Source organism: Gnatocerus cornutus, chromosome 7 (assembly GCF_029298725.1).
Source record: "Gnatocerus cornutus isolate USDA-ARS CGAHR chromosome 7, icGnaCorn1.1, whole genome shotgun sequence".
NCBI lineage: Eukaryota > Metazoa > Arthropoda > Insecta > Coleoptera > Tenebrionidae > Gnatocerus > Gnatocerus cornutus.
The window spans coordinates 8723583-8795671 of record NC_142239.1 but is presented as its reverse complement, the minus strand read 5'-3'; the positions used below and the strand labels follow the sequence as shown (position 1 = coordinate 8795671).

Sequence of the window (72089 nt, the reverse complement as noted above, 5' to 3'; positions counted from 1 at the left end):
TTTGTGTTTTTGAACCGACTTCAATGAGCTGTTTTTCCAGACTCAACAAACTTCAACGACAAAACTTGAAAATCGACTCATTTTCCTAAAAAAATTGATGATTTGGGAAAATCTGAGTTAGAACTTAGGATTAAAAATCAGGGTAAAAAGTCAAATTCAATGTTGTTTTTTGATGTTTTGCTAGAAATACGGGTTTTTGTTGAAAAAAATGCATTAATTTTGGACTTTTCATGTTGACCCAACTTTCCATACCTAATTTTTAAATTTGTCGTGAATGCTCTACTCTTCCCTATTATTTATAAAATTAATCTCATATTCAAAATTTCTTGATTTATAATTCATAAGAAAAACAATTTATTTGGTCCCGTTTTTAATCCTATTGGAATTTCTAATTTCTCCCACTTTCCCCTAGCAAAATTCAAATTGAACTTTTAATCAATCAGTTCATAACAGTAATGAATAGAAAAAAATGAAAAGCAGAAAGTCTAATCTATGTTTTTTATCTGTAAATTCAATTTGTCCTACCTTCCCCTATGTCCGAGTTTACCTAATCTCGTTTTTCGACGAAATAATGACAGTTGAAAGTTGACATGGAGAGATGGAGAAATTCGAATTATAAAGAAACGACTTTCCTATTATCTAAAATATATTTAATCCCAGTAAGCAGAGATGGGGGCTGCCTGAAGTCATTAATTAAACAGAAAAGTGAGTTTGTAAGGCAACCCCCATCTTTCCAACAATGAAACAATTTGAATGGTACCTTAAGACAGCTTGAAACATTGAAGAACTTAAAAACCTGCCACTTCCATAGCTTCAATTCCTCGTTTTGTCATTCCAGTTTTTATAGGGGCTCCTCAATGGGGCCTTCGGCCTTAATTTTCTTTTACTGCATAAGAAAGTCCTTGACGCTCCTCTAAGAAACTGTCCGATGGTTGCACCGTACACTTGTATCACCTCCAATGTTGATTTCTTTATAGAAGCTCGTGTCGTTTTTTCAATTTTCTACAAAATGGCGTCGTTACTATTTGCATGGAACTTGAGTGCTAATAAATACCTTGGATATAAGACAGTCTCATGCAAAAGGGCCCCCTTGTTTACTCTGTAGTTAACTCTGCATTCTTGTAGCTATCATGACATAACCTCACTTTTTGGACTTTCCATGACTGCCAGTAAAAGAATTTAATAGGGGACTCACCGGTTGTCTTCTTGAAATGCTTAAAAAGCAGTCGGCACACAAATCCAACGAAACTTCGATCGATATCGATTTATTTAACAGAGTTACCAACTTACTCAAGCTAACTTCAGAGGGGATTTTGTAGTTTTTTAATAATCTTTCTCCATGAATCAAACATTCACAATTGAAGGGGGGCTTTCTGCCGTCGGCGTAAACAGCAATGGTGGTCTTCCAAAGCCCCATTTTCCTCCAAATAAATCCAATTTTCTCGAGCAAACGTCACTGGCGCGTCGACGATGGGAACTGTCAAATTTAGAACCTCCTTGATTTTGATGAAATTTTTCAAAATATTTTCTCATTTCTTACCGAAATGCTGGGTCTCGCACCACATTGACGGGCATCGATGGCTTGGTAATTTTTCTCTGCATTCTCCTATACCATTCTTGTATCTTGAAAAACTCCAGAAGTCCCAAAACAAATAATGCACAAAAGTCCGAGCGCAGATTGAATTAATTCAGGGCGACCTCTCGCTTCATCATGACCATGAAAAAAATTATTTCTTTTTCACGCACTGCATCTGTTCTAAACCATCTAAAAATGGGCCTTGATGATGTTGTTCATTAGAAATAACTCGAATTTACCTCTAATCCATAGACTTGAACGCATTTTTTGCTCAGTTACGGTAGGATCATCGTTGTCTCAAAATTCACTTGTCTCGATGAATCAAACACTCCCAGACGAAGGGGGCTTTCTCTCGTAGACGCACGCAGCCACAGTGAGCCCTCAGAGCCCCATTTTCTTGGAAATAAATCAAATTTTCTGAAAGAAACGTCACTCTCGCGTCGACGATGAGAACTGTCAAATTTAGAACCTCCTTGATTTTGATGAAACTTTTCAAAACATTTTCGCATTTTTTACCAAAATGCTGGGTCTCGTACCCGATTGATGGGCATCGATCGTTTTGTAATTTTTTCCTCTTTCCACCAATACCACTTGTGTACTTTGAAAAGCTCCAGAAGTCCCAAAACAAATAATGCACAAAAGTCCGAGCGCAGATTGAATTAATTCAGCGCGACCTCTTGCTTCATCATGACCATGAAAAAAATTATTTATTTTTCACGCACTAGATCTGCTCTAAACCATCTAAAAAGGGGCCTTGATGATGTTTTTCATTAGAAAGAACTCGAATTTACCTTTAATCCACAGATTTGAACGCATTTTTTGCTCGAGCACGGTGGGATCGTCATTCGCTCAAAATTCACTTGTCTCGATGATTTCGATGAATCAAACACTCACAACTGATGAGGGGCTTTCTGGCGTCAACGTAGACAGCGATAGTGGGCCCCCAGAGCCCCAATTTCTTCAAATAAAAGGCAATTTTCTCGAACAAACTTTACACTCGCGTCGATGAGAACTGTCAAATTTAGAACCTCCTTGATTTTACCAAAAATCAAAAAAACTCTTTTGCAATTTTTACCAAAATTTTGGGTCTTGTCCCAGATTGATGGGTATCGATCGATTTGTAATTTTTTTCTCTATCCACCAATACCACTTTTGTACCTCAACAATGTTCAGAAACCCCAAAAGCAATGATGTGCAAAAAGTCCGAGCGCAGTTTGAATAATTACATGCGACGTCAAAGCTTCGACATGATGATGGAAAAGTGAAGAATCTACCCATTTAACGAATTTTAAACCCAGATGTTGGTACAAAAACACATTCTAAACTCTTCAGAGAAGGTCCGGTCAACACTTGCAGTAGTGGAAAAGCTTTAACGTTTGAGAAAAATGGAAAAATATTTAGACCTGTCATTTGAAAATTTCAGTGACATTTCATGATTTTGCTTCACGTTAAAAATCGACGGGGTCGACGTAAAGTCGGATCGGAAAAAAATTAATAACGCAGCCCCAAAGACAGGTAAAATAACGAAAAAAATCCTATGCGCTGTAAAACGATATCCTCTATCCAAAAAAACACACTCCAACCACCTCAAACTCACACCTTTCAAGGAGTAGGATCCCCCAACGAAAACTCGGAACTCTCAACTATCTAAGCGAGAGAGCCTGCTCACGTTTTAGTAAGTATTAATTAATTTACTAAAAGCAAAGGTTGCTTTGAAAATGTATAATGGGTTGCATTTTTTGAAATTACAGGTCGTACAGTTATGTGAATATTGACGATATTCTATTAACGCATTTTGTTTAATTTTTAGTTCTATCTGTCACATAAGCAGTGGCACAGTTGACTGCTGACAGTTGTATCTAACAAATTGAGACGAAACCAAAATTTGGATTAACTCTTTGAGCCCTGATTTTTTGTACTTCCGCATTAATGTAGGGAACTTATTTGGTGGAAACAGAAGTTCTAAATTGAATATTTTGAATTTTGATTTCGAAACGTCTACAAAAATAATTGTTTGGGACCTGTAGGAACTTTGCAACATTTTAGATTTTATGAAATTGTTTTTTTGTTTTCCATCATCAGATTTATTTCAATAAATGATTTTTTCTATTTCGCGTTCATAATGAAGATATTTCGATACGCGTTTGAGCGTATTTCGGTATCGTAATGGACCAATCCCGTGCCAATATTTCCAGGAACATATATTTTTCTTAGGTTTGCAGCAGACAAACCGTCAACCTGTCGTCAACGTTGACAATTTAGATTTTGGTTTTGATAAACCATGATAAATCGATAATACACTATCATTTCTTGTTGTACTTGGCTTAATAATTCATCGGAGAAAAACTCTTTGGATGCAAGAGAACCATCATAATCATGATCAACATCTTCGCTCTCTTGGCTCCCTTGCGCTCCTTTAACCTCAAAATGTCACATCTGTCAAACTGATTGAAATTGGAGTTGGCTACTTCAAATTTTTTTCCCGAACATTTTGCAAATGCCAACTACCCTAAAATTCCCTAGATTTCAAAATCAAGTTTTCTCGTTTAAAATAAGGCGAAATAGAAAAAATAGCGTATGATACTTGTTCATAATGCATTTTGCCGCACTTACTACTTTATGACACTCCTCGCTGCGCTCGTCGAGTCTTAAAAACGTGCGTGCGGCAAAATGTTCATTATGAAACGCGTTTCATAATATACTATTATTTCGTCGAATGTTTGTTGTAAGAAGAAATAGATCGGCAGACAGTCGAGTGGCGTAAAGATTTGTCTCAAATACCAATTTTTCTATCATTTTTTTGGTAAAACTGCATAGAAATGTGCATAGAAATGTGAGATTTTACATTATTCGTTATATTGGGTCTACAATTTTCTCTTTAGGTTTAGAAAAATTCTAGTTACAACAATTGGGGATGTTTAAAAAAATCTGACACCATTAATATGTTGGCTTTCAGTTCTTTCAGCAATTCTTATCCAAAAATCTTTTTTCTTTATGAGATGGTGTATGTCTTCAATATGCTTTGATTACTGTTATGAATGCCATAGTTTCTGCATGAGCCCAGGATTTTTTTGTTTTTATAATGGTGGTCGAAGCATTTAAGGTAGTTTTTGGACATTGTGATGACATTTTTTTCGTTTGTTAGAAAGAGCGAAGGCTATCAGAATTTAGTATAGTTTAATGTTTTGTAATAAGTGTAATTTTTAGATTTGTTTTTTTTTTCGCGGTCGTCGCCATCAACATCAACTAGAATAACTTTGATGATCGTCCACATTGCGCGATAATGTTTCAACATTGGAAGAGAAAAAATTAACATTTGATATCTTCGTTAACATATAATATCCGCGTTTAAACTTGGAATCTGTACACTATGTATATTTTTTTTGTCAAAAGTTTATTATTACTGTAATTTAAAATGTGTTTGCGCTAATATTCCTGCAATGTTTTCTTTGTTTAACAATGACGCGATGGTGGTATAAGATACAAATTTCAATTTCAAATAATATACATTTTGTATTTAATAAAAAAAGTGCCATTTTTTTTAAATTTTATTTATGGTCTTATGAATGATGATAATTTCGTTCTTGCTTGGTTTTGATAGTGGGCCAGCAACGACGGGGGTTGGAAGAGGGGCTATAACGGAAGGGGTTGCAGATGTCGAAGCGGCTTTTGCAGCCCGCTTCCTTGTTTTTGCAATTCGTTTTTTGTAAACGTAAATGTTTAATTTTTAAATTACCCAAATACTCTATAAAGGAAAAACATACTTATTTTCGTTTTCGGATGAGTTTTTCTGCAAAATAAAGGATGGGTCTGAACATTAGCTACGGTTCATGCGCTCGAAAACAGTTTAAATTGAAGAAATGTTTTAATAAATTGGTTGTATATTATAAAAACACCAAAATTAATGACTTTTGTAAATACTTGTAAGTTTTAATTAAAAGAAATGTGAAAATCTTTTTGAAAAACATGTTTTTAACTAGAGACTTAAAATTTTACATGATGTGCTTATTTTAATTGCGTAGCAAAGTTAAAAATATGATTGTTGCAGAGCCTCTTTTGGATTTCACGCTGGCTTCTCTGCTCAACTAAAAGTGAAAAGTCACACTTTTTCACAGGAATGGTCAAAAACATTTTGCCCATAAATTGAATAGCTACATCAATTAAAAGAATATTCTAACTAACTTCAGTTTTAAGAGTTTTTTGATCGTTTTTTTTTAAATTATACAATAGATATTTGAAGATGTTTAGATATAATACCTAATTATTATTATCATTATAACTGAATTTAGTTTTATAATCTTTATTTTAATGTGGCTTGAGGACAATAATCAGTGTCATAATTCCGCCATTTTAAAATTGCTAAAATATGATTCATTGCTTCTAATGCAAGCGCGCGCACAACAAACTATTTTTGCAATTTTAAAATTGCAGTAGAGTGCAGGGTTACGAACAACCAATGGGTAACGAGAAGCATTAAACTGAATCCTACTCTGAACACGAAATGAGTTTTAATTTATGATTGTGGTCTCACTTTTTTGAGTGATTGCCGGAATACCTACAATTTTATGTGAAGACAAAGATACTGAACTCATAATATACACATATCTATGTTAAAGTCATGTCCTGGCCAGAAAAGATTGCACAGTCCATTGCTACGTAGGTAAAAAAAGACAACAAAATTATTTAAACATTTTATTATTTCATACAAGGCACAATTTTTGGGTCTTTTCCCTTTTTGTGTTAAATTATTATCCATGGAGTTGCTTATTTTCTCACTAAAATGTTCAACAACTACAAAAAATGAAAAAAATGGTGACAGATGGGAAAATATAGAAATAGATTTATTCTTCTAAAAAATTGTTAAATAATTAAACCTATTTGATGGATCAGATTATTCGAAAGATAAATGCTATCTTGTTAGAATTGCAATTTTTAGTAATTTCGAATATTTGAACGTTAAAGTTTGATTTATAGATAGTACATATTAATTCAAATAGAATGTTTAACGACATTAATATTTTGCTATTTATTAATAGAAATATGTGGTTTAAGTTTCTTCTTCTGATCAAAACATACAGCGCCAAATTCGACGAAAATGTCCCTTTTTCTGTGTGCTGCTCGAAAAATAGTGAATGCGTGGAAAATGATTGATATCATTTTCTACGTTACAACATATCTACTTCTGTCAATGACTATGTCTCAATAGAAGAAATAGTATGAAACACACATCTTATAACATAACTTAGCGCTATTGTTCCTCACACCCGTGTGCCAAAAGCCAAAATAATTTAGACAGAAGCACAGCAAAATAGAAATGTAGCACTATTTAGCTCAGAATGTTAAAGCGATTGTCCTGCACAACTAGTGCTAAAAAGTGGTTAGGTAAGAGTCATTTTAAAAACCTTAAGCCTGGAATAGATTGGAGATAAACTTGCGACACTTCTCGCGGGAGTCCTTGCTTATGTGTTTACACTGTTTGCAATAAATACTACAAGTTTCTCTTGCCAGAACTGGTGAGTTCTGGCTTTTGCAACTTCTCACTGACCCCTTACATATTTAAAAGACTTGCGAGCACTTGAGCAAGATCCAAAATGCTTGTATACACTGGAGAAAAAATCGCTCGCGCGAGAACTTCCGCGAGTTCCAGGGAGTCAACTTGCAGAGATTTCTCGCAAGTCTATTTTTGCCTTTAGGGAAGCGAATTTGAAAGCATATGTGATAGCGTCCTTACAAAAAAATTCTGAAAAATTAATTATTATTGAATGTTTCAAATAATTAAAAAAGTTGATCACTTGGTTCTTAAGTAGGTGCATCATTTTCGGATTCCGAACTAGATGTATCGAGTTCACGTGCATTAATAATGAATTTAAAAAAATGACGCTTTTTAGGAATAATTTCTGGCGAATTTCTCCCACGACCAAAAAACCACACTAATGTCGCAACATGCGAACAGCAACCGACCGTACGAGCCCCTGAATTGCATTTACAAAAATAACCTAAAACAAAAAGTTTTAGCATACATTCAATTCAATAAATACAAGTGTCTCAGAACTCGCGCTCCAGAGAGAAAAGGCTTATGGAGGCAGCAATGCTGAATCAAAATTTTGAAACTAAAATTTTTTAACTCAAAACAAGACGCAAAAACAGTCAATTCCGAAGCTGAACAGAATTCGAAAATCGGTAGCTATGGACACATACTACCATCCATTGGTCAGATGAACATTACTCTCGTTACCTAGGAAATTGGGATGGCCTTTTACTCCACTTCTCGAATAAGCTTTCGGGATTGGTTATTAACATTTTATCAGTTCTTGAATACTATTAAACTTAGTCAATTTTTGTTTTGAAATTCACCATCTGTATTACTGTTGGCACCCTTTCTTGCTCTATGGGGCGCGAGTTCTGAGACACTTGTATACAGAATAAAAAAAAGAAATAAACAGTACTTGCCAATAATTGCCTTATGTCCTTGTCTACTCGGGTCAAATTCCAAGAAGCATTGATGTTTTTTCGATTTCACGTATTTAGACTGAATGCGTGCTTGAATTATTGGTTTGGTTTTATGTAATTTAACACAAAACAACGGATCTACGAGAAGATGGTGACATGTATATTGCACTGCCATTTCCCCTTGAAACTTCCTCAAAGTTAAAATTTTGATGTCATCGTCTGTCATTGCTGGAAATTTTAATGTATTTCTGTCCGAATTTGTCCAGGGTGTTGATCTGGTATCCAAACGCTCTGATTCAACCATTTGTTGCAAATTATTGGGACAATCAAATCTGTGTAGTGGAGAATATTGTTGTTATTTTATATCTATAGTGTTTAACTACCTGTGCACGGCTAGATCAATTTTGTCTTTCAGATGGTCAGATTCAGTTCTTAGTAGGGGGCATGTTAAGAATTGTGTTAATTATTGTCGAGAGAACTCGGCAGTTCTCGACCCACCCCTCTTCTAGGGGTGGTACCATGTAATATCTTCTTATTATTCTAAGACCACTCAGACTCTCTAGACATCCTCGGAAGAGAGCACATGTATTAAGACTCTCTAGACATCCTCGGAAGAGAGCACATGTATTAAGACTCTCAAGACATCCTCGGAAGAGAGCACATGTATTCAGTAAACAATAAACGCTAAACCAGAAGTATTCATTTTACTCAATCTTACAAATATACGAGCCATCAGGGCTCCAACAGGGCAAAAGGCATTAATTAGCGCGCATCCAATTTTGAAAAAATCCATTAAATTCGGCAAATGATTGTTAGATATAACGTTTCGAAAGAATTTAAATTTTTTCTTGACACGCCCGTTTGCTGACTCCAAAAAAATATCTTATAAACGTCACCATTCTGGAAGCATTGGCCTCGTTGGTGGTGAATTGTTTTTGCCCCTTTGCCAATAAATTGGGCATAAATATTTGAATTTTTTTATTTTCAATGTAGGCTACGACGTCCCGAAATCCACGATCGACTATAAATGCCCCTTCATTGCCCATTAATTTCAGTAGGTCAGATTCACCTAAGAACATTTTGAAACAAAAGTTAAGGAGATACTTTTAAGTTACCTGATGCCATGTATTTTAATATGTTAGCATCATTATTGTAACCATTTGCTCCAAAAGGCCCAGCAACATCGAAAATATACCCTGTTGTTGTAACTAACATCATGGGTTTTACCAAATGACGTTTTTTTTGGCCTGACCACAGAACCCACTGAGTATTAAAGTCGGACGGCTTTTCGACGTATAAATACGTTCCGTCTAATATTAAAATTGGTCCACCTTTAAAATTTTGTAATAGTTTGTTATATTCCACAACAGAATAATCGTTAATTAATTCTTCTCGAGTCATATGTTGGCTTCCTAGATGCAACGGCACAAAACGTTCTATTAAAATATTTTTAACCGTTTTGATCGTGTCACATACCTATAAAACAATAGAAAATTTTAGTATACCTTCTTTATGTTAAAGTTCATGTGTTTTGTAAGTTTTAGCTTTTAGGTAATTGTTAGTTTAAGAATATGTTTAAATTAACTTACAGAATCGAACAAAAACTGCAATATTTCGTTTGAAATGTCCAAACGAAGTTTCATGAGAAATAGGCCTAGGGCATTAGAAGGACTGCGATTCACGCTTTTTTTCAATTTTGGTGCACATATCTTCAAAACCGATTCAAAATTGTTCTTGCTAAAGCCTGTTAACAATTCATATTTGCTTTCTTCAAGACTTTCAAAGTCAAGTTGCCCTTTGTTTGGCCTAGATGATTTTGTTGACAGTGAGTTTATCTATTTAGCAATATGGTCAGGGGTCATAATAGAAAAATTTTTATGTGCCGTTATACTGTCAAGTACACTTTTTATAAAGCGCTTGCCTTTCAAGTGTACAGGACAGCAACGATTTTCAGATGGAATTATAATTTTTTTTTTGGAACCAAACTTGTTCAATTGCTTGTCGAGGCACACGGGTTCTAATGTCGTTAAAGCAAATGAAACAACAGGATTCTACAACAGAAGGGTCAATCAAAGAAGCGTTTCGTAATTGCGTTTTTACTTCCTTTGAAAATTCTTGATCATTGCCAGGTAAAATGAAAGCGGGACTATCTAATGCCAACTTGTTGGATATTGGAATAGATCCTTCTCCACTTGTTCCAGGCTCGTCTATGTTTGAAGCATGATCTGTAGCTTCTACACTTGTACTTGACGTCCTAGACGCTGAGCAGTCCGGTAAAAGTGCGGAGCTGTTCACCAAAAATGCCTCTTCTCTTGACTTTACTTTTAAATGTTTAACAGATTTTGATTTTATAACTTTCAAGTGGCAAGAAGGGCAAATTCGATCACCTGAACTAATGGTGATATTCAGACCAGAATTTAAAGGAAGTCTAAAAGAAATAACAAAACGTCAGTTTTTGAATGGGTGAACTAAAAAAGAAATATTTTGAATTTTTCTTACCTTGTACTTGGTTGAGCAACTTTCCGTCCCGAACTCAATATTTCCTAATAATTGGCTTTTTTAAAGAATAACAAAGAGAACACATCCAATTCGACATAATAACAACAAATAAATGAAACTGAACAATAAAAGAAACAATGTAACCAAATAAGAAAATTCTACAATACAACGAAGCAAAGACGATTTAAAATTCTCGAAAAATCAGCAAGATACAAATTATTAGACACATTCAACAAGAATGATTACTTTGGAAACAATACATGGCTTTCTAAAGAATTTTTTTTCAATTTTCAATGTAAATTCGTGATTTAAATTTTAACCTTTAAATAAGGCGTTCACTGCATGTTTTGAAGATAAATTCTTTTGCTCTATTGACAAAGACAATTTTCTACATAAAAATAGCATATTTTTGCAAACAAAAGTGTTAAAATTTTGTAATTAAACTCGTGGTCGTTTTTTCTGGAATTTGTTATTTTGTTGTATTATAACAAAAAAAAAACACACCCAGTATACGACTTTTTTGGACAATATTCATTCTGAGAATCCGGTATTATATTGTTCTCTCTTTCGAATCATTTTAACGTATTTTTGGTGTCTGGTTATAGTGGGATTCAATCATGAAACGGCGCTTAAAGTCTCCCGTTTTGCTGATGATCAATATTAATATTTGTAATATCAGGTAGGAAAGACAACTCTGCTATTTTTTTCATGTTGACAAATAAATAAAAAGCAATTATATTTTCACAATAAATTGTTGCTAATACATAAATATTATTTCTAATTCTAATCTGGGTGATTTTAGCACAGAGAACTCACAGGTAAAACAGCCTACCTTTAGTAACATATATAATATACAGGCTGATTTTTTAAAAACGGCAGGCGTTGTAGAATTTTTATTTATGAACCGATTTCAAAAATTTAAAAAACAAATTAAATGGTTTTTAATTTCCTATAAACTGACGATTTTAAAATTTTTCTAAATGTCTTAGTATCTTTTGGGCGATACTCAACTTTCTTATTTTAAATTGACACCCATATTTTTTTTTTCATAATTTACAAGATACTAATTTTCTTGATTCAGAAATGTGTAATATGTTCTACTTTTACAAAAATATAAAAAAAAAAATATGATTACAGACATCAATCGTAAAAATTCAAAATTCGCGCCAAAATGTTTACTGTTCGAAAGGTGTTTCTACAATATGTGTCTACAAAAAACACTATTTTGCATCTTTTTACATTACAAGTGTTATCAAAAACCTCAATGTATTATTAACACGCTTAACAAACGTCCTTAAAGCTGTGACACTGACAGTGTCAATGTCTTGAAGCCCGACATTCAGATTTTCAAAAATTCAAAAAAAAATAAAACCGCTACATTATTTAAAATCCACGTCTGCCACAATTTTTGATAAAGGTTCCTCTTTCTAATTATGTATAAATATGCAATTTTCGGCGTTTTTTGAGATTTGTTCAAGTTTTGTCAAGCCGAAATTTATTTTTGCTCGAAAAGCAAAATTGCGTTCTAAACTGAGGAAACTAAAAGATGGGACCATTTTGTACGACTAAATGGTTATAGAAAACGGTATTACTTGAACATTTTAAGGTTTGGAAATAGTAGATCTCGAGTTACAGTTTAAAATTTTATTTTGTCAAAAACGACAAGGAGAGGATAAAAGTTTGAGTGCTTGTCGCAAATCAAAAAACCGTGAAAATTCACCGGAAAATGAGACGTTAATTGGAGGGCGAGTAGTGCAAATTATGGAGTTGGGAAAGAAACAATTTGCAAAAAGTCCAACGCCGTTCTTTCCTTGCTGGACGTGACAAAGGAAGTTCGTAAAGGCTTGGATTCAATACTTGTGCAGTGCAAAAGTATTGATGCAGGCACGCAAACAGTTTTGCTCAAAGATGAATTCCTTTGTGCTGAATTGACAAGACTTTTTGATAAGTTTGCTTGAAACGCGACAAAATTTTCATTTGCTGCATCATTGAACTCCATAATAGGACCGATATGCAAGCTCAGTTTTGACAAAAATGATGGTAACTCGTACATTTTGAACGTCTTTCGCACTCTCAAGGTGAGACAAAAGTTCAAAGTTCTGGAAATGCAAAGGAAAAGGGGCACAAAAAGCGACGAAAGTTATTAGCCACCCAAAGGGAAAATTTGCGGAAAAGCAAGGAAGGAATTCGGTATAAATCAAAATGTGGACTTGAAATTGATTTTGAGGCTTGGGTTGGCTCTCGTCTCAGGAAATTTCTAACAACGAATCTAGGCCACAAGTTTCCACTTCTGCAGATTCTACGTCTTCTGAGCAGGTTTCATTAGTTTTCTTCGAATCGAATCTTCGGGTTTTGGTAGAAACGCCGAAATTTAGCAAATTGCTGCCAAGTGTGGAAGCGACACGTTCTCTGTATGTATAAATCCATTGAAGTCCATTCATCCAAAAGCATCAGAAGTTACAGGCGCGGTTATCTGTTTTGTTAGGGGTAAAGAGTTGACTCACTGCGTCTTGATTGTGCTTTGCAACAGTTTATGCGATTCCTGTTGTTCATGCTGTTAAAAAAACTGGATACCCATATACCTACAAAACTGTAAAGGTATAATTTTGAATTTTCAGACTTAAAATGTAGTAGAAATAGGACAACACAAAAGAAAGCTGGAAGAGGAAGTCGAAAAGGTGCAAGACCACGATTATTTAGGGGAGACGATGCTAACGCCAACGCCAAAAAACAAAAAAAAAAAAATTGAGAGAATTTAAGCGAAGCGAAAATTATGAAGTCGCACTTAATACCTTGCGCCAACGGTTTGAAAACAAACTAATTATTCAGCACCACGTCAACAATCTTTTTAATTTGCCTCAAGTTCAAAAGAGTCACCTCGATCTTTGCGAGAATTATTAGCTAGTGTGCAATCAAATTTAGAAGCACTAAAATCACTTAATATTCTGGTAAATCATTGGGATCAATTGTTAATTTATATGATTACTAACAAACTAGACTTCTTTACCCGCAAAGGCTGGGAAGAGTCATTAAGAACAACAGAACCTCCACTTAACTCAAATCACTTAATTCAAAGGTGTTATCTTTTAGAGGCCCTAGAGATGAACAAAATGACAAATCAATTCAATCATGCGTCAACTGCAACCTTAAATACAATCATAAGTCTGATCAGCAGCAGCCTTTTCAATATCACAAAAACACACAACCGGTCTCGTCACTTGTTTCAGTTAATAAGCAAAGACAAAATCCTACATGTTTTTTGTGCAAGGGTCTACATCCCATTTTTTATTGTCGCAAAATTCTAAAGCTCGCACTAGATGTTCGTAAAGCCGAAATCAATAGATTAAAATTGATTGTTCAATGCAAGGGTCACCATTGCTCTCCTTGCAATAAACTGCATAATACACTTCTGCATAAAGACGAAGTGCCTCAACCAATTGCATCAACATCGGCCAATTTTTGTTCAATCTCACAAACAACACATGCTTTGCTCTCGACGGCTGTCGCCAATCTTCCAAAAATCTCAATTCGGTTGGATTGTTGGAGGAAGCATTTCTTTTCCAAGTTCAATCATACCGTATCAATCATCCAGCAGTTGTAATCTTTTAAACATTTCAAATGCCGAATTAAATAGCGAACTACAAAAATTTTCGGAATTAGAAGCCTGTAATCCTTCAAAGTCCATAGTTGAATCCTAGAAGCCGTTAAATCTTGATCAAAAGTGATGGTTTTGTAGATCTCGAGCTATTCTTTGCGAATTCAAGCCAGAAAACATCGAAAATCAGCGAAAAATCGTCGTTTTGCATTGAAATAAGCGGATTTCTCTAAGAATCTTGATGATTTCGTGCAGATTTCTGCTGTTTTCTTGCAATTCAGCCGCTGAATCTTAGTAAAAAGTGATGGTTTTGTAGATTTCGTGCTCTTCTTTGCGAATTCAAGCCAGAAAACAATGAAAATCAGCAAGAAATCGTCGTTTTGCATCGAAATCTGCGGATTTCTCTAAGAATTTTGATGATTTCGTGCAAATTTCTGCTGTTTTCTTGCAATTTAGCCGCTGAATCTTAGTAAAAAGTGATGGTTTTGTAGATTTCGTGCTCTTCTTTGCGAATTCAAGCCAGAAAACAACGAAAATCAGCGAGAAATCGACGTTTCGCATTGAAATAAGCGGATTTCTCTAAGAATCTTGATGATTTCATGCAGATTTCTGTTGTTTTCTTGCAATTCAGCCGTTGAATCTTAGTAAAAAGTGATGGTTTTGTAGATTTCGTGCTCTTCTTTGCGAATTCAAGCCAGAAAACATCGAAAATCAGCGAAAAATTGTCGTTTTGCATTGAAATAAGCGGATTTCTCTAAGAATCTTGATGATTTCATGCAGATTTCTGCTCTTTTCTTGCAATTCAGCCGCAAGAGCATGTAAATCAATTAGCGAAAATTTTTTCGTCGATGACGTGTTAACGGGTGCCAACACAATTTAGGGCACAATAAATAAATACAAGACGTGCTGTCTAAAGGATGTTTCGCACTAGCTAAATGGGCCGCCAATACCACTAAAATTTTACCCAAAAACCCCATAAACCGCGATGACCATCCTATTGAAGTAGACATTAAGAGCGGAAAATCCAAAACCCTCGGTTTACTGCGGGACACAAACAGTGATTCCCTGAAATATAAAATAAAATTGCTGGGTTTTCAAGAGGGTTACAAAGCGGTCAATTGTGTCTGCAACAGCTCAAATTTGCGAAAACGCCACCCCAGTCGAAGCTAGATTAAGTTAGATTTAAGATAATTAAGTTGTACGCGAAATTTGACTCCCGATTCTTGATTGGTACCTTCTTTATTCAATTAGTCACCACCAGCTAAACAATTTGATCAGTTTATTAATTTCCCGGAGGTGTTATGACTGTTTTTGCAAAAAGGGCGCTGGTACCAGTCCCAGTAGCTCCATCTATCTTTGCAGGGTACTTCTAAAGTTACAGGGTGCTTTACCCCAAAATCCGCCTATTGTTGTTAACAATTGGCAACGTGCATGCAATTTTAACCGGATCAAAGTAGCCACTTTAATTCTTGATCTTCAGCAGACTTAGACTTCAGTAGTACCCTTTCTATGAAAGGCGAAGTCCAATTCAATAGACGATTAATCAAACAGTAAGCAAGGATCCTCCAAATCCACTGAACAGTTTCTTGCATGATACATACGCCTATGATTTCTGTAGATTTGCCAGGGAGTCAAACTAGCAGGTTAAGTTTCAGGTTAATTAATTAGATAAGTAGAGAGAATCGAGTTCATGTACTTAAGACAATGCAGATAGTTTGTGAGCCGGCGTGGCAACTCGAGAAAGATATTAATAAGTTAATTAATATATTGTAATCACGGTATGATCGCTAATTAGGGTAAATTAGGAGTCGGGGAAGCCAATTAGGCGAGCCCAAAGTTAGTGAGGAGTACTCCATCCGGGGGGAATGCTTGGCCAATAGCGTGGGCGCGTCGTTTTAAAGTAGTTAGGATTGGCCAAGAAGTTAGCGTGGGGTACGACCCCCAACCAAAGTTTTAAAAAGGGCCAAAGGGTCTTTTTTTGGGGGAGTTCAGTCGAATTTTTCGTCGTGAATTGTTGACCACCGTGTTCAGTGTGAATTTTGCTACAATCTTAGTTTAATTATCTCTAATTTGAAATCGTGAAGTGCCATCCTTGGAGATTTGTAAGTCAAGCATTTTTTTTTTCTGTTGTTCTTCGTTTGCGGGTAAACTGTTGCGCCAATCGTCATCGCGGTATTTCAAACTTGAAAGGGCACCAAATTTCGGCATCCTAATGTTCGAGGCAACGAGATTGAAAAAGGAACAAGGCACTTGGATTCAGGGCAATGGTGTATTTGGCATGTAATGGTCGAAACTTCCATATTTTAGACTAATTTTTATCTTGGACTTTCCGCACAGTCGCCCGATAATCTATCGGATCTGAAATGTTACACTTCTTTGACTTAATTCGCTCCTGAGGGAGATCACAATTAGAAAATTTCTTTCTCTTCAATCTGTAGAGCCCAATTTTACCGTCACCGGATGTTAATAACTTCAGTGCTAACGTGGTTTAATTTTATTCACCACTATGACTGCGTAGACAGTTTTTTATGTCATTTGTTTTGACATAACATAAGGAGAAGTACAGCAATCTGGTTATCCGGAAGACCCCGAGTTGTCTTCCGGAAAACACAGCGAATTTCCATTGAATGTAAATTTTGACTTAAAACACAACGTAGCAATTGGGTCCGTTCTTTTAATTTCGACCAGGATAACGAGGACAGGACGATCGTGATAACCATAAACCATTTATAGGACCAAAAGGGTCAATGTTAAGATGAATAAAGATTAATTTGAGAATTCTTTCGCGTGTGTCTAACAGGGTAAGGTAAATTTGGTGGAGGCAAACCACCCAGGCCAAACAGACGATTTTTTCCAATTCGAATACACTGACCTCATTCGCACAATGGCATGGATTCTGCGTTTTATTGCCAACACCTCACATCCAACGAGCAAGTTATCTGGTAAATTGTCTGTTTTCGAATTATCCATTTTTAGAGGATCAAGGGATATTAAGAGTAGGTGGCAGAATCTAAAACAGCACATTAATTAGTAAATCACAAAAACATCCAGCCATCCTTCCAAAAAATCACCACTTCACATTATTGATAGTAAAAAAGGTACTTTTAGATCATTTACACGCCGCACAGTGGAGCCGCGGTGGAAAAGATTCATTTTTTAAAAGTGACTTTTATTATAAAATGATCTACGTACTTAAGACTTAATAAGTTATAGAATAGAAATATAATAACGATTTTTGGATTGAAAAACGTTTTCTGTGTGTAAATCGCACTAGGAAGTTGAGAAACCGTAAATCCGGCCAACATAGCAGCATTTTCCAGGACTTCTTGTCACTCAGGGATTTGTTTTTAAAATTATTCACCACAATCTAGTTTTCCTATATGCTCTTTAGTATCCAATATACATATGCATTGATTTCTAAAATAAAATGCATTCACAATAAATACTCATTCTTTCATGATTGTCGTGCTTTTCTTGACCTACAAAAAAAGCTCCGGCTTCCTCCGCTTTTAGACTAAACAATTTCTGTTTAGAAGAATACTGTGTACCAGCTTTGTGAATTTTATCTGCCTATTCCTGCCTATCTGATCGCAATACAATTTTTAATGTGACGATTTGGTAGAAAACAACAAAACCAAACCCGACGATTCTATTTAGATTTAGAGTTTAGAGAATCTAAAATGTTAATTTCAAGTCATAAATTGCGTAAATATTGTTAGTTAAATTTGTAAAAAATATACCTAGTAGACATTCAAAATAATAAATATTTTTTATTATTTATTAACAAATAGACAGATCTTGCGCTTATTACCCCGACTGTCTTAATTAACAAATAGACGGATCAAGCGCTTATTACCCCGACTGTTTTAATTAACAAATAGATGGGTCATGTTTTCCCCCGACTGTCTTAATTGAGAAATAGACGAACCAAGCGACATTAAAAAAAAATTACTTAAAAAACAAGCGAGTGCCACCAATCAAGACAGGCTATTTCAAGTCATAAATTGCGTAAATATTGTTAGTTAAATTTGTAAAAAATATACCTAGTAGACATTCAAAATAATAAATAATAAAAAATATCCAGTAAGTAAAGTCATATGAATAGGTGAATAAAATTTGATGTTTATTAAAAAGAATCTTTGTGAAAATAGATTTAATGACTTTGGAGCATATATTAAGCATTATGTCAATTGCTGATTGTGGAATTGTTTTACTCATTATTAGTTCTTACTATGACGAGTGTTAAAAATTGACTGTCAAAAACTGACCGCAATAAACAAATAATATGAAATATCGTCGTCTAAGCGGCAACATCCGCTATCTCAGTTGTGAAAATATTTTGTTTCTACTTTTTCTCAGATGAATTTTTCACGGGAATCTTACTGGTGGAAATTATTTTTCATATTTTTGAACAAATTTAATCTTAAGCTAAGATTTGATACCAAGTAATCATTGAGCAAAATTATTTACACTGCCAAAAAATCAGTTTGCTTGCGCTCCCGCTTGACTTTGTAAAATTGAGATTGCGGAAGTTGCCGCTTAGACGACGATATGTATATTTGACTTACAGGGTCTATAGGGGAGAGGGGGGCATAGCGGGGTACCGGGGCGTAGCGGGGAACACTGCTGCTGCTCAAATCAAACGCCGTGAAAAAAGTCGAATAGCGTATTTTGACTAGTTGTCAGTTGACAGTTGACCATGTGTGTTTTTTAAAACAAAGTTGAAAACCTATATGTTTTATAAAGCAAAATGTAAAATCAAGTGTTTTCGTTAAAAAAATCGCCAAGTTAGGGAGCAAATTTTTTTCAAATCTAGTCATACAAATGTAGTTGCTAAATATGATGAACCTGCGCATTTGTGTGCAATATGCATTGATGCCTAAGTAATTTTAAAATGTTACTTTTTTCTAAGTAGGTTTTTTCTAAGGGGCAAAGCGGGGCAAATCCCATTTTTCAAAATAATGCTCACATGTCGTAAGTTTTTTATTGTACTCAAAAAAAGCACAACAAAAATCATCCGCAGTACATTAGTCTATGATATTTAGCAAAAAAATTTGTTAATTTCTTTTATTTTAGGATGCGTGGCTAATAGATTGTTAAGTTCCCCATTATGCCCTCCTCTCCCCTACAACGATTTTATTTCATATATCACCCATTCGAAACTGCTTAAAAATAAACAAAATACGGGGGTCAACAAGTTTAAATTTGTTCCACCTGGTGCTCCACACATGAGAGGTTTCTGGGAGTCTGCAGTTAAATCAGCAAAGATCCATTTAAAAGGTGTTGTGGGCAATGCCTTATTGACTCCTGAACAAATCTATACGCTTCTAACGCAAATTGACTCAAATCAATTGCTCAACTCGCGTCCCCTATCACCTCTATCACCTGATCCAAATGATCTTAATCCCTTAACTCCCGGACATTTTCACTCACCGCATATCCAGAGGCAAGCATCATCGATATAAAGACCAATCGTCTATCAAGATGGCAGCGAGTGACGCAATTGCAACAGCAGTTTTGGAAGCGTTGGGCCATGGAGTATCTTAACAATCTCCAACAGCGAAACAAATGGTGTGTCAAGAAGTCAATCCCACATACGTGTGGCAGTGCGCCATAAGTCGCTTTTAGTCTAACACTTTCTCACTTCAATGTTTATATCGTAAGTTAAGTCAATTAAAAGTTCAAAAATCTATGTAATCTAGTTCTTAGTCTATCTTATTCACAATATTCTTTATTTGATCAAGTATATTTGCCAAATAACTTTCATTATCTTATAGTGTATTACCTATATAAATATGTTCAATGCTCATTAATTATCTTAACCTTTTACCTGCTCCGACTCTGGCGTCGCACAGTGGGCAACTTGCATGCTTCTGATTGAACGAAAATAAAAAAATCGACATTTTTGTATCGAGCTACAATTACCACAAGTGCAAGTTCTAAATGGGCACTAGATATTGTCTTAATTTTAGAATTATTCACAAAGCCGTTTAAAAATTATAGGCCGTTAAATTCGCTTTTATTCACGTAGTTTATGCTTCAAATTGCGAGCTGTTTCGCTGCTTGTTTTTTGCTGATCAGTTGGCACATACATAACAACATATACATCGTTGGAAAGCTTATGATCTGAGCTTTCATTTCATAAAAAATATTTATAAAATCTTTGATACAAATGCCGTAAAAAATATTTGAAGAATGCACTTTTTTTTTAGATATTTTTAAATTTTAAGTCAAATTTACGTTTTGATCTACACTAGTCTACATCAAGATATTTATACCAAAATGTTCCTTAGGGTTTCTAGTATACGAAGTAATGAAATTTGGGTGCACATACTTGCCCGTCTTCTTGAAAATCGAAGAAAACTGTCTTGATGTGCTGATATGCTGTGCGCTCAGAGGCGCGCATTGCCAGTGTCTAAGCGGATACTTGTCTTATTATTAAGGAAGTTTTGTAACAATTTTTTCTTTATATATATATATATATATATATACACCCTTTTTGACCACAAATACTAGCATTGGTCTACTTAAATATATTTATTTCTACTGTAAATAAATGTAAGCAAGTACAATTTGTTTTTGCTGTAAGTAAATATTTGGGAACAAATTCGAGATAGCTGTAGGAGAGGAATAGATGTGCCTAAGGACACCTCCTCGTGGTTCCCGCTGGTAATGGGCGTCAAACTGTTGGATCCTGTGCCGAGGATTGCGGCTTGTCTGGGTGGAAGCTGAGATAGACCCAGTATCTGGGCTATACTCTGTTCCGGGGCTGGCCTTAAAACCCCACGTCCTCGGGATCCCGATTGGGGCCCCGATCCGGCTTAAAACCCGGCTGACGGAGACCCTCAGTTGGGGCAGAAACCTAGATGAGCTTGAAGTCTGAAAGCCAGGTCAAGTTGGGTTGGCGTCCAGCTAACGTCCTAAGGCTGGGGGTGGGACCGGTTTGCAGCCTAAGTCCCCCTGGGTTTCGGCTCAGGAGAACCCTCTTTTTAGTCGCAGGCCCGAAATTAAATCCAAACCCTAATCCCCCCGGCCCTCCGGCTGAGGATCCTGTACCTCCGGGCCCTGCTAATCAGGCGGACGGGCCTCCATTAGGTTATGTCTGCGATGTCTGTGGGCGGTCGTTTGGAACCGCCACGGGTAGAGGGGTACATGGGCGCCGGCAACACCCGGAAGTCGCCAACGAAGCCATCAATGTTGAGCGAGTAAAGGCTAGATGGTCAGAGGAGGAAACTCGGATGATGGCTAGGCTTGAGGCCGAAGCCATGATCAGGGGTGGAGTCCGATTCATGAACCAGCACCTGCTGGAACGGTTGCCCGGTCGTACTCTGGAGGCAATAAAGGGTAAGAGGCGTTATGCTGATTACCGTGCATTGGTTCTGGAGCTGCGACAGGAAATACTGCATGATCGAGGCTCCTCTTCCTCGTCCTCCGATTCTTCGGATGAGGTCGATGAGGAAGTGAATCCCACTCCCGGAGAAGCCGCCCTTGGGCTTGAACCACCTCCTTTCGATCTGGAGGGTCTCCGTAGCGATGTGTCCGCCGTTGTCGGAGCGACGGACTGGCATCGCTACGGAGAAATGGGAACGCGTCTTGCAGCAATTGCTGAGACGGCGTTAAACGGGGAGGATTGTTCGCAAGCAATACTGGCTTGGTTGCGGGCTTTCTTACCTGTTCGCGATGAGCCTGGGCGGAGAGGAAGGGAAGTGGACCACGGCGTTGGTGGCGAGAGGGTGGGCAGGAGGGTGTTGAGACGAAGGCAATACGCGCGGACACAGGAATTGTACCGCAGAGACCAGAAGGCTTGCGCGTCTCGAATCCTTGACGACCTACAGGATGGCGTACGTCCCGCAAGGGATCCGGAATTTGTCGACTTTTGGACGAACATCTTCGGAGGGGAGTCCATAAGGAATGACGGTTCCGGCCGCTTCCGTAGAAATGTTGGGGAGGAGGGCAGCAACCTTTGGGTAGCTTTCAGCCCCGAGGAGATATCCTCCTCGAAGGTCAAAAGCGGCTCGGCTCCTGAACCCGATCGTATGTCGGTCGCTCAGTGGAACTCGGTTCCGCATGAGGTGGCCGCCCTTCTGTTCAATGTCTTCTTGGTGACAGGGAAGATCCCTGCGGAGCTCCTGCGCTCGCGAACGGTTTTTATACCAAAGGGTAAAGATCCGCAAACACCGTCGGACTACCGGCCCATTTCCATCGGGTCGGTCATCGGTCGGCACTTCCACAAGCTGCTGGCTTCCAGATTGCAGGGGATCCCGACATCCTCACAGACTCTCAGCGGGCTTTTGTTAGGGGAGTGGACGGCACAGCAGAGAACCTGTTTGTGCTAGATACAATCCTAGCAACTGCACGAAGGAAGTGCAGGACCCTTCACATGGCCACGTTAGACGTGTCGAAAGCATTCGACACTGTCTCTCACTACCGGCTCCATTCGTGGAGTACGTCCGGCGAATTTATGGGGATGCCTCGACGATTCTGGAAGTTGGTAGTGAGGGAGTGCCTGTCGGGATAAAGCGTGGAGTAAAGCAGGGGGACCCCTTGTCGCCAATGCTCTTTAACCTGGTCCTGGACCGGGCCATAAGGGCACTGTCACCCGATGTTGGTTTTCGGATGGGTAGGGCTGTCGTACGTGTGCTCGCTTTTGCTGATGATATCGTTCTCCTATCATCCACCGCGTTCGGGCTCCAAACGAACTTGGAGCGGCTCGCCGAAAGGCTAGAGCAGGCTGGACTGCGACTGAACCCCGTCAAGTGTCAAGCCGTTTCCTTGGTAGCGTCGGGCCACGACCACAAGGTCAAGTTGCCAGAAACTGGTGGATTCTGAGAAGGTTGTATTTTGGGTCGTTTCTTAAAAGTTGCAAACATTATCAGTTCCTTTCGCTCACTTAAACAAGACGTTTCGGATTGTATTTTAGTGTGGTGAAATATTTTTGATGTTCATGGAACTAAAAAGTCTTACTAGACTTACACTACATGAAAAAATTATTGATTGCAAAGACGATAATAGACTTGCCAAGCAATCTTGTGTTTTGGATTTTTTAAAAGAGACTTTCGAAACCAACGGCGATCAGAATGCAACAAAGGCACTGGAGAATTATATGGGAAAACAATTTTTCCCTCCATATTTTTCGCGATGGAAGCTGGCCAACCGTTCCAACGACAATTTTATGAAAAAATATGATTGATTTTCCAGATATAATTCGTAAATATTTGCCTTCTACTTCCATACGTAAGTCGTACCACTGTTACATACAATAATAATTAATTTTATATTTAACAAATACATCTTGTAGAATCGCGCGTTAGAGGTCGTCCAGCAAAAGCTTTTGCTCAAAGCTCAACTGCAGTGAAAAAAAGAAAAGTGGCACCTCTCATAAAAAAATCCAGCAAAGAATTGACATTAGCTTCATCAATGAAACTAAGGCAAGAAGGGATGAGTGCAGACCCCTAAACAAGCACGAAAAATTTAAAAAAAATGGAGAACGCCGCCTCAGCATACTGAAACATTTTCACCAATAGAAGCGCTTTCATTAAATTTAAGCAAGGGGCAATATATTAACAAAAAAAATTTTTTTTTTATGAAATTTGGTGAGAACTTACGTGACCTGACCTGGCCTGACCTGACCTGACCTGACCTGACCTGACCTTGTATATACCAAATACACAAGATTTTTTAGGATTTGAAAAATTCATTTTTTCTCCTTATTTTTATTTAATACCGAAAAAGCACCCTAATTTTCAATCGAAAATTCACGCGTCAAAATATCACCTTTTTTAAAAAAGTTGGTGGGCTTTTTATTCGTTGAAATCTCTACTTTCTGATAGTGTAATAAAAAATATACGTCACTATGGAAAATATTTTCAAAAAATTTAAAAAACGAAAAAAACTCGAATCGAAAAATTATTTTTCTATCATTATGTACAATTTTGAGCTATTTATTAATATTAACACTGTAATTACTTATTTAGCGTATGATTCTATGTTACATTGATAAACAAAAAAATTTTCAATCCATCAAACATTAAGATTGCAAAATAAAACATGGAAAAGTGGTTGTTAAAAATATTCAAGATTGGATTTAAAGGGAATTTTATCTAAAAAATGAGGATGTTATAATTTTTTTTTCAGTAAAAATGCTGGTTTATTACAGTTTTATTATATTTTTATTTTATTATTTTTTTTAGTTCAATAATTTCTGTCTCTTTGATGGTATTCCTTCGTCGTTTTCCGATTCTAGCAATGAAATTTCGGGAGGTTTTTAATCAAGACTTATTTATTAAATGTGTCAAATTACAAAATTATCGATCAAAAGAAACACATTTCGAAATTTTTTAAATTGATGATGGAACTAGAAATTTTTGAAAAAATATGTTAATGCTTGTAACTCTAACAATTTTAATGCCAAAACAAACAAATTTGGCAAAGTTACGAATTTGGACTTACTAACCATACGAAACTTTAAAGTTATGCAGCAAAAGATACTGAATTTGAAAATTTTTTATAATTTTACCAAAATACCAAAAACTGTAAAAATTATTTATTAGGGGTCAGTTTTAACGCCAAACATTAAAATTTGAGGATGTTACTAATTTAGACTTATTTATTAACTATGCTAAATTGCAAAAATATAAACCAAGAAAGTCAAATTTTGGAATTTTTTTATTTTGAAAAAGAACCAAAAACTTTTGGAAAAAATATATGGGTCTATTTTAATGACAAACCATGAAATTTAGCAAGGCTATTATTTCAGATTTAATTACTAAATATGCCAAATTTCAAAATTATACAGCAAAAGGTACTAATTTTGGAAAATTTAATTTTTTGATTAAACCGAAATCTGAAAGAATTGTCTAATAAGGGCTGCATCTCTAACAATTTTAATGCCAAAGCAATCAAATTTGGCAAAATTACTACTTTGAACTTAATTACTAAGTCTGCTAAATTTCAAAATTCTACAGCAAAACGTACTAATTTTAGCAAATTTAATTTTTTTTTATTAAACCGTTATCTGTTTAAATTATATATGTGTTAAGGGCTGTATTTTTAATAAACATGAAATTTGAGGAGATTACTAATTTAGACGTACAGTAATTAATATACAATTAACTGCGAAAAAAAATGCTATTACTATTTTGGGAATAAACTATAAACTTTTGGAAAAAATATGTTAAAACTGTAACTCTGTTAATTTAAATGCCAGAGCAATCAAATTGTAGATGTTTTATCAAATATACACATTATTAACTTAGTTGTTTGTTAATTATAGTAGTATCTTTTGATTGAAAATTTTTTTGTTAATCAATGTAACTTAGAATCATACGCTAAATGAGTAATTACAGTGTTAATATTAATAAATAGCTCAAAATTGTACATAATGATAGAAAAATAATTTTTCGATTCGAGTTTTTTTCGTTTTTTAAATTTTTTGAAAATATTTTCCATAGTGACGTATATTTTTTTGTTACGAATAAAAGCCCACCAACTTTTTTAAAAAAGCTGATATTTTGACGCGTGAATTTTCGATTGAAAATTAGGGTGCTTTTTCGGTATTAAATAAAAATAAGGAGAAAAAATGAATTTTTCAAATCCAAAAAATTCTTGTGTATTTGGTATATACAAAGGTAAGTTCTCAACAAATTTCATAAAAAAAAAATTTTTTTGTAAAAGAAAAATAAAAAACCAAAAACGTGGTTTTTTGGGTTTTTCATGTGAATTTTGAGGTTATGAGAAAAAAGTGTAAATACAAAAGTTGTAGATCTTTTTATTACCTACAACTTTGCCATTTAACTTTTTTCCATAAGACTAATAGTTTTGCCGGAAATCGAGATAAACCGATTTTAACCCTTAAAAACCCACCCTCTCCCACTTCCCGATCTCGAATCGACCGTAATTTATTTTTCCTTTCATTTTTGTAATATTCTCAACATTTTCCAATAGGTTTCATTCTACTACGATTTTTTGCACTTTTTACCTTCTTTGAAGGCTTCGACACTGGTCTAATTTGCAGGAGTATCAATTTAAGATCTATTAGAGAAAAATTAACTCTTTTGTGCAAATGGGGTTTTGATGGCAGTGGAGGATTTAGAAGCTACCAACAGCAACATGGAACGCATGTGTCACCAAAAGCAGAAGACCATGCTTTTGTGACAAGTCTTGTTCCGTTGAGATTGGTGAATGAAAATGGCATAATACTATGGCAAAATCCACGTCCATCTTCTAAGCGGTTTTGTAGACCCATTAGGCTACAATGACTAAAGAAAACGACGTAAAATCCCGGATTGAAGAACAATACATTAATAAACAAATTCAGATGTTGTCACCGTATCAACCGAAAATTGGTGCTGGCGAAATCAACTTTAAAAATTAATGAAGATCTTTTTAAACGTTTGCTTTTAACATCTGATCCCTATATTAGTGATTTTGACGGAAAAATTGCCCCTGCACGAAAAATTACGGATCCAAGTGTTTTAGATTTATTAGAGGACACCGGCGAGAAAAAGAAGAGCATACTGATGACGAAACTGACGATGATGACAATGACGACGATAATGACGATGACGAAGATGAACACCATTCATAATATTACTTGTTATTTTTTTATTTTGATATTTTCTGCCTACTGTTCATATAAAATTTTTAAATATATATATATTTTTATATTGTTTTTAAAGAATGTTTTGGGCACAAATAAAAAAATATTTAAAAATTGCGTTCATCTTAACATATTAATTGGCATTTCTCTATATTTTTGTCCTAATCCTCAAAAAAAAATACATAATAAAATAAAGCAGCTTAAATGATATAAATCAGAAGCATGCAAGTTGCCCACTGTGCGTCAGCCCTGTTGTAAATAGCCTTTACTGTACAATTCAAGTGTGAATTCTCGCATTCTCATTTCAACATCCGAAGAAAACAGTTCTCGTCTTCGGATGAACACAAATTCAATAAAGCAAATACAACTTAAGCAAGTGTATCATTAAAAGCGAGATCACGAGATCACAAATGTACCTAAATACTTTAGATAAATTAAGTGACATAAAAAATGTCTTATCTATAAATTTAAGTGCACTTAATGATAATCTCCAAATTTTAATGACAATTTAGACAGAACATCTTGAAGTTTGGAAAAAATTAACGAGTCTATTGCTTCACTGGCAGATTCATTAAAAAAAATTGAAAAAAAGTGTTTATATTTTTATTTTATTTGTAGTTATTATATTTATATTATATTTAGTTTTATATTTTTTTATTATATAGTTTTTGTGTAGGTATGTTGTGACGACCTATCTACATGTAATAATAAAATTGTTTATTTAATCTTTTTTTGAAATATTTTTATTTAGGTATAATATCTGTTTACAATTGATTGTTGTAATTTTCAAATCGGAAAATTTTGACATAACGAGTGCACATATGCAAAATTGTAAACAAGAATACCTCTAGAATACCTATAGCAAAATTTTCAATTATTGTAGGTCATAATGAACCTGAAAATTCAGAATTTGTTTGGAACTATCAATCCACTAAGCTGTTGTTGTCAGTCAGATTTGATATGGAAAAGCAGTTTTGTAAGCCACAAAAAAAGAAGCAGCAGCTATAGGAAGCTGTAGCTAAAACAACAATAAATATGTGAAAACAAATTTATGACGACGTACTGGAAAATTAAAGACAAAAACAAAAAAACCGGCGCTGGTGCAACAAAGTGGTCTTATTTTAACCTAATAGATCAACAATATGAAGAAAAACAAGCATCCTGACCTACTAGTTACTTCATTAAAAGAAGAAACCAATGCAGTAACCAAAGGAAACAAGACTAACATTGGAGACAAAGAGACTGAGGATGATGCGAGTGAAGAAAACAATGACAAGACCAAGACTGAAACCAAACCTGAAGTAATTGATTTAGAGTATTTCAAAAACAGCAGAGTGTGAAAAGGCAGAGAGCTACAACCACTGCTCAATTATATACAAAAAGGATGAAATGGGACATGGAGAGATGAGGAAGAAAGTGAAAAAAAAGATGCGAGATTTGCGAAAAGACAGGAACAAGAAAAAGAAAAATAGAAGCCATTTATAGAATGACCTCTGTTTTTTAAAAAAATCGTTGACAAATTAAATTAGCATGATTCTTATTAGTTTTTCATTACTATAATATAAATATACTTATTTCGTGTTAATGTTTTTGAATTTTTACAAATATTTGGTTGAGGACCTCCAAGAATTGTAAAGAAAATTGCGAAAATTCACCTCAAATAAAAATAAATAAAAACGAATGGAATAGCGAAGATATTTCTTTTGCTGTATTGCAGCCAACGACAAAACATTGGTCCATCGAGCCGGATTGGGATATCCATAGTGCTGGCCAACACGATCGCCGCCAACTTTATTTCCATCTTCTTCAAACACAGCCGAAAAAGCGGCCTATAATAGTACCGGTATGTATTATATGTATTATAATTATTTTAGTTTATACTAGTGGGTAGCGGTCAAAATGTGCAGGCATTGCTTTCAATTTTTGTATGTTTAAATCTTATATCTAAATTATTCAACTACAGCCTTTGCTGTTTCAAAAATTCATTACGTTCGACGTCAAACTATAACAGGTCCTAATGAAATAATTCTCCTATTACCCCTTTAGACTATGTAAATTAATGAATCAAAAAGCGAACACTTTTATTCAACGAATGGAGCGAAGAAGACACTTGAAAATTAAAAAAAATCAAGAGTATTTAAGAAAAAGATGTCGGAAAGCTCCAACTAGAGACAACGGAGGTGAAGATTATGGCCAAGAATGTCAAAAGCCTATGATATGCCTGACATCTATGAAGAAAACATTGTTAAATTGTCCGACTTTGTTAAATTAGTCTTAAAAAATAATCAAAAATTTGAAATTTTGATTACCAAAGCACTTTTTTTTTATTATTTCAAAATGCAACCGTACTGAGGTAGAATTTCCTCAATTGCGTAAAAGTAAATATACTGTTCTTTTATAAAAATATTGCAGTCTGAAAGATCTGCTCAAATGTAAGATCATAAACAAAATAAATAGAAGCTCTTTCACAGTGGCAGAGCTGCAAGATCTTATTAACCTAGGACATAACGAGTTTCAATGCGGAACTTTTCGATGAAAATAGCAAAGATGCACAGTTCTCGCCGATTCTCGTCGTTTTCTGGCTTGGATTTGCAAAAAAGAGCTTGAAATCTACAAAACCACTAATTTTTATGAAGATTCAACGGCTGAATTGGAAGAAAACAGTAGAAATCTGCACGAAATCATCAAAATTCTTAGAGAAATCCGCTTATTTTGATGCTAAACGACGATTTCTCGCTGATTCTCGACGTTTTCTGGCTTGGATTTGCCAAAAAGAACTCGAAATCTACAAAATCACTAATTTTTATCAAGATTCATCGGCTGAATTGCAAGAAAACAGCAGAAATCTGCACGAAATCATCCAATTTCTTAGAGAAATTCGCTTATTTCGATGCCAAACGACGATTTCTCGCTGATTCTCGCCGTCTTCTGGCTTGGATTTGCCAAAAAGAACTCGAAATCTACAAAATCACTAAATTTTATCAAGATTCAACGGCAGAATTGCAAAAAAACAGCTGAAATCTGCACGAAATCATCAAAATTCTTAGAGAAATCCGCTTATTTCGATGCAAAACGACGATTTTTCGCTGATTTTCGCCGTTTTCTGACTTGAATTCGCAAAGAAGAGCTCGGAATCTAAAAAAACACCAATTTTCATCAAGATTCAACGGCTGCATTGCAAGAAAACAGCAGAAATCTGCACATCATCAAAATTCATAGAGAAATCCGCTTTTTTCGATGCAAAACGACGATTTCTCGCTGATTTTCGCCGTTATCTGGCTTGAATTCGCAAAGAAGAGCTCGAAATCTACTAAACCACCAATTTTTATCAAGATTCAACGGCTGAATTGCAAGAAAAGAGAGGAATCTGCACGAAATCATCAAAATTCTTAGAGAAATCCGCTTTTTTCGATGCAAAACGACGATTTTTCGCTGAGTTTCGCCGTTTTCTGGCTTGAATTCGCAAAGAAGAGCTCGAAATCTACAAAATCATCACTTTTTATCAAGATTTAACGGCTGAATTGCAAGAAAACAGCAGAATTCTGCACGAAATCATCAAAATTCTTAGAGAAAACTGCATATTTCGATGCAAAACGACGATTTCTCGCCGATTTGCGTTTGTTTTCTGGCTTAAATTTGCAAAGAAGAGCACGAAATCTACAAAATCATCACTTTTAATTAAAATTTAACAGCCAAATTGCAAGAAAACCGCAGAAATCTGCACGAAATCATCAAAATTCTTAGAGAAAACCGCATATTTCGATGCAAAACGACGATTTCTTGCTGATTTTCGCCATTTTCTGACTTGAATTCGCAAAGAAGAGCTCGAACTCTACAAAACCACAAATTTTCATCAAGGTTCAACGGCTGCATTGCAAGAAAACAGCATAAATCTGCACATCATCAAAATTCTTAGAGAAATCCGCTTTTTTCCATGCAAAACGACGATTTCTCGCTGATTTTCGCCGTTTTCTGGCTTAAATTCGCAAAGAAGAGCTCGAACTCTACAAAACCACAAATTTTCATCAAGATTCATCGGCTGAATTGCAAGAAAACAGCAGAAATCTGCACGAAATCATCAAAATTCTTAGAGAAAACCGCATATTTCGATGCAAAACGACGATTTCTTGCTGATTTTCGCCATTTTCTGACTTGAATTCGCAAAGAAGAGCTCGAACTCTACAAAACCACAAATTTTCATCAAGATTCATCGGCTGAATTGCAAGAAAACAGCAGAAATCTGCACGAAATCATCCAATTTCTTAGAGAAATTCGCTTATTTCGATGCCAAACGACGATTTCTCGCTGATTCTCGCCGTCTTCTGGCTTGGATTTGCCAAAAAGAACTCGAAATCTACAAAATCACTAATTTTTATCAAGATTCAACGGCAGAATTGCAAAAAAACAGCTGAAATCTGCACGAAATCATCAAAATTCTTAGAGAAATCCGCTTATTTCGATGCAAAACGACGATTTTTCGCTGATTTTCGCCGTTTTCTGACTTGAATTCGCAAAGAAGAGCTCGGAATCTAAAAAAACACCAATTTTCATCAAGATTCAACGGCTGCATTGCAAGAAAACAGCAGAAATCTGCACATCATCAAAATTCATAGAGAAATCCGCTTTTTTCGATGCAAAACGACGATTTCTCGCTGATTTTCGCCGTTTTCTGGCTTAAATTCGCAAAGAAGAGCTCGAAATCTACAAAACCACCAATTTTGATCAAGATTCAACGGTTGAGTTGCAAGAAAACTTAAACATAAAACATGTTTTTGGTAATCATAAAAAATGCCGAAAAGAAAATTGCCTAGAAAATGGTACCTATATTCAAAATGGCTACGATTCGGCCAGTTCTGAAGTGCGCTTAAGAATAATAAATATAATTGGAAATTTAGCCGCCAAAAGTGTTAGTCTAATACATAATTCGACCACAAATGCAGCAGAGGGTTACATGAGGCAAATTGCTAAATTTAATAGCGGCAAACAAACGTTTTTTGGGAGAAGAAATTCTTTTAATATAAGAAGATATAACATAATATAACAAGAGGCTAAAATCAAATTTACGGAAAAAAGTACAAAAATAATGGCCAAATTCATCGAAGATTTAAAAAATGATCTGGAAATTGTGTCTGAAAAACAACACGAAATTTTCTCCAAATCGAAGAAACATTTTGAGCTCGAATATTGAAAAACTTACGAGTTCTGGTAAATTCTTCTGTTGTTTCTTGAACTTAACATTTCTCAAAAAGGTTTTATTTTGCAAAAATAGTAATAAAAATCTCGCACAGACGAAACAATGGAATTTTAAAAAGCCAATGTGGAAGAAAATGTAATAAAAAACTGAAAGTTCGTCATTTCTTTCTTGAAATTTTGTTCTTTTCTAAATATCATAATTGAATAATTAGTACATTTGCAGGTGAGAAAATAATCAATTTCTCCACATGTTGTGAAGACGCAGCGTCTTTATCCACTTGAACAATGAAAATCCTTTTTGTTGCGCCTACTAAATGCGAACAGATAAAATCCTGATAACTGTGCTAAAAACACAGATAGCCTTTTTAGCTTGGATTCATATCTAATTCGTGCTTTAAAATCAAATATTATTCTCTCAAATTAAAATGCAAAACTGGCTAAAACAAAAAGGAGAACAAAAAAAAAGAAAAATTATGTGAGTGGCAGAAAAACAACACCAAAGTTAGTGACCGGTGAAATGAAAAACACAGTTAAAAATAGATACAATTAAAACTATGACAAGAGGTTCAGATTACGACAAAAATTAATATTAATGTGACTTGATTAAAATTTTATCAAACAATTTAAAAAAATTGAGAAATCAATAAAAGCAATCCATTCCATCCATATAATTTAAACTTAATTGGGTGTAATGAACAAAAGGGATACTTTTTTTATCGTCAGTTTGCACTTGACCGAAGGAAAGGAAAGTTATTAAAGACCAAAATGTCGAGGTTTCTGGTTAAATATCATCCGGAGTTGGAAAATGTAACAGTCGACGTAGCACAGTTTTTTTCGACAATTCTAATGACAAACGTTTCTTCTTTCTTCAAGACATCAACATTGAAACTTTCGACTTTCGACTTTCTAATTGTTATTCTGGAGGAGAAAAACGTACATCTAGAATTTATAGATAAAACCTGAAAAATGAAGTTTGTTGCTACAGTCTCTGCATTTTTAGAACACAGCAATAATTCAATCCCCAGGGAGAGCGATTCATGAAGATCCACCATACCCAATGAGTAGTCTTCTATTAAGATTAACGTGATATTATAAGGTTTTTTGATTGAAATTCTTCTAAAATTTTCCTAAAATAATTACAAGTTTGGATTCGAAAGCAACTATCGCCTATGTTCCTGGGTTTATTTGTAAGAAAATGTTAAAAGTAATCGAAACAAGATGTTTTGGTTAGACCAGGTATTTTTTATTTTTTATTACTAAGGAATCTTTATCCAGATTGTTTTATATGAATGTATAATACCTAGACAATGTCACAAAAAACAATTAAATTGGAAACTTTGCAGCGCCAAAACATAAAATGCTTCAAAATTCAACTTTTTTGACTTGGATATTGCATTTTTGGTGCAAGAAGTCAGTAAAGTTGTTGGCGGCAAAGACGAAAAATTCGCCAAATTCATTCGTTCTACACCAAAAAGTTCACTTGTTGATCCAGTTAAACTTGAAGTTTATAATAATAGCTATTAACATACCTAATAATGATAATAGTTAGGAACTTTTGTGAATGTTAAGGACCCTTTTACATCCTGAAACCGATAAACATTGTATAAATTACAAAAATTAATTGAAAGCCTTGTATCACTGTATCACCGGGAAAATGTTAAAAAAAATCCCAAGTCTTCAATTTTTCGAGCTATGATGGATTGAAAAGGCAAAGTTTGATGCGAAAATTAACAATTTCTGTGCAATAACTTTACGTTCAAATAAATTTGTTACCTTAAGAACATTTTGCGCAAAGAAAAAATCTTCTTTCAACAACGGCCATTGCAAAATATTTGATTCAAATACCGCCCAACATAAGATTAGCCGACGAAAATTTCAATTGGTGCCGAACAATTTTGGAAACTTTTATGCGTAGGTCAAATTCAAACATCAAAGGAATCGCCAATCTTCCAAAAAACTCAATTAGGTTGGGTTGTTGAAGGAAGCGTTTCTTTTCCAAGTTCAAACCTACATTATCATTCATCCAGCAGTTGTAATCTCTTAAACATTTCAAATGCCAAGTTAAATTGCGATTAAGAGATTTTGTTCCTTGGAGAAACGGCTTCTCCAAAACAAGGATCTCAAGATTCATTATTCAAATTTTCTGACCGAGTATAAAGAGTTGCACCACATGAAGTCAGCAGGGTTTTTAGCAGATCTAAATCCACTATCAGCGCCGCAATTCTTTTATTCAAGCATGACGGAAAAACAAGTAAAAAACGGTGGTTTTTGACGCGTTTGCGAGATCGAAAAACTGTCTTTGCCTAAATGACATTCTATTAACCGGGCCTAAAATTCAAAATGAATTATTTGACGTTGTCTTAAGATTCAGGACATGAAAGTACCCTTTTTTGGCGGACATTATCAAAATGGTCGATCCAGATGTTCGCAAGTACCAACAAATCATTTGGCGAAATGATCAAACTCATCACTACAAGTATTTACTCTTAATACAGAGGCGACGTCAAAACTGTCGGTGATAAAAAAGAAATTTTTGCGTCGGCTTCTAGAGCTTTGTCAAATATGAGCGTATGCAAAATATCTAAAGTTTATTTTTAAAAGTAAAGACGATTTTGGGGGTGGACACAAGTGTTGCCAGAAGAAAAGCGCTTATACAAACTAAGCCAAGCACCTAAAAAAAAGCTAGTCGTTTAACAAAAAAATTGCAATCAGTCAAGGCGGGAACAGCAATGGGTTCAAATAAACAATTTAAAAAAGTTATTAAAGGCATGACAAAAATGCAACAAAGATTTTTTGAGAGCCAGATAAGCAAAATTTTTGAGCGGTCCTCGAACCTATAAAATCTTCTCTCAAAAATGTTTGTGTTGACTTCAGTCAGCACGTTGACAGCAACTTTTAACAAAGTTCCAGTCCAACTAGGCATCTTAAAACCAATATTTGAACTTTTGGGGAAATCGAAATCACACTAAAAGTTTAGTGCACAAAATTTTTAGTACCAGAAAACCAGTGTGGTATCAATAATAGTGAATTATCCATCATCAAACTAAAAAGTGCTCTAATATTTTAGTGCGGTTAACATTATCTTGACAACATCTCAAAAACAGTTTGTCACCCACGAGAAACCACAGCAAAATGAACAAATTTTATAGTTTATGCTACTTTTTGATACGATTTTTGACTCGTGAAACTATAAAAACCTTTAGCGTAGGGTAAGAAGCAGGTATAACTTGCGTGTTATTGAGAAGCAAAAGAAAACATCTAAACTTTCTGAACAACTTTTAGTTTATGTCTATTTTTACATGAAAAAATGCCCAATAACTGACCTGACCTGACCTGAATTTGGCGCAAGTTTTTGGATTTTACACGAAATTTTACGTCAAATGAGATAAATTTAATTAAAATTGCTTCACGAATAAGCGAGCAATTGACAGAATTATGTTTTGCACCCTAACATAGAGTGAGCCACACTTGGACTTCGAATTATTCGCCAGAATTTTCTTATTTTCTATTGCACTTTGTCGGATGTAAGAAGGTGCGAGAAAAACAATTTTCCAAACCGCATATCGATACATGTCATTGTTTCAGAGACATCGACGTTCTTACCAAGCGCACTAGAACCAAATTTTAGACGCTTTTAGCTCCCTTATTATTTGACGTATCTAAATTTGTCGCAAATTTTTGGATTGTACTCGAAATTTTACACAAATGAGATAAATTTAATTAAAATTGCTTCACGAATAAGCGAGCAATTGACAGAATTATGTTTTGCACCCTAACATAGAGTCAGCCACACTTGGACTTCGAATTATTCGCCAAAACTGACCTGACCTGACCTGACCCGACCTGAATTTGGCGCAAGTTTTTGGATTTTACTCGAAATTTTACGTAAAAAGAGATAAATTTAATAAAAATTGCTTCACGAATAAGCGAGCAATTGACAGAATTATGTTTTGCACCCTAACATAGAGTGAGCCACACTTAGACTTCGAATTATTCGCCAGAACTTTCTCATTCTTATTGCACTTTTTCTTATGTAAAAAAGTACGAGAAAACCAATTTTCCAAACCGCATTTGGATACATGTCATTGTTTCAAAGATATCGACGTTCTTATCAAGCGCACTATGACCAAGTTTTGAAAAAACAAAAAATACTTCAGCCGTGGCAAAACTGAGCTCAAAATTTAAAATAAGGCATAATTAAACACCAACAGACAACAGAACGAAATGATCCGGTCAAACAGAACGTGTTAGATTTTAAAGAAATCGTATTTTTCGAATCAGTAGTGTTGCAGAAGAAAAATATCATGGTAACACTAAAACCACTGCAATTTTTAGAGTAGGATTTGCATGGTCTTGAAATTAAATGTGTCTTCAGTAAATCGAAAAGTTTTACGGAGTTTTAAGCAATTTTCTATGTATTTTGGTTTCATGTAAATTTGCTGCTACTTCATCTAAGACCCTCGTCTAGATTTTTCTTCTAATTTCATTGCTTTATCAAAAATTTTGACAATCTAAATAAATTAGCATGCGATTTAGTCTACTGTCGACCACAATAATTTTTTTTCTCAAATTTTAAACACAATTCACATAAAATCAAAAAAAATTAAATATTTTTAACACATTTATATTGAAAAAAAATTATCGAATGGTTCCAAAAACCTTCACAAATAGACAGAAATCCAACTATTACATTAAATTATTAAACATCCAATTACTTTTCTTTTATTTTATTTATATTTATTTTAATTTTTTATTGAAAATAAAATTTTAATGTTATATTTTTTGTTATTTATAATTACGCTACGCCGTATTGTTTATCCTGTTATTGTTTTTTAATTCATTAGAATTTAACAAAAAAAATATCAAATATTTACCTTAGGGTTCGAAACTCCCATAATTAATAAATAATAAAATTGACGTCTGTTATTTTTTTTGTCGATTTTTTCTATGACTTTCACCTCTTGTTGCAAAATATACTTTATCGTGCTTGTAGATCATGCAATTTTTTGTGTACTCATTTTCTAAAGTTTAAAACAGATTTTTTTTTTAATTTTTAATCATATTCTCGAGAAACTTGCATATTTATTACCCTAACAACCAAGTAAACAAGTTGAATAAAACAGCAAACAATCATAACTCTGAAGATTTGGGCATTTTTAGTCAAGCTGCAGAAGCAATCGCGAATTTAGTACCTGCGAAATCGAAACACAAAGATGAAAAATTGTTTAAAGAATGCAGAGGAACAAGAAATACAAAGCAGACGAGATACAGTTTACCAAACGCTCTAGTGCGGTTATGGCTTTGACTTTTTAAATCGTTTACAGCCACCTTACCGCAAACCCCCATAAACATAATAACGCTCAAGTGGTTGGATCTTTAAATGAACCGTAATGAATATTTTTACCCAGCTGGTCAGTCTTACAAATTGAAACAATGAAATTCCTCAAAGTAGCTAGCGTTTATCATTCTGATAGAGCAGTTATTTGAAACTTTAGGTACAATTACAATTATTTTTAATTATACGAATACAAAAAAAAAAACTTGAAATGATTTTTTGAATGAACCTTTTGTTCAAAGAATTTTATTTTGTTTGTTGAGGTTGATATTGTTAAGAATTGTATTTTATTTTGTTGAGGTTTATAGTGTTAAGAATTTAATTTTATTTTGTTGAGGTTTATATTGTTGAGAATTTTATTTGATTTTGAGAATTTAGAATTATTTATTGATTAGATATTTTTTGTGATATATTTTAATTTACAGAATGTTTTTTCGGTTTATTTATTATCGTTACTCAACAAATTAGTATTAATTTTTACTTATTTTTAACACGAAATATATGTTTCAAACAATTTTTGATTAAGTGAACTACACTGTAAAAAATGTAGTTAATTTTCCCTTGAAAATGGATTATTTTTTCCCGTTTTTATACAGGAATATTCACTAATTTAGGGAACATTTATCATTAAAGAGTAAGTTTCCTCACTTGCGGTTTTTGTCCCGACATTGTGGTGATTTTTAACATTTTATAGGTAGTTTTCCTGGTCTTGGTTATTTTTATGAATTATTTTGGGGAAAAATACTTTAATTGTTATGTTTTTACTCTTAATAGGGTAATTTTATTCTATGTTGATGCACGATTTCTTCAAAAATTGTAGGAATAATAAAAATTTATCAATAATAATTAGTATGCAGCATGCATATTATATAGGGTCCGGCAACACTTGTGTCCACCCCCAAAATCATCTTTAATTTTAAAGATAAAACTTTCAAAATTTGCATACGCTCACAATTAACAAAGCTCTAGAAGCTGACGCAAAAATTTGTTTTTTATCACTGATAGTTTTGGCGTCGCGACGCTTTGAAAATGTAATTTTTAGGTAATTGTGAGGGTTTGTGATATCAACCCCTAATTTAATTTTTTTTCAATATAAATATGTTTAAAATATCTCAGTTGTTATTTTAGATTCAATGCAAATTGTCTTCAAACTTTGAGAAAAAATGCTGTTTTATCAAGTTAGTTTCCAATTTCATTACGTCAAAATTGGGAACTACGTTTACACCCATCTGTCAACATCTTGTGTCACAAATGACATCTATTCTTTGGCTCGCTTTAGATTGTAACAAAAGTCTTACTTGGTGAAATTGTCGCTTTGTCGATGTTAATTAACGATTTGTGGTGTCCATAAAGTGCAACATGCCCGTGTTAATCAAAATTAGCCTTTATAAAAGTGAATGAAGTGACTTGTGAAATTTTGGTGTAAACGTAGTTTGCCACTGCGCCGTCATAATTTTGAAAACTAACTTGATAAAGCAGCGTTTTTTTTGCAAATTTTAAACACAATTTGTATTTGATTTAAAACAAAAATTCAAATATTTTTGTTACAGTTATGTCGAAAAAAATTTGAATTCGCGAATATGTCCGCAAAAACTCAAAAATCGCTAAAAATTAGACTTCTTGGGCGTCGCGACGCTAAACAAACCGTGATAAAAAACAATTTTTTTTGTCAGCTTCTAGAGCTTCGTCAACTGTGAGCGTATGCAAATTTTCAAAATTTTGTCTTTAAAATTAAGGACGATTTTGGGGGTGGACACAAATGTGTGACGGAGAGTGCTATCGTGAAAATATTTTTTTTTCAGGAAAATCCCAAGGGTCTTCAAATTATACTTTATCAAGATGCGTTTGAAGTTTGCAATCCTCTTGGTTCATCCAAAAGGATGCATAAATTATTAGGCGTATATATGACATTTGGCAATGTTGTATCATATCATCGTGGTAAAGTGGAACAAATACAGCTAGTAGCCCTTTGCAGAGAGTCCGTTGTCAAACATGTTGGTTTCTCTAAAGTTTTCGAATGTATTTTACACGACATTAAAATTCTAGAAACAAACGGAGTGGAAATTCACACCGGCGAAATAATTAAGGGCACGATAGTTGCCTCACCTGCTGATAATCTGGGTAGCCATCAGATTGGAGGTTTCGTTGAAAATTTCAGTACCGCCTCGAACCCCTGTCGTTGTTGCTATGTGCCTAGAAGTGATATGTCAAAGAAACCCGTGTATTCGAAAAAATTGAGCTTCGCGACAAGGTAAAACACGAGACTGACGTTTCTATTGGTTGTGCAACTAACGAACCCAGCAGGTGTCAAATCAGACTCTATATTAAATCAATGCAATTTTTTTCATATTTGCAATCCAGGGTTATCACGATTTATATGAAGGAATTTTGTCTTATGTTTGGATAAACTTGTTCAACTGAAATATTTTACTTATGAAGAATTTAATGATCGTTTGCGAAAAATACGTTTTCATAAAGAAACAAATTATGAATCTATTCCTATTATCAAACCTAATAAAAGGCTTTCAGGAAATGCGTCGGAGAATTTACGACTGCTCAGAATTTTTCCAGTTATTGTTCACAATATCAATATCAAACATCCTTGTTGGGAAATGCTGTTAAAATTGCATGAAATTAATTTGTATTTGACTTCATTTACTTTGACAGACTCTCATCTAGCGCAATTAAGGAGACTGATCTATGATTATGTTGAAATGTTTCCAACAGTTCGTTTACGGGCTAAACATCATTATTTGCTGCATTATGCTTATTTAACTAGAAAATTTGGACCTTTAAGGCACCTTTGGACTCTGACATTTGAAAGTAAACACAAATATTTCAAGAATATTTTAAAACATTCCCCGAATTTTAAAAATTTCGTACAGCATTTAGCAGAGAAACATCAGTTACTACAGGCACTGCTTCTTTCAAATGGAACTGTATTTACTGATATTGTAACATCAAACGATGCATATGAATATATAGCAGAAGATTTTTCAGAACATATCCAATCATGCATTTCAAATCTTTGTCCGTTTTTTTCATCTGTTTTATTGTCCAAGAAAGTTTCTTTTCGAGGCGTTACTTATTCTGAAGGAATGTACTTAGGTCACAATAAAATTGATGAGGGCTCTTATATTCTGCTGTGCATAAAATATATTGGGATTAATAAGGCTTACGACAAATTATTTTTTATTAATGCAAAAATGTGGCGTTGATGAAAAATTAATAACAGGAGTTAGTTTAAAGGATCTGTTAACACCTGAGCCTTTGCTAGTATTAAAAACTGAAGAAGAGTTGTTGTTCTCATTTAAAAGTATACCTTTTACCATTTAATTTTAATATAGGTAATGCTGGAAACAACATAAATTTTATTAGAGAATATATTACATAAGTATATTATATATGTATATAATATGTAAACATTCATATTTATATCATTTGTGATTGTTCTAAACTGTACCTCAAACTCGTAGTTTTGCAGTTAGTAAACAGATTTTTCATTGGGTAAATTTATATATTTTTGTGTAAATGGCATTTATTTCTTGTTGTAAATGTTTCAGGGTCTTGCATCCAAACAAAAATGGAGCTTTTTAAAGTATGCGATTATAGGCGTTCTAACAAGAAACTTATTAGCATTGATTGCAGCTCACCTGAAGCTTTAGTTGTTCTAATAAAAAAAGGTAAGAATTAATTGTCTGTATTTGGAAATCATAATGATATGCTGAAATATATTCAGCGTGTCAGAAACTAAATATCGATGAGGAGCCAGAAAAAATTACCGTCTGTTTTGAATCAGATGGTACTGAGGTCGATGAATCGGAAATACTTAAAGATGTGACCAATGAGCCCCTTATGATATTAACAAATAATCAAAAATGGAGCCCTCTTCTCGCATCGAGTTCTCTTTCTTCGGCATCTACTATTACGCTTTCGAACTCATTTAATAGTAGCAATTCTTCTGTTTCTACAGAAAATATATGGTATATATAACTTCAATGTTCCATGGGAAAAATTAACGACTACTGCAACAGAGGTACTTGAAAAAAACAAATATGACAAAAGTATCAACAGGCAAATTATCAATTTAGTTGTTGAGACAATGTTGGAACAAAGCACAGAAATTAACACAAAAGCTTTCCAAATTATTGCGTATAAAATGGTGGCAAAATATCCCAAATCATTTCAAGACTACGACGACGATGAACATATTATTGGGAATGGAATTACTACAATTACAAGTCAGTTAAATGAACGATATTTAAGAGCGCGTGCTAAAAGAAATAGTCCATTTTGTTTCCCTGAGGTCCATATTTCAAAGCGAAAAAAACAGATATCGGCCAAGGCTGGATGTTCCTTTTGGCAACCAAATCTACAGATGTGTGAAGAAGAGTATGAAAAATACAGAATTAGATTAAAGACAATAAATTACAACAAACCATTAGATTCTGAAATTATAGACATTTTTCATAAAACTTATCCCCAACCAAGAAAGTATTTGAATGAAATATTTTTTTTTACCACCTCCAACTCTGAAGGATGTACATGAAAACTGGCCTATACTGTTTTCATTTGAAGGAATTAAGATACATTTTGAAAAATTGGTTGGAACCACGCTAAATCTTTCTGAAAATATCATCTTACAAAGTGAAAAAATTTCAAATTTTGGACGAGCAAAAAAGATAATGGAAATTCCTTCGAGTAGTGATGAGGAAAATAAAATCAAAAATGTGTTAACGATTATAACTACCCATTTCGGGGAGCACATTTCTGAAATTTACGAAGAAGTTAAGGTAAAAAATTGTAAGATCACATATTCGTATTAAATTCATGATGTATGTTTTTGTAGAACTTGGAGCAAGGTATCAGTATTGTTTCTCCAAAAATATTGGCGCGAGTTGAAAGTAATTTATTTATCTTCTTGCATCACTGCAAAAATAATTTTTTTTAGATGAAGAATCTCTTTATTTTGTTTTTATGGAGGGCCAAAGCATTAATGGTCATACTAATGCATTGAGTACTGCAGTGGATACCTTATTTGTACTAAATTTTATATATAACCTGGCTTACCCAAAAAAATTACAACAACTGTGGAGTGTCTGCAAACATATTTCATGAAAATTAATCCGACAATAGAGTTTAAAGGAACTAAACGGCAGACAAACAAGCAAATTGCCTCATTTTTAAACAAGCTAAAATTGATGTAAAGGTATGTACGTACTTTACGTTAATTGTTACTATATGCTATATTTTAGGTGTCCGACATATCTCCTTTATTTATAAAGCAAAATGAACCAATTTTGTAAGATGTTGTTTTGAAACATAGTTCTAACGTAATGCTTTTTTCAAAATAATCAAATAACGTCAAATATAGTGTGAAATGGAAAACTGTTAAATTGTGCATCAAATAACTGTAATTTCAAGAAAATTCCAAAGTTTTTTTAAAAAACTAAAAAAACAGTCTTTTAGTAATGGAAGTAACAAACCTATCTAATTGTTAATTAAGACAGTCGGGGTAATAAGTACATGATCCATCCAATTGTTAATTAAGACAGTCGGGGTAATAAGCGCATAATCCGTCTGATTTTTAATTAAGACAGTTGGGACAATAAGTACATGATCTATCTAATTGTTAATTAAGACAGTCGGGATAATAAGTACATGATCCGTCTAATTGTTAATTAAGACAGTCGGGTTAATAAGCGCATGATCCGTCTATTTGTTAATTAAGACAGTCGGGGAAATAAATACATGATCCGTCTATTTGTTAATTAAGACAGTCGGGCAAATAAGTATATGATCTGTCTAATTGCTAATTAAGACAGTCGGGATAATAAGTACATGATCCATCTAATTGTTAATTAAGACAGTCGGGGTAATAAGCGCATAATCCCTCTAATTGTTAATTAAGACAGTCGGGGTAATACGCGCGTGATCTGTTTATTTGTTAATTAATACAGTCGGGATAATAAGTACATGATCCATCTAATTGTTAATTAAGACAGTCGGGGTAATAAGCGCATAATCCGTCTGATTTTTAATTAAGACAGTCGGGGTAATAAGCGCGTGATCTGTTTATTTGTTAATTAAGACAGTCGGGATAATAAGTACATGATCCATCTAATTGTTAATTAAGACAGTCGGGATAATAAGTACATGATCCGTCTAATTGTTAATTAAGACAGTCGGGTTAATAAGCGCATGATCCGTCTATTTGTTAATTAAGACAGTCGGGGGAATAAGTATATGATCTGTCTAATTGCTAATTAAGACAGTCGGGATAATAAGTACATGATCCATCTAATTGTTAATTAAGACAGTCAGGGAAATAAGTATATGGTCTGTCTAATTGTTAATTAAGACAGTCGGGGTAATAAGCGCGTGATCTGTTTATTTGTTAATTAAGGCAGTCGAGATAATAAGTACATGATCCATCTAATTGTTAATTAAGACAGTCGGGGAAATAAGTATATGATCTGTCTAATTGTTAATTAAAACAGTCGGGATAATAAGTACATGATCCATCTAATTGTTAATTAAGACAGTCGGGGTAATAAGCGCATAATCCGTCTGTTTGTTAATTAAGACAGTCGGGGAAATAAATACATGATCCGTCTATTTGTTAATTAAGACAGTCGGGCAAATAAGTATATGATCTGTCTAATTGCTAATTAAGACAGTCGGGATAATAAGTACATGATCCATCTAATTGTTAATTAAGACAGTCGGGAAATAAGTATATGGTCTGTCTAATTGTTAATTAAGACAGTCGGGGTAATAAGCGCATAATCCGTCTAATTGTTAATTAAGACAGTCGGGGTAATAAGCGCGTGATCTGTTTATTTGTTAATTAAGGCAGTCGGGATAATAAGTACATGATAGTATTTATTTGCTTTCCTAGAGTATTTTATATGCCATGTATCTCATTCTTATTGATATCCCATGTATTGGTTAGTTGTGTTGTGTCGGTTTATAAACAATTAACTTATTTATGTACAATTTCTAGTATTTTCTTTTGGATGAACTATTGGTCAAGTTAACCAACCAAAATCGATCTGAACGTAAGTATGACATGTGTGCTATGCACAAACTTTATTAAGTAGGTGTATATTAGGGGGTATATGAAAAAAAGTGCAATGCATTTTAAATGGGACTTCCGGTCGGTGAATGTAATGTTTACGGGTTGTCTGCCAATCGGGCGCAAATAAAGAGTCGCCATCTATCGGCGAGTCAATGGTTTGAAACTTGGGTGGATGTGTATGTGGTGGGTGCGGGTACTCGTCGAAATGTCTATATCCTGAGAGAGGTTGTCGGTAGGAGGCGCCGTGGGCCGATAAACAGTTCAATTTGCGCGTGCGCGTCTAAATGGCGGGAGATTTAAAAATCTCGTCGATCGCGCGCGCATCGAAATGAGAGGAAATTAAAAATGACTGAGCGCGCGCGCGTATTCTAAATCTTGTGGGGTGGTACCGGAAATATGTAAAAGTGTGTGGGAGAAAGAGTTCATATAAATTTGAGAAATGTTCTCCAATATTCACATCCATTTAAAGAATGGATGAAATTAAGATCTACATTAAAAGGCGATGGCCAAATGTGAGATACGTAAGTTGTTCATTTGTGTGTGTGTAAGTTTTTTGTGTAAAGTATTTATTTATTTTTAGTTAGCAATTATTCCGGTGGATGTAATTCCGGCTAATGCAATACCATTGCAGTTGGGAAACAACGCCATGGGAGCAGAAGCAAATGGCTTAAATGGGCTATTTTTATATGTTGTGAGTATATATTTCAGTTTGATTTTAATAATTTATTTAATGAAATTACAGAAAAAGAATTCATTCCTATCACTCAACTTGACAATGGGGTTAACTACCGTGTAGGAACGGAATATGGAAAGATATAATTATATAATATAAATATATATTTATAAATCGATTGGTTTTTTTTTTTTTTTTAATGAGTTTATTCAATTAAAGTGAACATTACATTTTCAACATGATGTATTTTAAAGTGGAATATTTTCTTTTTACATTTAAAACATACTATTTCATTATATTGACCTACTAATAGATTTAATTCTCTTTCATTACAAATTGTATTTATTGACATAAATTCATAGTTGTTGTTATCGTAGTCATTATCTTGGTTACTTAAATGAGGTAGAAATCCATTTTCAAAACATAGTGTACATAAAAATATTCTGAAAAATTTATTAGTTGTGTCACTAAAAACTTTTTGAAATAAAATAATTCCTTTGAATATCGCTCGAAACCACATTTCAGTCAATCAAATTAAGTATATTATAGCGTGATAGATGTAAAATTTTTGTATGATTTTCGATTAAAATAAACGGTCAACAAGATGATTATGATGACACATCAAATTTGAGACGTGCACGCGATCGGTTTGAGGGGTGGAATGTTGGGAAACTGTATATATATGTATACATATATCGATTAATAACACTTAAAATGGATGATTATAAAAATTTATTATACATAAATGTTATGATTAAGAACCCAATTATACAAAAAATGAGAATTATTAATTGTAAAAATACACAATTTTCTATTTCCTATTGCATTTTCATGATACATGCACATTGGGATGCTTTTCGGGAATTTTTCTAAACCAGCAGCGGCGATGGGAGTCGACACGTGTTCATCGTCCTCGATTGTTTCTAGATTTATTATTTGCGGTTTCCATATCCCGGTGTTGGATTGTCGCTGGAAGTATTCCTCCAAAAAATTTGCTTTCACTCTTCCTTTCACGTAAATGATGTCAATTCGCTCGACGAATTCCGATTTGAAATGAAAATTCAATACATTATCGATTTCTTCGTACGGAATTATCCCTGAAGAATATCGCATCATGTGATGTTGCTTCTCCAGATAGTTCACTTGTTGACGTATTTTTCCATCGAGAAAATGGTACGGTTTTGATGGTTTGAAGAAGTAATGACTCTGCTGCTTTCCATCGTATAATGTAATTTCTTTTGCAATAAACTCAGGAACCCAAAATCCTTGAATATCGCACACAAGAAGCTTCATTTCTTCGAATATGGGAATAAAACACCGTTCAACAATAACACTATCAATATTTAGATTTTAACAACTAGCAAGCACGCTAGTTATTTAACTACTAAATTCTTTCTTCGATAGAGTAAATGTGTACCTATATATAGAAGACGAATTAATATTATGATTGGATAAGAAAATTCCCCACATAGTCTCTTTCTCCCTCTTTCTATATCTTTTCTTCATCTTCTTCTTCTTCTTCTTCCGCTTTTTTTACAATTTTTACACGTGATTTTAAAAATCCATCTTATGACAGGAATTCTTCCACTTAATTGTTTATAAAAATGATTTGCCTTGTGTATTTCGTTCATAACTTCTTCAAAAGATATTTTTTCGTCCAAGTACTTGTTTAATGCATAAATAAGATCGTTATAAAATTTATATATATCATAATATACACCATTATTATTGTTGTTAAGACAAAATTGGAACATTGAATCATACGCATTATTTTCGATGTTACGTATAGAAATTTTTTTTGCTTCTTCACAACAAAATTGTTTGAACATTGCGGACGGGCACACACATACACACATTACTATTCATATAACAACCAAATATATACTAACTGATTATTGTATATATTCTAAATTAGTATAACGGATGTATTTCACCTGTTAGCGGATGGTATTGGTAGATTTTATCGTGAACGATAAGGCAAAATACTCTAGTATTTGGAGAGAATGGAATATGAGTATCAAATGTTAAGCTTAAATCAATCATTGATGATAGAATAGGTTCAGCTTGTTTATTACAATTGAAAACGAATAGTGGTCTCGATTTAAAATCAGCGTAATCCAAAATGGGTCGGGCTTTTTCTTCATTATGAAATTCCTTATAAAAATCGATGTACGATTGATAGGCATCAAAGTAGTTATTTTTACTAAAATCCATGTGCCATGGCTCGTAGGGATATGTTTTGCTATTCAACCGCAATGTGAAATTTCGAATAGAGACGGGATCAAATTTTGTAACGTCTTCGGTTTTTTTATTTCTTTTATTATTTTGAAAGAAAACGATAACGTATCGTGGTTTTTCTAAATTAGTAGTTGTTTTAACACGCCAGGAATCGTTATCAGTTATTCCGACAGCGGATCTTTCATGTATTTCCCACTTTCGATATGCAATTGGAATTGCTCTATCTTTTTTAATGTCATTTAAAATTTGCAGTTTCAGTTCGTCGTTGGGATAGACATGCTTTGCTTTTAATACAATCTTATCGATCACGATTTTTCCTGATCTATTTCCGTTAGTGATATAACAATTCGTGTCATTAAGAGATCGTATTAATCGAAATTTATGTTCCCCACATAGCGCTCCTTTACGATCATACGGAAGATTGTATATATGCGGGAGAGGAATTCTTATTTGAAAAGTTTTATCTGTTGTTGAATATGTTTTTGCGGTTTCGTTATCATTTTTAATCCATCCGGCTGTTTCTAATTCTGTTGTTTCTTCTTTCGGTATTGATAGTAATGTCTTAACTGTAGAGACAGTTCCGACATCTCTCACCATATCTACTTCCTTATTATTTAACTCGTAACTGCACGATTCGAACAAATAACATCCAAAATTGTTAGTTAATTTGACTTCACCGCTAGCAGTTACACCCGCTCCAGTAGGATCGATAATTTCAAATTTTCCAGCTATCTCCAAATACGAATCTGTCAAGTCGATCCAGATGTCCTTTTGCGAAATTACAATATGAATTTCATCACTATAATCGAATGATTTGGTTTCCGGATTATATGTATGATGTTCTGCTCTCATTATTGAATCGTCCACTAGTGGTTGATCGAAGATTTTCACTACTGGATCCAATAACATTCTTGCTGTAGCCGTTGAGAAGGACATGATATCCCAATGATTTTAAAATTTCAATGCTGCGATGTGTCAGGAGCAATCTTTGAGTAAAGACTGAATTCAAATTTCGATTATTTCGATTAAATACTAATCCCATTTTTCTTTTGGTATTCCTTTTAATGAAAGTCGAATATTGATTATTTGATCGTTGAAATCAATCAATCTATTCTCTTGATCGACTATTTGAACGCTTAAATGGGTAATGGATGAATTTTCAATTATCGGTAAATATATAGGATTTATCGGTTCAATAAATAACTGTTCGGCTGGACTGACTGATAATGCTGTTTCATAAACGGTATGCGATTCTTTATTTTGATAATAAGAACCTTTAGTTAAATTGCATTCGATTCGAATCGTATGAACTTTAATGATGTTTACGGGAAGATCACTTTCATGTAATTTATTCGCAATTAATTTTCTATTGGAGAATCCCAATAATTTTCCGATGCTGTCCGTAGGAGTAAAATTAATACGCTGATATGATTTCACACTTTAATGTATTTCCGTTAGGTTTTAGTGAGAACGTATCACGCTTTAATTTATCGCTCGCTAATCTACCACACAAATAATCTTGAATGTATGCTTCTATCGCCTCAATTTCGTATGCACCTTTGGGAATAGTTATAACTTTTTCATTCGAATCAGAAATATCAGCTTCTGGTATCACTTCATCTTCTTCTTCTTCTTCTTCTTCATTACCCTTAGTCGCTTTCCTTTCCGCTTGTGTTCGTGTATATAGATGTTTATTTAATTTTCCGGAATAATAAAATTTATTTGTACCGGGTTCGATATTCGGAATATTATTAGTTCCGTAAAATCCTATTAGCGCAAGTGAATAATTTAAATTGGGATCTAATTCTATAGGAGGATTATAAGTTTCAGAGAGAGTACTTTTTGCACCTTTCAATGAGAATGTTTTATACATGACTAAATAGGGAATATTAAAAACGTGTATTTTATATCAATTTTTATTTTCATTATCATTATCATTATATAAAAATGCTAAACACAAATGACCGCAATTATACGCAAGATTTTGAAATCTATCGTTATTATAGTAGATTTTACATTTTTTTAAATAGTTAATTAATTCCTTCGGTGGTAACAAATTTCCGAAGCTATCAAAATAATCTACTCGTTGGTTACGTTTTTTGTAACAAACCCAATGAGTGCCAGGTCCTTTTTTCTTATCTAAATTAATTATTGCTGATTCGTATTTTTTCGGATGTCGTAGTAGTGATAATATTTCATCTTTCATAAAAATTCCTCGAAAATTCTTAATTTTTAATCTCTTAACGTATCGAATTAGATCGATATTTGTGAGTGGTCTTCGAGGTAATTTTATTGGTAGTTTTTTGGAAATTTTCTCAGATACAATCCATATCCTCCTTTATTATTTTTTCTTAAAAACATTCCACTTCCTCCTTTATTATTCTTTCCTCCAATTGCTATTGCTTCCATCGTTTGGTTATGACGTTTTGCTTCATCAAGTTTTTGTTTAGCATTTTTTGCATCATTCACCGCTTTTGAGATGCCCGCAGCACCACCACTTAATGCTCCCAATGCCGAAAGTCCTCCAAATAGTAACGGTAAAAATGGTAGAAATCCTCCATTTTTGATTGGTATAACACGAGGAATTTTAATACGCTTTCGACCTCCAGCATTTTTTATTGCAATCTTGCTCTCATTTATTATCGATTTAATATCATTAGAGTAGTTCGGATTTAATGATCCCAAAATTGCTTTACGAAAGCAAACATTTTTTTTCTTTTTTTGACCTTTTCGTTTTCTACTTCCTTTCTTCTTTTTTTTCGATATCCCCATTCCAAGTTTTCTTTTAACTTTCATAATATTAGTTACAACCCAAGCGTTTGTTTTTTCTCTGAAACTTGCGTCCTTTGATTTTACTCGTTCCCACGCCTTATCTTCTAATATCCTGTCAGCTTTATGTCTATCGTCTAGATTTGAATGACGACTGTATGCTATATCATGGAACTTGCAAGCGGTATCTAATTCGTCCACTCCCGGATCGTTATTTTTGAGTCTTTGTTTAAGTTTTGTACCTGGTCCACACTAACGTTTGTAAGAATATTATTATTATTATTATTATTATTATTTATTCAAAATGAACTGATTATACATACATAGTTATATCCGGCTAGATGTAACTCAATAGGAAGTTTATTGATTAGATGATTCACTAATCCAGAACCTCTTCGTTTGACAACTAACATTGAAATGATTAAATTTAAAATTGATATGCAAATATAAATATTATTGTCGCAATCATTTTAGGTTAGTATGAAAAATGAAAGTGACAAAGCATAATCTGAAATTACCTGTTGGAAATAATGATATTATCGGGGGCAATATAGAGAAAAAAATACGTGTTCATAATGAATTATTTCCGAATAGTATTCGATGTATAATTTGCGGTCCGTCCGGTTCGGGTAAAACAAATATTTTATTATCGCTACTATGTCATCCGAACGGGTTGAAATATGAAAATATCTATATTTTCTCTAAATCATTGTATCAACCAAAATATAAATTCTTGGAGAGCGTTCTATCAAAAATTAAAGGAATGGGTTATTATAAGTATGAAGATAATGAAAATATTATCCATCCGAATAGTGCGAAAAACAATAGTGTATTCATATTTGATGATATTGCTACATGCAAACAAGATGAAATTCGAGAGTATTTCAGTATGGGAAGACATAAATCTATTAGCAGTTTTTATTTAATTCAAACATATACACGAATTCCGAAACATTTAATTCGTGATAATGCAAATCTACTTATTCTTCTTAAACAAGACATTACAAATTTAAAACATATATATGATGATCATGTTGGTAGTACCGATATGAGTTTTGAAGAATTCTGTAAAATTTGTAGAGATTGCTGGAATAATAAATACGGATTCTTGTTGATATCAAAAGAAGACGAATTAAATTCAGGACGCTATAGAAAAGGTTTTGACGGAATCATATCAAATATTAGCAATGAAAATAATAATATATTAAAATAAAATAAAATAAAATATGTAGGTAGGTAATTTTCTATATACATACCTATGAAATAAATTATAAATAGATCATTGTTTCAAATATAGATTTAGTAACTTGCATGCATCCAACTTGTATTCATCGTTATCATGGTAGAGATAAATGATAAAATAAATAAAGAATTAACAAGAAAAATTTTGAAAACTGCTTCTGACATTCGAAAAAAATATAAAGCAATAAAATATGGAATAAATATGGAAGATCAATCATTAAAAAAACTCTTTAATCCGGTTATCGAACCAATTCAAGAAATTTCAAACAAAATTGCTTCTCCGATACCAAGACCACTACCCCCAAAACCACCGCCCCCACCACCACCCCCTCTGCCCGGAATTAATACATCGACACCTATGAAAAAATTACAAACATCATTTCAACATCCAAAATATTTAAATGCTGCCCTAAAAGACGAAAAAAAATATATAAAGAAAATATTAGAAGAATCTGATAATACAGAAGAAGAAGAACAAACAATGTATGAAGATGCTTCTAATGATAATTCTGATAATATCTCCTTAGGAAAAATTAACAAATTTGAAAAATCCAAAAATCAGTTATTATCATATCCTAGTGAGACAAGAAACGCATTCAATAAAGTAATAAACGATGTAAACGATAAAATTTATGGTCCAACATATGATCCTAATTCTAATCAATTTAAAATGGGGAAGTTACCGTTTAATGTCAGAGAAGATAGCGGTAATATTGAGATTGGACAAAAAACATTTAAAGCCACTCCGGGGTTATATACGTTACTTTTTTATATTAATCCTTCAAAGAGTAGCGATTATAATAAAATTACAGATAACGATTACAAAAACTATGTCGAAATATTAAATATTACCAATCAGCATAGACGAAATTACGATCCTACTCAAGAATTAAAAAAATCAAATTCATTTAAATATAATTTCATAAAAGCTCTTTTGGAAAAATTCACAAAATTTTCGTCATCCACATATAAAACTAGATCAACATCACTACATTCTAGTAGTATTAGCAGTAGTAGTAACACAAAAGGAGGTTATGGATTATTCACTAACATGAGAAAAGAGTTCGTATTTTGTAACGATATAAACGAAATTATATTACGTCTAGAATTGTTACATGCTAGCAGACTTGCAGGAAATTCATCGCATTCTAATGAAATTGCATCAATCGAAAACCTGCTCAGAGAATATAAAATTATAATGTAACACAAGAATTAGTCAGTTATAAATTATCCCTATTAGAAGAAGGAGAGAGCAACCATGCCTATTGATTTATTCGGAAGAAAAATCAATTTGTCATCGATGAGTAGCAGTAATTCATTGAGTTCTGCAAAATCTATGCTGTTGTCAAGTGCTTTACCATTTTTTGAAAATACCGAAGGAAATTGTGATTTTAAAAATAAACGAATTTGTAATGTGAGTGATCCCATCGAACCATTGGATTTAGTGAATAAAAAGTATTTCTTTACACACACTGAAAAAAATTGAGGTAAAATCACATTGCCATTACATTACTTATCACAGTGATTATTCCATCAAATTTGATGTAAATGTTTTTTTTACATCAAATGTATTGCAAAAATAGAAAAGCACAGGAATTTATCAATATGTTATGTGACATTAATGATTTTATTGTAAAACTACATCACGGTCAATGAAAATTATAGTGTAAATTTTTTAAACATCTGTGAATTTTCAATGAATATGTGAAATTTCGAATTTATTTGTGAAATGTTTACTGCACATAATGTGAATTTACATATCTTGTGTAAAATTACAGAACAATTGTGATTTTTTCACGGAGCATGCGCTTTGTGAACATCAGTACGAGGTTAGGAACAACGTGGTGCGCGGTAAGTAGACTCTTATTATTTTAAGTGTGTTTTAGTACTGTTCGTTTTCATTAGTTTTTATTTAATAGTTAATAGTTTATAGGTTTTGTCTAGGCAATAAGGAGATACTTGTTACAATGTTTAAATGTTCGAAGTGTAACATAAATTTAAAAACAATCAATTTCTACAACATTCACATGCGATGTCATAGAAATCAAATGGGTGTGCGATATCTATGTAAATATGCCAATTGTGGTGTTCAGTACCAAAATTTTGGAAGTTTTAAACAACATATTTTTAGAGTACATAGCAATCCTAAAACAAAAAAACAGCATAGTGTGTCCAAATTTGTCCATAAATGTTCCATTTGCAATTATAAAAACGAAAGCAAATCACTTATTTGTGCACATGTTTATAAGCATCTAAAAATTAATGTCACGTCAGTAAAATGCCCATTTTTACAATTCTGCAAATATGATGTATTGTTCACTAACGTAAATACTTTAAAAAATCATATATTTAGGAGACATCATCATATTTTACCAACAAAGCCTGATGAATCAAAAACTTGTGCTTTCATTTCTCCAAATTTAAACAATTGTACTACTGATTGTTCTGATGGTAATTCTTCTAATTTTGTCCAAACTAACGATTTTATTTTACCAGATAATATGAACAAAAATAGCTTCGAAGACCTGAGCGTGAAATTGTTAAGTTCTGTTTATTTACAGCTTGAGTCAAAATTTTTTTTAACGGATAAAGCTTTACAAACAATTGTAAATATGAATTTAGAGATAAGTAAACTGAATACTCAATTTATATCACAAAAATTAACGGACATGAATTTAAACTTGGATGCTAATATATTCAGTAATGGTTTATTAGAAAAAGCCCATGATCCAGAAAATGGAATTTTGAGAAATTCATATTGCAGGAAAAAAATTTATAAAAATAATTTTAATTATATTGAACCTTCTTGTATAACATTAGATGAAAAATCTAAGTTTTATTATGTCCCAATTCTAGAAACCTTACGTATGCTATTTAAAAATCCATTTTTTTGTGCCCAGTATAATGCAGCAGATTACGATAACATTAACAACAAAGAAAATGATCAGATCTTCCAAGATATCAAAGATGGTAGTATTTTCAAAAACAGCGCTTTTTATAATGAAAATCCAAACGGCATTCAACTGGTTTTGTATCAAGATTCGTTTGAAATTTGTAATCCACTAGGTGCTTCGCGAAAAAAACATAAGATCTTAGCTATCTACGCCATTGTTTCTAATTTACCTACATGGCAACGCTCCCGTGTAGATCATATTCAACTAGTCGCGTTAACTTATGAAAAAGATGTTAAGTTATTCGGATTTTCTAGAATCCTTGAACAATTATTGAAAGACATAAATTCTCTAGAAGAGTTTGGAATAAGTGTTCAATTGGAAAATCAGTTGGTAACTTTAAAAGGATCTTTAATTGCCGTTTGTGGTGATAATCTTGGCAGTCACCAAATTGGTGGGTTTTTAGAAAATTTCAATTTGAGAAATTTTTTTTGTCGTTTTTGCTATGCTAACAAAGTTGATCGAATATCTAGTGCTGATATTACATTAATTGAAAGCAAGAGAACTGTCGAATCATACAAGGCTGATTTTAATATAGCTATGGCTACAAACGATAATTATCGTGGTGTGAAAAATAACTCGCCGCTAAATGATCTAAAGTACTATCATATTTGTAATCCTGGATTACCTCCGTGCATCGCACATGATATTTTTGAGGGAGTTTTGCAATTGGATTTAATGCTTGGTCTCGACAAGCTTGTTTCAATGAATGTCATAAGCTACAGTGAATTGAATTTTCGTCTCAAGAATATAAAATTTGTTTTGCATAAAACAGTAAATTACCCCGTTCTTAAGAAAGCAGAAAAACTTCCAGGTACGGCTTCTCAAAACATGTGGTTTATTATCGTGTTTCCTTTTCTTTTTTACGATAAAGATTTAAGTGAGTGTGCAATCTTTAAAATGATTCTTATTTTAAGGCGAATTATTTTGCTTTTAATTGCTTTCAAAATTTCAATAAATCAGATAGCGCTTCTAAGAAGTTTAACTTTTGAATATATTGAAGAGAGATGCGACATTTTTCCAGTAGAGACTCTCAAGCCTAAACATCATTATATGGTCCATTATCCAAAATTAATCCAGCAATTTGGACCATTGAGGTATCTTTGGACGTTAAGATTTGAGAGCAAGCATCAATATTTCAAGCAGGCTATTCGTCATTGTTCCAATTTTAAAAATGTTCTTTATTTTCTAGCTCAAAAACACCAATTGTTGCAAGGTCTGCACAGTACTGAAAAAAATTTATTTCAAAATTGTGTTACTGCAGATAGTGCTACTATTTATGACAAAGGTCACTTCAATGAGGAAATAATTGCCAGCATTGAAAGGTTTGATAGTTTTAAAAACAAAAAAATTCTCATATGTGAAAAGGCACTATTTCGAGGAATAACATATGAATCTGGAATGTTAGTATGTCATAGCGTAGACGAGTATTTGGCGTATGAACTCTGCAAAATAAAATTGATTTTAGTCAGCGATGATTACAGTATTTTGTGGTTTTTGGGTACTAACAAAAAGATTACATATTGCGAGAACACTGGATTGTACGTTGATATGGAAACTGAACAAAATAATGCAGAAAAGACAAGTGAACATTTTGTTCTAAGCATCAAATCTCTACTTTGTCCGGAACCCGTTTTATATAGAATGTTAAGTCCTAACAAATATGGATACGCATTTAAATCGGCACCCCTAGAATTATAAATTTGTAAAAGTCTGTTGTTGTATATCTGTTGCTACAATTCTATTTTAATAGGTATGCAGTAGAAAGTAAGAATAAAAAATCTGACACCTTTTAATTGATGATGGCACTTCCCAATAACTATGATGTCTTTGTCAGATTTTTTAATATGAAATTTGTATTAATTTATAATTATTTAATGTGTATTAATTTAGTATGTTATCTACATTATTATACTACATATTTGTATCGATCACTTATGGACATGTTTTACTTCCGGACCACTTACTTTTATGTAACTATTATATTATGATGTATGTAGGTATATATTTTTTTATCCATCTACCTATGTATTCTAAATATTTATTTGGTTTTTAGAAATAATTGTGAACATTCGAAGTTCTCCATCGGTATTTTAAAGATGAAGCATTGTTTTAAAATTTGGGACAGCGCCAGAGAAAAGAAAATAGTCATTGTAGTGGACGAAAGCGATGGTGACGTGTATGATAATCTCATTTTAAAAGGTATTCAACATTATTTTTATATAATATGTTATTATAAATTTAATTTAATTTAATTTTTAGCATGTTTTAAGTTGGAAATGAACGGGTCGTCCATTGTACTAGAAGACGATGGAACTGTTATTGATGAAACTGACGCTTTGATAGCCATGAAAGATGAAATATTAATGCTCCTCGCCTCAAAAGAAAAGTGGACACCGCCAAAACCTACATCACTTTCCACGTCTAGTACTGTTACTATTACTTCACCAATAAGTAGCTCCCGATCTGATATTTCTGTGGTACCAGAGATTACAGAATTAAGTGATGATCCAGAGGAAACAACGAATACAGCTGTCATACAAGTATTTAGCTGTAATATGGAATATTTGTGGCCGAGTTTTGTTATTCCATGGCAAAAACTGCCAGCAGACATGTTGGCCAAATGCGTAAATGGAGTCCGAGATAAACATGTCATACTTGAAGCCGTTCATTTAGTAGTAAATGAAATGAAAGCCATAAAGGAAGATATTCCATCTAAAGCTTTCAAAATAGTCGCCTGCAAGATGGTGAATAAATATCCTGCGACTTTCCAAGACGTGGACGAAGACGGGGTAGTTCTCGGAGATGGTTCGATAACTCTCAAAACGAAACTCCAAGAAAGGTACAATTATTTAAGACGTCCACACAAGAAAGTTAATCCCGCACAAGAAACTCCACCTGCGCAGAAAAAAAAAAGGAAAAACCAATTGGCAGGTTCAAAAGACTGGGCTCCAGTTCCACACGAAGATTTTGATTTAAGTCAAAATAATAATCAAGAAAGGCTAAAACATTTGCCGATTGAAGATGAGGAATTTAAGGAGCTCATGATAGCAACTTATCCACAACAACGACAGTTTATTAATCGCCAACCACCCCCAACAGTTCCAGAAATTCAAAGGGAATGGCCAGTCCTCTTCACAGAGAGAGGAATCTCTGACCATTTTTCTCGGTTAACTGGAACATCGATTGATGTCTTAATCGAAATTATGAAAGAAAAGTCTACAAAAATAGTGGAATTTGGGAAAACTAAAAAACTGATAGACAATAAGCCGTCGAATGACGACATTTCAGCGATGTTTCAAGTTCTTGGAAAGTATTTTAAAGAAGATATCTACAAGTATTTAATAATAGATGCTCAGGTAATTAAAAAAAGTGTCCCCGATTAAATTACATAAACCTAATTTTTCCAACAGACAGACAGATGTCCAGATATATCGAAGGTCACCATACAGGAACCATTTCTGTTACAATGTGGTAAGATTTATTGCTGTACAACTTTAATTTCTAGTTACTATGAAACCGATACCTACTAGATCTTATTTAGTTCATTACTTATACTATTAATTCCTACCAAACCTACTACTGCCTATTTTTTACAGATTCCGAATTTAAGATTGTGATGGAGGAAATGGAAGTCCTTAGTGTAAAAAATTTGCTCCACGGTATAAGCTGTTGCCTGGGGTTATATTTTAACTTCAACCTTCAGTATCCTAGGCAGGTTTCCACAACATTGGAATTTTTACAAAGATACTTTTTAAAAATTCACCCGCACAGCGGTACCAGGTCAAAGAAAGTAAGCTCATCCAAAAAAAAAGTGATTGGTCTTATGACAAAACTTCGAGATTTATAATTAACTTAGGCTTCTTTACTATTAATATATAATATAATAGTTTAACGAGTTGACTGTCAGGAATAATATACGAGCATTCTGAGATCGTATACAGCGGCTCTGGCAGTCAAGCCGTTAATTATTTTTATTAATTATTATTACAATTAAATTTATTTTGTTGTTATTTTTTGTGTATCTTTTTTTTTAAATAAATATGTCATATATATAATATGTGATATTTATTAATTCATTCCTTTTAGTTTTATCACTGGAATTTTACACAATAATTTTGTGTAATAATACACAAGAAACATTCACATTTTATGTAATATTACATAATAAATATACAAGAGTTTAGGTAAATTTACAGTATAAAACCGCTTGTAAAATACATTGTAAAATTACAAACGTTATGTAAAATTTCCAGCTACATGTAATTTTCATGTATTTATCACTGGTTACCAGTAACCAGTGATAAGTACTGTAAATTCGCAAAACAATTATTTTCAGTGCATCACACGAGCCTGGTGAAAGCAATTTCTGAATTAAATGTAAATTTAAAAAAAGGGGATAAAACATGGAATTTGCTTTTTAATGATTTATTGAAAAAAGTGCGTATCAACATCGCGGAAATTAGTAAAATGATTGGAAAGCTTATGGAAATTGAAAAGAATTTAAATAAACTAATTATCGAAAAGGAAAATATCTCGAACCATATAGAAAACTTGCTAAAAAGTGAAAAAGATAATGATCTTGTAATATCGCAATTAAATACAAAAGTTCAAGTGGAAATTGAAGATAAATGGAGACAACTGATGAATAACAATGAAGAGTTATCAATTAGAATAGCTAAACTTGAGAATAAATTTCATCACATTGACGAGATTAAAGTGATTAATGTGCGTCAACCTGAAAATAACGAAGAAGAGGAGGAAGGGGAAAAACTAGTAAAAACCAATTCTGAATCAGTTAACAATCCCGTCTCATGGTCAAAAAGAAGAAGAATAAATCCAGCATCATCATCATCATCATCATCAACGATTAGAGATTCTTATGAAGAACTTGAAGAAAAAGGGGTAGTGACAATTAAACCATTAAATACAGATTTAAGTAAATGTCCCCCGGGATATATATCAGTAGGTGGTTTGTGTCGAGTCCCGTATGGACCTCCATCAGAGCAAAAATAAATAATTATCATCATGGTAAACCATCGACGCAATGTCTCCGTTAGCGATGTAAAGAAAGAAGTTGTTGATGAGATTTTTAAACCTGCTAGAAAAAAATTTAAACGACGCAAAACAATCGTTAAATTTTTGGACGATCTATGGCAGAGTGATTTAGCCGACATGCAAAACTTATCACGTTTTAATTCAGGTTATAAATATATTTTAATAGTAATGTGAGGCCAATACTGGTCTCGATGTCGTTGATTATCGCAAATTAATTAACAGGTACTAGCTATGGCCAATCAAAACTACTAATCGACTCACCAGACATCTGAACCACCCTATCGGTACATTTAGTCAGGACCGGACCCACCAAAATTGGGACCACATTGATTGACTCGAAACAAAAGATAACAACACCTGTTTATCTGTAATTATGGATAGGAAAGAAGGGTACACTCACCAGGGGTGTTCCACCCCCTTGCCCGAGGCGATGCTAGGCTCGAACTGTTGCCATCTGTCAACCCTCTGGAGATGACCTCCTGGTCAACGACATAATCGCTGAAAGGTGTATAGTTCGGGGATATACAGCCCGCGGCATCAACTCACGATGTGTGTGAGAGTTCCAGCCACCAAGGTGATGGGGCACATCCCCATCACACCCATGTACTAAACGGCGTCCCACGACAGGACACGGGGACCCCTCCAACACGTCCGCCGTACATTCTCGTCATTTGCATTGTGTGCCCACGAGAACCCTTCCGGATTCTCCATTACATGAGCTAAAGTCTGCCTCACCTGGACCTCCCCCCCCAGGGGAGACCCAGTGCTCAAGAATTACATCTAGATGTCTGCCAAGGGTTTTATAGCATAGTGAATTATACTCGCTCTGCCATTCCAACTTACACGAGTCTGCCAGGGGCCAAAGCCCCTGAAGGAAAGGGTTAACACAGAGGAATACACTTGCTCAGAACGACGTAGAGCAACAACTCCGTAATGGGCCAGTACGACCCTGACGGGTACGACACAGACGCCCAAGCGCACGTAATCACGACCACCAGCATACTAAAGATATTTCCCTCAAATAAGTTAAGGGGAACCAATCAGTCAAGGTCAAGTAAAACATATGTTAGAGGGGAGGTTTGTTCACATTAATGTTGTTACCTTCGTCTCAATTTTTGACGTCTTACAGTAATAGATTCGTTTTCAAAATTTTTATGGACCAAACCTTTAAAAAGTAAAAAAGGGGATGAAGTCACGAAAGCAATGAAATCTGTTTTAAATAATAATCAACATCGTATTCCTCGCAATCTTTTATGTGATAAGGGGACCGAATATTACAATATTCATTTTAAAAATTTAATGAAAAAACATCACATTAATATGTATAGTACATACAGTATAACCAAAGCTGCGATGGCTGAACGAGTAATAAGAACAATTAAATCTAAATTATATAAATATTTTACATTAAATGCGACTCAGAAATGGATTAATAAAATACAGGATTTAACGAACGAATATAATCAAACAGTTCATAGTACCACTAAAATGAAACCATTTGAAATAGTTAACGATAAAACCGCATCCCTCAAGATAAAAAACGTATATCTACCGCTTCCTACGGCACGCGATAGAACAACGAAAGTAAAGTTTATACCAGGGGATTTTGTGAGAGTAAGCAAAGAAAAATTTTTATTTGAAAAAGGATATACACCTAATTGGTCATCGGAAATTTTTAAAGTTACAAAAGTTCAAAATACATCCCCTCCAACATATTTACTGGAAGATAAAGACGGAAGACCGATTAAAGGAGGATTTTATAACTACGAATTGCAAAAAACAAAATATCCGGATGTTTATTTGGTTGAAAAAGTTCACCGACGTAAAAATAATAAACTTTATGTACAATGGCTAACCGAAGGAAAAAAGAGGGAGAGAAGTTGGATTGACATAAAAGATCTTACATAAATCCATTATCTAACTAGTAGTATGAATAATGAAAGTGAAGTGCATGTAGCAGTGAAAACATTGTTAGAAGAAATTTTGTGCTTTGAAAATACCAAAGAATACATTTTCCGAACATATAAAAATCAACTGATTCAAATAACATCAATTGATTTACTTCAAATTTATTCTCAACTACCATTGGATTATAAAGAAGATTTTGACATCAAAAATCATTTACCCTGCCTAAAACATTATTGTGACAACGTTACCGAAGGAGTGGATGTGACTGACGGACCGCCCCCATCTTTACGAAATTGTCCCAAGTGTCGAGATTTATCAAGAAAATGATATCAGTATAGTCAGCAAAGAAGAGAAAAGTGTTGTGCAATATTTGATAAAATTTGGTTATCTTTCCAATGATGATGAATCAAATACTTTATCAATTTACGAAAATAATGATATAAAAATTAAGTCAGCTTTATTTGAATTTCAAGAATATTATAATTTAAACGCGACTGGTGATATTGATAATGAAACATTAAATTTTATCAAACATCCTCGTTGCGGTATTCCGGATACATTATCGGACTTTACTCTAAAAGACAATAGAATAATATGGGATCATATGAATCTCACGTGGCGTGCATATATGAGAGATGAGAAGATTAAGCAAATTATTCGAAATGCATTTCAAATTTGGGAAAAAAATACCAATTTTGAGTTTATCGAAGAGAATTTCAACAGATTTCCAAATATTTTTATTACATTTGCGAACGGTATGCATTCTTATTTTATACATCGAAGACCCTGCTCTAGTAAATTAGATGGAGAAGGAGGAGTTTTAGCACATGCTGATTATCCTAATCATTCAAATGTATCGGAAGTGCATATTGATTCAGCGGAAAGATGGAATTTTTACGATAACCCGAACGAAAATGATTTAGATTTTTTTTCTGTTATTCTTCACGAAATCGGACATACCTTAGGATTACAACATTCATTTATAAATTCATCTATTATGTATGCTTATTATCAAAATAGTAAAAAATCTTTAGATGTTGATGATATACAAGCAATTGAAAATTTATATGGAAAATACTCTCCTAAGAAATTTAGTTCTTCTGTTCAAACTAAAAGTACCGCCGCCACCACTCAATTAGCAAGCATAGGAAACGTCTCATCTACTACGATAGCCACCACTACAGTCTTATCAAGGATCGGCAATAATCATACATATCCGGATTTGTGTAAACTACATAAAAAAATTAATACTTTTTTAATTATACGTAACCATTTATATATTTTTTATAAAAAATGGGTTTGGTTATTGGAAATAGGAAAAAATTCATACACAAAACCAATGTTAATTACTGATTGGTTGAAATTCCTTTCACCAGATTTTAAAGAAATTTCAGTAATTTTCCAATTGCCTTCAAATAATAATGATGAAAAAATAATGATTATTGTAAAAAATCAAATTTATATCGTAAAATTACCTCAATTGTCATTATTATCAAATAATAACCCGACTTCAACTATTGAAAAAATGTTTAATATTACATCACCAATTCGGGCGGCTATAATGACTTAATCTGGTGAAGTAATTTTATTTCTCGAACGAAACAAATTTGTAAATATTAACCCGTGTACTAATAAAATAATTAGTGTCGGATTAATATCGGATCGATTCCCAGGAATTCCTACAGATAAATTATCTGGAGCATTTCGTTACGTTAATGGTAAAATGTATTTTTTTAATAAGATGAATTTTTTCGAGTTTAATGAATTTTTAAATGCGGTCACACGCTCGACGATCAAAGATTTATCAATATTTGGAATTAATTGTCCTAATGAAAATATTCTCATTCAAATTAAAAATTTATTATCTCGACTTGTAACATTCGAAAATAAAGAAGAAATAGAAGATGATGATGACGATGATAATGATGATAAATAAAACTAAATTTTAATTATACATATATTATTACTTATATATAAATGAATAAATAAATAAATCGCAAATAAAAACTAAACGTTTTTTTTATCAAATTAGACGAACTAACGGACTTCGTACAAATACGTAATTGCGGTTATAACCGCTTCCGAAAAATTTCTTTTAGTGGTAATGATTCCGTCTTATTATCAAAAATTATTACATCACCACGTTAATCAATTTCAGAGGTTTTCCGTTAAAATATGCAGTTGCGGTAAGGTGTGGTTTCCAGAATTTATAAGTCTTTGGATAGCACTAATTTCTTTCCGGAAATAATTTCGATATTAATTTTCTTATCAAAAAATATACAGGCCTATTCACGTAACTGTACGACCTGAAATTTCAAAAAATGCAACCAACAATACATTTCCAGTGTTGACTTGGGTTTTCTAAATTAAAATTTCAAAAATACAATCAGAGATGCTTTATATCAACCAGTGGTGTCATAAAGATTTGTCAATTTTTGCAAACTAAACTTAATATTCCTAGTTATCATTGTCTTCGCGAAAATGTATTCTAACGACGAGAAAACTGACACGATGATGCTGTAGCGGCTGCAGATTTATATGCACTAATAAGAATCCTGACCGTGCTGCACACCCAAAAGACAACATTTTCCGAAAATTGAAAAAAGATTTAAGAGAAAACTGGCTCCAACAGAAACGAGTTAGAACTAGAACAGCCACAGGTATGAAAAATGAAGTTGCAGTTCTTCAAGATGTTACAGAAAATCCGCACGTCAGTCAAAATTTTGTGGCACGTCAAGTTGAAACCAGTCTGTCTTCAGTTTCAAGAACTATTTTCGCTAACAAATTTTAATCTATACCATCATATCATGTAGGTTTAAGAGCTGTAGGAAACCTGGAAGATTTAAAAGCAAAGATTACGGCAGCCTGTTGATCGGTAACACCAGAAATTTTGGAACGTGTGCGGCCATGATATAAAGATTTCTAAGATATGATACTCAGGCAACCCGAACGCGTCCAGCTCGCGCAGTGACGTCACTCGGAGAGTAGCAGTTGTAAGAATTGCCATTGTACGGTGCTTAAAAGCAGGAATAAAACCGTTATATTCGTGTGATTAAATAATATTATTAAAAACAATGTTTAACGCAACATCGATTTAATTAAAGAACAATTCAAAATTCGTTTTTCATTGTAAGGCTGAATAAAGGCAGTTTAAACAAGTAATTGTCGCTTGTGAATATTTTGTTGAAATGAGGTATGTAATACTTTATTAAGCATTCGTCAGAATCAAAATCATTCAAAAGAACTAATCAGGGGTGTAATTTTTTTCAGTATGTAGAAAAAAAATATTTTGGTTTTGGATTAATTATGGTATTTTTTGCATCTCCTCGAAAGCATAATGCGAAAAAATTTTCAAATTAAAATTGTCAACATAACATGTCATACTCCTTTTAATCTGCAGAAATTGGTAAGCCATGCTGTACTTCTTTACCCTCATTTCAAAGATCATAAAAAATCAATAAATTAAATTTGAAAAAAGTTTTATCAAGTCAGAAAAAATGAATCAGAAGCTACAAAACAAACTTAATTCAAAATTAATTAATAATTTTCACAAATGTCTTTTTCCTTTTTATCTTATCTCTTCTTTCTTTTAAAACTGAATTTAGTTTTTTAATTCTAAAATATTTTCTTAAGTTTGTCATTTTCGCTTTTAAGTAAATCTACGTTTGCTGTCAAGTCATTTTCGAAGTCTGTGTTCACGCTATCGAAATAAAAAGTAAAGTTTATCTGATTATTTGACAACACGCCAAAACATGCAAACACAAAAATGATTTCTAAAAAAAAAAGATTTTCCTTATTAAGTAAAAGTGTTAATTTTGAAGTTAAAGGCACATTGTTAACAAACGTTACCGTCGTGTTATGGTCGATCTTAAGTTCCCTATAAAAATTTGATTAAAGTAAACAGAAAAAACAATAAAGAATACAACCATAGAAGAATTGTTTGATTAATTACGACAAATAAGGGCCTCATATTTTGCATAAATGAAAAGAAATTAAAGTAATGTAAGAAAATTATTAGCGATGAGTTACCGACGTACTCCGCTTCAATTATGTTTTTCACAAATTTGGCTTGATCTTTTTTGCACGCTCTTTCTTCCCTGTGCTGTAAATAAAGAACAGCTTCGTCTTTTAATTTTCTTCCCTTTGGTAAATAATTTAACAGTTCGTATTTTAAGTTTTTTTTCATAGTCCTCTGCACAGAAATGTTTTGGACATATTCTGGCATTTTGTACATTAAAAGAATCAGACCGACAACACGAAATCACCCACAATTATCTCGTCACACTGCCACTATTGCAACTAAATATAGAACAACGCATTTTAGTATTAATTTATTAATGTTATTTTATTAACAAATTAACTTAAAGATATAATGCAGAAAATTTGAAAAACGTTAAAAGCTGGAAACAGGATAAATACAGATTCCAATAAGACAAATTCGTGCCTTACATGTGACCTAACAACTCAGTCTACTCTCCGAGTGACGTCACTCCCCACTCCGTAGATGCGCAATATCATACCTTAGATTTCATTATACCATGGTGTGCGGCGATGTTTTATGAACAGAATGCAGCATTTTCAACACTTGTTACGATGATTTGTTTCCAATTTTTGTTAAAATTGTTACTGTTACATGAATTTGGCTTCCAGTTTTGTTAACTTAATAAATAGTTGAACAATAAATGTCAGTGTGATGACTTTTTTTAAATGTCAAACATCAACCATGCAGGCATCGTTGATCGATTTTATATATTTCAATTTACCAAAAGCAATGGTTGCTTTGAAAATGTATAATGGGTTGCATTTTTTGAAATTACAGGTCGTACAGTTATGTGAATAGCCCTGTATATATTACATGATTACGTATCATTTTTTCTGTTAGTAATTTCGTTACGATCCAGAGTGACAGTCTATCTAATATCAATTAAAGATGAGTGGATTATCTCCCAAATCCTTACAAAACTTGGTGATTTTAAAAATAATGAAGTGTTTTCCTTTCGGTAAAAGTATTGTGTGTTTGTATAATGTGTTGCCTACGCTTCTTTGGATGCATTTTTTGAAAAATTATTGGGTGCATCGACTTGAAGAAGATATTTTTATATGTGTAGACAATGCTGAAGAAGAAGATTGTGAGGAATGGCTCAATTGTGACTGTAATACGTGTAATTTGGACCGAAATTTACTATACACGTGGGGTGAAAAGGTGCGATGTGAGAACTTTTTTAAGCTGTTATTGCATCAAAACCCCTACGATAATGAATACGGGTTGCTAATCCCAAATTTTCAAAGGAATAATCACCTATGCATTGAATTTTCATTTTACGAACTCAAAATTGGAAGAAACAAATTCTTAACACAGTTCGGTGTATGTTTTGATTGTTATCATAGAGCATCTTCATTGAATATTAATTCTTCATCAAATTATTACATTAAATTCAAATATATAAAATCACATCAAATTATTTCATCGAGAAGACTGTATCAGTACGTAGACGATTCATTATCATGGTGTGGATGGTGTCTCAATAAACCACTATTTTCTATTCAGTCATTTAAAAGATGTTGCATTAAAATTCTCAATGAAAAATATTCTTTAGCTAGTACGTCAAATTTATCGTCTTCTCCTTCTCCTTCATCGTCACCGGTTTCGTCCGATTATGACGAATTTTAAAATATATTATCCAATCAGAATTTGCTTCGCTACATCATCATTAACTATAAAACTATACTAATTACGTACATTTTCTTCAGTCAATCATTTAGCACCGTTACTGATATACAGTCATATAACTCCGCACAATCAAAATGAATCCCGAGCAAGCGTTTAAAGCATTAAACGAATCTGCTTCTTGCACATTACTACCGCGAGTTCGAGCAGATGAAGATTTAACGATTGATCAGCCATATAAAATTGAAAATATAAAATTAATTAATACAAAGTTTGGTGAATGTGTAGTGTGCACTATCGAGGAAAAGGGTGACTTATTTCTTCCTCGACGTATTTCCGAAAATTTTTTTAACGATCGTCTTCTTCGAGAATACTTATTAAGTGACAAAGGATCCAGCATAATTTACAAGGGCAAGAAAGACTTTGGCAAAGCTGACAAGGCAAACGTCTTCGTATTTGAAAAACATCACGACTAATTCTCCGTCTTCCTCGTCGTCGTCGTACTCGTCATCATAATCATCATCATCATCATCATCACCATCTTCATCGTTCTCAGCAATCATGGATGAAACAATTTCAAAAATCGAAGAAATGATCAATAATTTAAATTTGGAATCAGAAGAAAATCTCCGTAAACAAACACATGAAGAAATTGTTGATTTGTCAGAAAAATTCAATATTGGAAAATTCGTCAAAATTATCTGTGTGGGATAAAAGGAAGAATCAGACAAAATTTATTCAAATTCAATGTTTGAGAGAAAAACTTAATAGAAAATTACAAGAATATCATCAACGTAAAGGAAGTGGTCTGCAACAAGCGCAATCGTCATCATCATCATCATCATCTCCCGCATCGTGCCCTCGAATTTCTTTAATCAAAGTAGTGTTTTAGCGTAAATTGAATTAAAATTAATGTTATAACATTCTTACAGTCATTATCAGCATTCAAATCTCGGGTCATGACATACATCGTCTACAATCACGATCATGTTGATTTGCACGAATTCTTGTCTGATGCGTTGGATGTTATCATTGATTTGTTAGAAACTCAGAAAAAAGAAATGGGAGCGATGAAAATGAACTTGGAATTGTGCTCCAGATACAAATTAAGATTGGATAACGACAAAATTCTAATTGAGAATAAATATTTCAACACGGACAACAAAATTATTTTGAGGACGACCCCACACGAAAAAATTCATCAAATTTTAAAGAAATTATTTGAAAATCTCATCGTACAAGTATGTATATACACAAATATCTTATTATGATTAATTTTATAAATTTTATAGTCATGCAATTTCGAAGCATCTGGAAGTGGATGGCAATTCGATTCTATTTCATATCTGACTATATCATTGAACAAATTCTCACCAATTTCCGGAGGAATCAGCACGTACATACCACTACCGAGAAAACTGAAGAAAAACAGAGGTATTATTAATATTTTGAATGATGATCGAAAATGCTTTATCTGGTGTGTCTTGGCGTCTCTATATCCTTGTCAAAATAATTCGAAAAAAAATCAAACATCTTCATATCCTCAAAATTATCATGAAATTTTAAATTTGCATGGAATCGAAGTACCCGTTCAAATAAAAGAAATTCGGAAATTTGAAAAACAAAATCTTTCAATTTCAATAAACGTTTTTTCTTACAATAATAAAAATGAAACTGTTGAAGGACCGTTATATCATACCAAAGAAATAAAACAAAATCATATAAATTTATTGTATTTGAAAAAAGATCATCAAAGGTTTGGGCATTATTGTTTGATAACTGATTTAGGAAAAGTATGTCATTCAAGCATTACAAAGTCACATACAAATATTTATATTTGTGATAGATGTTTAAATCATTTTTCTGTAAAATCAAAATTTGAAACTCATCAAAAAGATTGCAGTTTATTTTCACCATCTAAAATTACTCTTCCGACAGAAGATGAAAAAAATTTATATTTCAAAAAATTCAGGGCATTACTTCCAAAACCTTTTGTTATTTATGCTGATTTTGAGTGTCTTACAAAAAAAATTTCCTCTTGTGAACCTGATAAATCTAACAATTCATTTACACATCCTTATCAATTTCATTTACCGTATAGTGTCGGATTTATCACAATTTGTTCGTTTAATTCAAATATAAATTCACAATATAAAATGTATCGTAAAAAAATAAGTACTGATCAAAGTGTCGCTTCATGGTTTATTTCAGAATTGAAAAATGAATGCGATAGAATTTATACATTTTTATCAACTTTCGAGGAAAAACCTATTCCTGATTTGACTGAAGAAGAAAAAAATGAATTCGAAATAGCTGAAAAATGTCCCATTTGTGATATTCAATTTTCAAATTTAAATAAAAAAACACGTCATCACAATCATTTCACTGGTGAATATATTGGTCCGTATTGTCAAAATTGCAATTTACAAACTAGAAATGATCCATATTTAGTAATACCGATAATTTTTCATAATCTCAGCAAATACGATGCACATTTATTTATTGATGAATTAAACAGTCAATGTTACAATATCGATATAATTCCTTTAAACTCTGAAACATACATTTCATTTACAGCTACTATTAATAAAAAAATTAAAGTTCGATTTCTTGACTCGCTTCGTTTCATGCCTGGATCATTGGAATCATTAACTCAAAATTTAACTCGCGAACAATTAAATGTTGTTAAAAGTCTTTTTCCGGAGAATGAACATTTTGATTTAATAAATCGAAAAGGTGTTTTCCCCTACGATTTAGTTAATAATTTAGAATGCTTAGAAAAAATTATTACTTTACCTAAAAAAGAGTATTTTTACAATGAACTTAACAATGAAAAAGTTTCTGATGATTCATATTCACATGCACAAAAGGTATGGAAAATTTTTAATGTACGTTCTTTGGGAGAATATTCAGACATTTACCTAAAAAGTGATGTAGCATTATTAGCGGGCGTTTTTGAAAATTTTAGACAATTAACTCTTCGTTATTACGGACTTGATGCAGCAGGATTTTTTACAAGTCCTGGTTTATCGTGGGCGGCCGCATTAAAAATAACAAAAATTAATTTACAATTATTAGATGATATTAATATGATTTTATTTATTGAACGCGGAATTCGAGGCGGCTTAACACAATCCATTTACAGATACGCTAAAGCTAACAATAGATTTCATCAAGAATCGTACGATCCTTACGATGACAAAAAATATTTAATATATTGGGATGTAAATAATTTATATGGTTATTGTCAGACCGATTATTTACCGTACGGTGATTTCAAATGGATAGATGATAGTGAGATCGAAAATTTTGATGTTAACAACATTGCTAATGATGCAGATACAGGGTTTTTTCTCGAAGTTTCATTAGAATATCCTCGAGAATTGCACGATTCGCATAGTGATTTACCTTTTTGCCCTGAAAAAATGATACCTCCAGATGGATCAAATCAAAAAATTCCAAAATTATTAACTACATTATGTAATAAAGAAAAATATGTTATTCACTACAGAAATCTCAAACAAGCACTCACTTTCGGTATACGATTAATCAAAATTCATAGAATATTAAGTTTTCTTCAAAAACCATGGTTAAAACCGTACATTGATCTAAATACCACATTAAGAACGAATTCCAAAAACGAATTTGAAAAAGTTTTCTTTAAAAACATGATAAACAGTGTTTACGGAAAAACACTAGAATCAGATCGTAATAAAAGAGATATCAGACTAGTAAAAAATTGGAAATCAGCGAGAAAATATATTTCAAGACCAACATTTAAATCTGCCGATATATTTAATGAAAATTTCATTGCAATAGAATTATCAAAAGCATCAATTTTATTAAATAAACCAATATATCTAGGATTTACTATATTAGAATTATCTAAAATTGTAATGTACGACTTCCATTACAAATACATAAAAAATCGATTTTCAGAATATTTTAAAAGTCAAATTCTTTATATGGATACTGACAGTTTGATTTATCAATTTACTTCGCTTAACAAAAACGATAAAACAACAATTTACGATTTAATTAGAACTGATTGTGATAATTATTTTGATACCTCTGATTATCCTATCAATAATATTTTTAATATAAAACAAGTCAATAAGAAGGTTCCCGGAATGATGAAGGATGAGTTAAAATCAAAAATTTTAACTGAATTCGTATCATTAAGACCAAAAGTTTATTCATTAAAAGTAAACGGAATTGATGACAATTTTTCAAAAATAAAAGGTGTTGGAAGAAAAGCTAAAATTACTATAACAAATCAAGATCCAAGATCGATTACCTTTGATGATTTTTATAATACATTAATCAATTATGACACTGTTTTAGCTTCATTTAATACAATTCGATCAAAAAACATCAACTTTATACGTTTAAAATTAATAAAATTGCTTTATCACCTTTTGATAATAAACGATACATTTGTTCAAATAATTTCGAGACACTTCCATGGGGACATTATTCCATTCAACACCAGCATGACGATAATATCGATCATTCATCTCAAAATATTGATAATATTTCATTTACAGACTACAACCCCAAACACCGTCGCGATGATGATCTCGACAAGTACGATGACAACGAGGACAACAGAAAACATCCAGCTAAAAAATTACGTACATCATAATACATAAAATTTTATGCTTTTTACTTTCAATTAACATTTTTGCTACTTTATACTTTTTGCTTCTATTTTCATTATTATTATGATTTATATTTTCGATGTATTAATGTTAAATATTATGTAATAATAATAGATAAAAAAAAGATTTATTATTTTACACATTTCGCCCACGCAATTTTATATCTTTTAGTAAATATTTCAAATTATTGATATCCCCACAAGATTTAAAAGAAGCGCGCGATCGACGAGATTTTTAAATCTCCCGCCATTTAGACGCGCACGCAACCGACGAGATTTTTAAATCTCCCGCCATTTAGACGCGCACGCGCAAATTGAACTGTTTATCGGCCCACGGCGCCTCCTACCGACAACCTCTCTCAGGATATAGACATTTCGACGAGTACCCGCACACACCACATACACATCCACCCAAGTTTCAAACCATTGACTCGCCGATAGATGGCGACTCTTTATTTGCGCCCGATTGGCAGACAACCCGTAAACATTACATTCACCGACCGGAAGTCCCATTTAAAATGCATTGCACTTTTTTTCATATACCCCCTAATATACACCTACTTTATTAATTATTATGTTGTTCTAGATGTTCCAG

The 72089-nt window shown here is 33.2% G+C and overlaps 2 protein-coding genes and 1 long non-coding RNA gene across 3 annotated transcripts; 2 read left to right on the top strand and 1 right to left on the bottom strand.

The window, feature by feature from the left end:
* Positions 1–628: 628 nt before the first annotated feature.
* On the bottom strand, positions 629–1318 carry LOC148170729 (uncharacterized). The gene is made up of 2 exons (XR_015770463.1): positions 1055–1318; positions 629–1002 (listed from the first exon to the last, which is right to left on the bottom strand). It is a non-coding gene; the product is annotated as an uncharacterized LOC148170729 (long non-coding RNA).
* A 40030-nt stretch (positions 1319–41348) lies between these two features.
* On the top strand, positions 41349–55901 carry LOC148170728 (uncharacterized). Its single transcript, XM_088042253.1, has 4 exons — positions 41349–41638; positions 41754–42039; positions 42096–42150; positions 55669–55901. Exons 1-4 carry the CDS (start codon positions 41349–41351, stop codon positions 55899–55901), a joined length of 864 nt encoding a protein of 287 aa, XP_087898379.1.
* A 398-nt stretch (positions 55902–56299) lies between these two features.
* LOC148170727 (uncharacterized) lies at positions 56300–58050 on the top strand. The gene is made up of 4 exons (XM_088042252.1): positions 56300–56402; positions 56463–57559; positions 57614–57674; positions 57800–58050. The coding sequence occupies exons 1-4, from the start codon at positions 56300–56302 to the stop codon at positions 58048–58050; spliced, it is 1512 nt and encodes a 503-aa protein (XP_087898378.1).
* The last annotated feature ends 14039 nt before the right edge of the window (positions 58051–72089 follow it).

Coding starts and splice junctions, on each gene's coding strand:
- LOC148170728 (XM_088042253.1), top strand. CDS start 41,349: ATGTTGGAACAAAGCACAGAAATTAACACAAAAGCTTTCCAAATTATT. Junction 41,639..41,753: donor CTACAGATGTGTGAAGAAGA/GTATGAAAAATA, acceptor TATTTGAATGAA/ATATTTTTTTTTACCACCTC. Junction 42,151..55,668: donor AATATTGGCGCGAGTTGAAA/GTAATTTATTTA, acceptor AATTGATTTTAG/TCAGCGATGATTACAGTATT.
- LOC148170727 (XM_088042252.1), top strand. CDS start 56,300: ATGAAGCATTGTTTTAAAATTTGGGACAGCGCCAGAGAAAAGAAAATA. Junction 56,403..56,462: donor TGATAATCTCATTTTAAAAG/GTATTCAACATT, acceptor TTTAATTTTTAG/CATGTTTTAAGTTGGAAATG. Junction 57,560..57,613: donor ATTTAATAATAGATGCTCAG/GTAATTAAAAAA, acceptor TTTTTCCAACAG/ACAGACAGATGTCCAGATAT.